This window comes from Schistocerca cancellata, unplaced genomic scaffold, assembly GCF_023864275.1.
Source record: "Schistocerca cancellata isolate TAMUIC-IGC-003103 unplaced genomic scaffold, iqSchCanc2.1 HiC_scaffold_1147, whole genome shotgun sequence".
Classification (NCBI taxonomy): Eukaryota; Metazoa; Arthropoda; class Insecta; order Orthoptera; family Acrididae; genus Schistocerca; species Schistocerca cancellata.
This window is the reverse complement of record NW_026047146.1, coordinates 1,033,744-1,105,832: the sequence shown is the minus strand read 5'-3', so window position 1 is coordinate 1,105,832 and position 72,089 is coordinate 1,033,744.

Here is a 72,089-nt window from a genome sequence, read left to right as displayed (position 1 = left end):
ATATAAACATATATACTCGCGGCACCAAGAACATCTGATGAATTCAACCTTTGGACAGCTACAGTGTTCCTTCCGAGTCAGCGGAAAGCAAGCTTAGTTTGCATTTAAAAATATGTCTTTTTCTGCTATTAATTATGATGCGTAGCACGCATTCGATATCATTGCCTGGAAATTCGGTGCTGAAAGTTGGTTATGAATTATGCTGTGAATAGTTATTGCATACGTGCTGTTGTACAATTCCCTCTGGGTTTCCAGAAGCACACTGCAATTCTGAAGCCTCAAAATAACGTTATCAACCTGTCAAGAGAAATAAACATCACACGGCTGGCACACAGATGTGCAGTTTGGAGGTATTACATTTAACGTGCATGTCGGTTGAGCCTCGTCACCTATAAACATTGTATCATACATTAGAGAATTAGTTTGTCCACCCCAGGAATACAATTTGTCAGTTTCCCGGATTTGGAGCAAGTAATACAAACATTTTTCAACGAGTCAGTTCAGCGATTGACCTCTTCTACAACCCGAGGACCAAATGTAACATTCGTTTCTCGTAAGCACAGAAAGACCTTTGGCAACACTTTTTCAGAGCCTGTGATGGCATACTGCGCCATGTACGAATGTTTTAGCTCTTTTTTACGACCAACTGCGACAAAGGTTCGTTTTTCTCCCTTATGCGATAACGTGCGTTGAATGTTCATCCGATATTCGCATCCTGTTTGATCAGTGTTGATCAAGTAATCACGGTTAAAACTGGTCATAAGTGACGCCATTTGCGTGAAGAAAAGAGCTGCCACTTTCTATATATCTTCCATATTTTCTACTTCCTTGTGGTAGACGTATTCCGTGACGTGTCGTTGACGAATTTTTTAAAATGGTTCAAATGGCTCTGTGCACTATGGGACTTAACTTCTGAGGTCATCAGTCCCCTAGAACTTAGAACTACTTAAACCTAACTAACCTAAGGACATCACACACAGCCATGCCCGAGGCAGGATTCGAACCTGCGACCGTAGCAGTTCCGGACAGAGCGCCTAGAACCGCTAGACCACCGCGGCCGGCAAGAACTAGTTTCTACAGCATTAACAGAAAAGCTAATTATACAAACTGCATACATTACAATTCATATGTTACTTATGAAAGATCACTGTATTCATTCGCAAAACATATTTTATTGCCGGCCGGAGTGGCCGAGCGGCTCTAGGCGCTACAGTCTGGAACCGCGCGATCGCATCGATGTGTGTGATGTCCTTAGGTTAGTTAGGTTTAAGTAATTCTAAGTTCTAGGGGACTGATGACCTCAGTAGTTAAGTCCCATAGTGCTCAGAGCCATTTGAACCATTTTTGAAAAATTTTATTCAGCGGATTAACGATGAAAAATCATTACATGTATCCTCGAGGTTCGCGGCAACCTAATAACGGAAAAGAACTCTTTCCAATTGACTTACATAAGGTTCGTGCTGGACACCCTCACTCTTCGAGGCTGACGACTATGATATAACGAATAGACAACCGGGACACCATAACTCTCCCCTAGTGCATTCCGTCCCGTGCCTCGCTGTAAACAAGCGTCGCGCGGTCGGCTACATGTGGTTCCTCGTGAGGAATTCGCAGCACTCTTACTCGGAGTTGTTTCGTGTGACAAGGCTTAAAAGTTTAATTCTTTGCTAATTCATGTCGCTTCGGAAGTTAGCTGCCCTATCTCACTGCTATTATTATTCAGTGTTGAGTTGCGTATCTTATTAACCCTCCTATCCCTACGAATTCTGATACAGTTTAAAAGTTTAAAAAAATTAAAACCTTACGGTTTCCTCGAGATTCAAACACGGGTTCTCCGCTTCTCACCCACTTACCTTGCTTGGCCTTTGTGCTTTTTCTTTCTTTTTTTGTTTGTTACTGTTCGTTCTGTTTGTCTGGTGCGGACGTTCCATGAGGCTTATTCAACTTCACGATAGATCAATTAACACTTTTTTTTATTACAGAGGGTAGTTAACCCTCTGATCGAACACGCTGAACTAACGTGCCGACGCTATGGGCGCTCTTGGCAAAAAACGTTTTCCATGTGGATACATAAGCGGCAGTTGTAAAAGTTTCTTTCCCCGATTTCTGGAAAAGTATGCGTTTGCGGACCCCAAACATAATGATGAAAAATGCTGTATTTACAAATATCTATCGATCTCGACAATTTTGAGTCGATTGTTCGTCATAAACTTTATGGGTGATTTACACAAAAACTGGGGGTGTTGAGCCAAAATATCTTAGTTCTTCGTTTCATGTTGTACACAAGTGGCCTGCCAAATTTGAGCCGAATCGATTGGCCGTATCTGACGCCTTGTCCTGGCCTGTCAAATTGAGCTTGCTCCATCCTGGAAAAAGTGCACCGCCTTTCTATTCGAGGCGGAACAGTACCTGTACAACCGAGTACCATTGAGGCTTAAGGACTCATGTTCGGAATGGCTGAATGTTAGAATGACATCAGAGATGAGGGAATTCTGTGTTGTTTACATCGAGGACACAATTTTCGCGTCTGCAACATTTAAAGAGCACACGCACGCATAAATCAGTTCCTAGCAGTACTTCAGAGATACGGCGTGACGCTCGGACCTGGCAAAGCGAACCTGTGCGCAAATGGTGTTGTACACCTCGGGTTCGAGATCTCATAGGATGATATCCGTCCGCAAAATTACAAATGATGGAAATCACGAAAGCGAAACGGCTATTCCACGTACCAGATTAAGACGGTTCTCGGGGCTGATTTGATTTTACACGGGACACACTGTCAACCTTGTGCAGATGTCGAGTCCTCTATAAGCACTGTTGAAGAGGGCAAGGAGTGGAGCAGAGCAGGGGAGACGAGGAGGAAAATGCGTTCGAGAAAGTACACTACTGGCCATTTGCTACACCAAGAAGAAATGCACATGATAAACGGGTATCCATTGGACAAATATATAATACTAGAACTGACATGTCATTACATTTTCACGCAATTTGGGTGCATAGATCCTGAGAAATCAGTACCCAGAACAACCACCTCTGGCCGTAATAATGGCCTTGATACGCCTGGGCATTGAGTCAAACAGGGCTTGGATGGCGTGTACAGGTGCAGCTGCCCATGCAGCTTCAACACGATACCACAGTTCATCAAGAGTAGTGACTGGCGTATTGTGACAAGCCAGTTGCTCGGGCACCATTGGCCACACGTTTTCAATTGGTGAGATATCTGAAGATTGTGCTGGCCATGGCAGCAGTCGAACATTTTCTGTATCCAGAAAGGCCCGTACAGGACCTGCAACACGCGGTCGTGCATTATCCTGCTGAAATGTAGGGTTTCAAAGGGATCGAATGAAGGGTAGGCGCCACGGGTCGTAACATATCTGAAATGTAACGTCCACTGTTTAAAGTGCCGTCAAGGCGAACAAGAGGTGACCGAGACGTGTAACCAATTGCACCCCATACCATCACGCCGGCTGATACGCCAGTATGGCGATGACGAATATCCAGTTCCAATGTGCGTTCACCGCAATGTCGCCAAACACGAATGCGACCATCTTGATGCTGTAAACAGAACCTGGATTCATCCGAAGAAATGACGTTTTGCCATTCGTGCACCCAGGTTCGTTGTTGAGTACACCATCGCAGGCGCTCCTGTCTGTGATGCAGCGTCAAGGGCAACCACAGCCATGGTCTGCGAGCTGATAGTCCTTGCTGCTGCAAACGTCGTCTAACTGTTCGTGTAGATGGTTGTTGTCTTGCAAACGTCCCCATCTGTTGACTCAGGGATCGAGACGTGGCTGCACGATATGTTACAGCCATGCTGATAAGATGCCTTTCATCTCGACTGCTAGTCATACGAGGCAATTGGGATCCAGTACGGCGTTCCGTATTACCCTTCTGAACCCAGCGGTTCCATATTCTGCTAACACTCACTGGATCTCGATCAACGCGAGCAGCAATGTCGCGATACGATAAACCGCAATCACGATAGGGTACAATCCGACCTTTATCAAAGTCGGAAACGTGATGGTAGGCATTTCTCCTCCTTACACGAGGCATCACAACAACGTTTCACCAGGCAACGCCGGTCAACTGCTGTTTGTGTATGAGAAATCGGTTGGAAACTTTCCTGGTGTCAGCAATTTGTAGGAGTCGCCACCGGCGCAAACCTTGTGTGAATGCTCTAAAAAGCTAATCATTTGCGTATCACAGCATCTTCTTCTTGTCGGTTAAATTTCGCGTCTGTAGCACGTCATCTTCATGGTGTAGCAATTTTAATGGCCAGTAGTGTAAATATTTCGTTTCATGGCATTATTTGTTTGGCCATCCTCTCCGCCAACTTTCCAACCCTTCACAGACGCAAGTGCGCAGAGCACTGGGGGTCGTCCGCAGCAGGAGGGCAAGGACGGGAGTGCGCACGTTGTGGCCACACGTAGCCAGCAGCTACTGGACGCAGAGGCGCGACGCCTCACTGCCCGACTGGAAATGCGGGCCATCGTCTATGCGACAAAACAGCTTAGGAGCTACCTGCCCGGCCAGAAAACACGTTTGTAGCTTTTCTAATGATCGTCAGATACACGAGTCACTGAGTGATGCGGTGGACCTGGTGATTAAAGAATGTGACCAGGAAATCGCTTATCGCCGAGGTGAACATAACAAATTTGGTGGCATTCAATTTCTCAGCACTTCTGTACATGAAAAGCTACCATGACCGTGCACATTTTCCAAGCACACAATTAAAAATATTAAAACTTACAGGTTCGCAGCATAATCCGGCGTCTACTCTGAGCCAATCCTGGCACAGGAGAACTGATGTCACGCGATAACTATGACGTCGCATATGATTCATGAACGAAAGAAACTTTTTGTACGAGTCCGCGACCATTACGTACGTTAAAGTAAACGTTCCGTTTGGGTAATCAAATAAATTCATTCCTTCTCACTCATTTAAGCATATATTCATCACGAAACTAATGACTTTACGTTCTCACAGATTTACCTCTGAATTACAAATTACTGAATTTGTGGGTTTGCTCCAGGCGATGAAATGAGCAGAAACCAGCCAATAGTCTAGAAAGAAAGTACATTTAATAGTGTCCTTTTAATTCTGGCTACACAAATCAACCAGAAGTTTTTACGGTTAGCCACACTCGCAATTCGAAAATCTTGAACGCAGTGCCACTGCGTGACTGCTTCCACCAGTTACATATTCAGGCTGCAATATGCGTGATTAAAGAATACACAGTGATACACAGTAAAAGAACTGCCGTCGCCTGTGACGTCACACGAGGTTGTGTCGGCAAGAACTTGCAGTAATAACTGCCGGCTTTGGCCACCTGCGTAGTGGTAATGGATGCTGTGACGTCACTTATTGGAGTACATTTTGATTTGCGTATTTTTATAGCTCTGGTTGTCATTCTCTTTAGTTTCGAGAGTAATTATACTTTTAATCACAGCTGTGTTTGAGAAGCTATGTTGTCTTCAGTTTCAGAAGGAAATATAATATTAGGTCTGTTTACCCATCTTTGTTCTAAAGCATCAGCTGTTAATTCGTGCTGTTTATCGTTGCCTACACTGCAGTTGTAGTGCTTGTATTACGATACACACATTTTCAACTCTCATGTAGATTAAGTTTGGTACCGTTCTCTGCCTAAAATAATATGCAGTTCTGGCTATACTGTCAACTGTGAAATTAGCGGTAGAAATACATCTTGCTCACATTTCGTGTAATACATGTAGCTGTCTTAAGCGCTTCCAGTGTGTGTGTGTGTGTGTCTGTGAATGAGTTTCAAGCTTACAGGAGCTCAACAAAAAAATGGCTCTGAGCACTATGGGACTTAACATCTGAGGTCATTAGTCCCCTAGAACTTAGAACTACTAAAACCTAACTATCCTAATGACATCACACACATCCATGTCCGAAGCAGGATTCGAACCTGCTACCGTAGCAGTTGCGCGGTTCTAAACTGAAGCGCCTAGAACCGCTCGGCCACAGCGGTCGGCAGGCGCTCAACACCGAGGTTATCAGCGACCTTACACATTTCAGAAAAAAACAATGTGAAGAAAATGAGTAAAATTTTTGTCACACACTAAGGAGGAATCATATAAAAAGACAAGGATTCATTTACTCCCACATCACTCGTATTGACTTACACAACGACACTATCTGACACGCTGTAAGACAACACAGAAAGGGTGAAAAGCGTTATACAGGAAATTAAAAGAGCAGTAAAACAATGGAAGAGCTAGAAGAAAGGCATAGTAAAATATGAGTAGCTGATCACTTACAAAAAAACATTTGTAGTCATCCTGTTAACACACCAAGAACATCCTCCTAAAATTTTAGGAAACAAGCTGGACAGATCACAGAACCTTAAAACTCTCACCACATTCGTTTGAATGTTATTAAAACCAGAGGGCATATCTATCAGCAAATTAACCGTGACTTTCTGCTGGAGAAATAAAATCCTATTCAGTAAACTGTAGTGCACAATTATCTGTGCACCGCAAGCGCCACACATTGGGGGTCCTCTCGCCAGAGCTAGAAGATGTGCATCATAGGGCTGTGGGCTTTAGGAAGACGAGTAAGATGGACCTCGTCTCATCAACGTCCTGGAAGGAGGTGCGCCATGGCTGCATTGTGGGTTTTGAAAGATGCAGCTTATTGTCCATCACTTCCAGCTTCTCAATTCTGCCATCGACGCAAGACTCCGTACCTCAACTGCGAGGCTATAGCGTGAAAGGAGGTGACACACTGGAATAACTGAGTATCGTTGGCTGCTAGATCCACCCCTTCTTTCCCCTCAATACCGATGTCCCTTGGTACCCACCAGAAAGACACCCCGTTGCATAGCCATTGTAGACGGCAAATGGTATCATGAATATTCCGGACTACTTTATTTGCAGGGTACAAGCGTTGTAGAGAGTAAAGGTCACTCACAGAATTGGAAGAGGCAAGGAATTCAGCACTTGGAAAACGTCTCATCTGCTCCAGTGCCCACAAGACCGCATATAGTTCCACGCTGAAGGCTGTAAAGTCTCGAGGCAGTCGGACCTTGAGGACACGATGCAGGAAAACAACGGAGCAACGGATTACCAATGTTTAGACCCATCTGTAAAGACAGGTACATAGTTATGGTATTCATTATAATGTTAGAAAATACAGCATTAAAAACGGAAGCAGGAGTGCAATCTCTTTTGTACTGCACCAAATCTAAAAGTATACTGGCTGTCTAGAGTAACCACAGAGTGTGGCAGTTAAATTTCTGGATTTTGGGCTGTATGCGCTCCACACCAATTGACTTCAGCACATGCTGCACACAAATCCAAAATGACATTGTTGCTCTTGGGCAGTTGGAGTAAAGGCATTCCAGAGGCAGGCAAGCAACAGTATGCTACGTGGGTGAGGCTGAGGGTGTGAGGAACTTACATGCCTGATGCAAAGAGGAGTCGCCACCGGATGGTGGGTGGTGGTTCTCCAGCCTCAACACACAGACGGGGTATTAGGCTGGTCCTGTAAGCACCTGTGGCCAACTTAAGCCCCTCATCGTGGATAGCTTCAACAATCGTCAGCTAAGAAGATCTCTCTGACCAATATAGTGGGCATCAATAGTCTAGTCGTGAACACTGACAAGCCATATAAAACTGGAGCAACTGTGCCTTGTCTGCTCCCCAAAATCTGGAGCTAGATGTGAAACTGTTTATGACTACTGAAAATAGGGTAACATTTAAAACATTATCTTGAGGGACACCATTCGCCTGCTCAAAACGATCTGACAGTGTGTCAAAACATGGGTCCTAAAAAAACCACTGAGACAGGAAAGTCAGTGGGAAAATTGTGAGGTGGCCACAGAAGCCCCATTGATTAGTTGCGTACGAATACTGTGTTCCCAAATATTATAATACGCCTTACTGATGTCAATGAATTACCGAGACAGTGATGTTTACGTAGGAAAGCCTGCTGAATAGTCGTCTCTAGCAGGTTGTCGAGAGTGGACCGAAATCTCCGGAATCCACACCGAGAGCGACTAAGGAGTGGTCTGGTCTCCAACAACCACACCAAACGACGGTTAACTATTTTCTTGAGGGTCTTTGCTACACAGCTCGTTAAGGCAATACTTTGGTAACTATTGGGGCATGTGCGGTCCTTTCCTGCTTTGAGGAGAGGTATCAAAATTGCGTCTCAACACGAGTTGCGGACGTGACCTGTCAAATTGAAACATTCGACGAAGATTTTATTTGATACTCCTGGCAAATGCAATACCAGATTTGGCTATGACTGGGTGCTGTACCATGAGTCTCAGGCAGTGCCGCTTCCAGCTCCGACATGGGAGTAGTTGTAGGACTCAGAATTGTGGGATCCGAAGTCCATCTTGCCCCTCTCTGCAGCTGCAGGCCAGCGACGAAATGCCAGATCCTGTCTGGGTTGCTGCAAAATGCTCTGTCATCATCTGATGTCTCTGGGCGTTGGCTGGAGACAACACTGTTCCTGTACTGCTGCTGCTGGTAATAGACTGTGTTTACTGGAAATCCTCAATACGGCTTCTCATACTTTTGCAGAACATGTGGAATGGTTGATAGAGTTCAGAAACTCTTGACAAAAGCTTTTCTTGCTCTCCTTAATAACACGTCACGCCTTGGCGCCACCGACGTGAGAGGGTCCCGGGTTCGATTTCCGGTGGGGTCGGGGATTTTCACCTGCCTCGAGATGACTGGGTGTTTGTGTTGTCCTCATCATTTCATCATTATCCAGGAAAGTGGCGAAATTGGACTGAGCAAAGATTGGGTAATTGTACGGGCGCTGATAACCACGCCGTTGAGCGCCCCACAAACCAAACATCATCATCCACCGACGTGAGAGGCTGTGAGGTTGTCCGCTGGTGAGCAGCGTTTAAACTGCCGAAGAGTCGCACACCTGTCCCGGACTTCTGAACGGCGCTCAGCGGTCCTCCAAGGTACTTAATTGCTTCCATACATCTGGTGAAGTTTTAGCGCGGATTGCTTGTTATTAAAGCATTCGACACGGTCAGCGTTTTGAGAAAAGTCATTATTAGTAGTAACGATGAAACACGAAACCCAGAACTGACAGCGTGTCAGTCTTGCCAAAAGCTGAGGAAGATTGCAGTGCGATTACAAAATTTCACATCTGTGTGGTAATTAATTCTAGTCTGCGCTAAGGGCAACAGTCAGAATAAAGCTCGAACCGGACACAATGTAATCTGACCCTCAAACGCAACAAATTAGCTTGACAACAAACCCCATTCTAAAATATTGTAATAATTTTATCAAAATTAAATTGTAAAGAGTTCAGCTGTACGACGACGCATTTGAGTGTCGACGGCCACTGTGCTTTGCTGACCTGTTAGTACTGACACCGTATTGGACTGAATCTTTATGAACCCAACTGCCATGTTTGATGGTTTTCATAACCTGACAGGCTACTGCAATATGCTGTTTCGATGTAATCCTATGTTAAAGAAGTCTCAAACACGCGTCGATTTCAAGCGGAAATCTGATACAGAAACGAGTTGGTTCCACTTCGGAAGATATTTCTTCCTCCGTCATGTACCGTTATGGGTTAGTGTGATGTTTGAAATACCATCCCCCCCTCCTCCCCGACTCTTTTTCCTTTGCAGCAACCCACCGAAATTCTGATTGTGGTGACAGACTGATCTATAACGTCTAGGTTAGATTAATATTAAATTCGTTGTGTTGCTGAAGTCAACAAATTTGGTAACTGATTGATGTCTAGCGTAGCCTTTTGTTTACGGTCGAGCCATATGTGAACACACTTGTCCTTAATATGGCAATTTTCGTTACAATAATTAAAACTGCGGGACAAATTAAGGAAATGCATAATAGACAAGGCTAAATTCTATTATTTTGTTGCATATTATATGCATATATCGTAAATCAACTATAAGAAATTCAAGAGCGTCCACTACGGAAATGTTACTCCATTATTCTTTACTGAGGAGATTTTTTTTTTTTTTTCAGCAGAGACGTGGAAGTCCAGCATTACAATCGGTTTCCAATTTTCTCACTAAAATGACGAGAGCATAAGACAAGACTTCCTTTCCAGTCTGTCAGTCTGTGCAAAACTTTTCATATCTAAAATCTGTCAAGCAGTAGTCTTTATGAGAATACAGTTAGGATTATTACTTTTGGCAGAAATTTTAATACTAATTTCGCGAGTACAACGTAATCGCCAAAACAGGACTATTTTTTCCGTGTTAGCCTTGACGGCGAAATAAATTACAACATAAAACTACCACCGCTATTGTAAATAATTTTGAAACAGGTGCAAGAATGAAAAATATTACTTCATTCCTCATTAATTCGGTTGATAAACAAACGATTTCACGATGCACAACCAGTAAATCCCTACACAGCTCCTCGCACTGCAAACAGCTGAGGTCAAATGCGACACGGAGAGAAAATCGCGGAAGAGTATCACGTTTATCACGTTGTCAGTGCTGCCACCTGCTCTGATTCTACAAAATATTCAGAAGAACAGATGAAGCAATGCAGAGTGTGATCATGGACGCGAGGCATGAGCTATTTATGATAATAAATTTCTGTAGGTAAACGTTCGACCTGTATCAAGGGCCCCCCACATGTAACTGTAGACTTGCCAAGCATACACGATCAAGCACGAAGTGTAGATATGCTCGACCGCCAGACCGTAATTTCGCAAAGAATTACGACAGTTCAACTAGCTCAAAACACATAGACGATGAAACACAGAAATTGAATCAGGATTGAACACAAAAGGAACGATGCTGACTTCTGTCTAAAGGAGGAACGCTTCAAAAAGTCTGTGCTATGAACATTTCCTCGGAGTCCAGCAGTAGATTCCGATGCACCACTGCAGGTTTTCTACAACCCTTGAATCTTCACATTCACGATGAAACAGAGAAATTGCATCGCGATTGAATACAAAATTCACAATGCCGACTTCTGTCCAACGGGAGGAACGACTGAAAAAGTGTGTGTTTGGACCCTTCCTTCGGAGTCCTGTATTTCATTCCGATGCACCACTGCGGATTAACAGTAAGCCTTCGACCATCTCATTGACGATGAAGGCCAGAAATTCCATCGGGATTGAATACGAAAGGCATAATGCCAACTTCTGTCCAGGAGGAGAAACGCTTCAAACATTCTGTTTTGGAACCTTTCCTGGGAGTCCAGTATTAGATACCGATGAACCACTGAAGGTTTACTGTAACCCATGGACATCCATATTGACGATGGAACACAGAAAGTGCATCGGGATTAAATACAAAGGTCACAATGCCGACTTTTGTCCAGGGGCTGTAACGTTCAAACAATATTTGCTTTGAACATTTCCTGGGAGTCCAGTACAAGATGCAGATGCACCACGGCAGGTTTACTGTAACCGGTAGACCATCACATTGAAGTTGAAAAACAGAAATTTCATCGGGATTGAATACAAAAGGCACAATGCTGACTTCTGTCCAAGAGGAATAACGCTTCAAACAGTCTGTTTTTCAATCTTTCCTGGGAGTCGAGTATTACATTCCGATGAACCACGGCAGGTTTAAAGTAACCCTTGACTTTAACACTGACGAGGAAACACAGAATCTGCATCGAGATTGTATACAAAATTCACAATGCCGACATCTGTCCCGGGAGAGTAATGCTTCAAACAGTCTGTGCTTGGAACATTTCATTAGAGTCCAGTAGCAGATTCCGATGCACCCCTGCATGTTTACTATAACCGCTCGACGTTCACAATGACGATGAAACATAGAAATGGCATCGGGATTGAATACAAAAAGCACAATGCCTGATTCTATACAGGGGGAGTAAATCTTCAAACAGTCTGTGCCAATAACATATCCAGGAAGTCCTGCACAAGATTCCGATGCACCACGGCAGGTTTACAGTAACCCTTCGACTTTCACATTGCCAATGAAACACAGAAATTGCATCGGGATTGAATACAAAAGGCACAATGCTGGCTTCTGACTAGGGGGAGTAACGCTTCAAAATGTCTGTGCCTGGAACCTTTCCTGGGAGTCCAGTTGTAGATCCCGATGCACCACTGCAGATTGACTGTAACGCTTGGACCTTCACATTAACGATGAAACATAGAAAATGCATCGGGAGTGAATACGAAAAGCACAATGCCTGGTTCTATACAGGGGGAGTAAATCTTCAAACAGTCTGTGCCTATAACATATCCAGGGAGTCCAGTACAAAATGCCGATGCACCACGGCAAAAGTACTGTAACCCTTGGACCTTCACATTGCGATGAAACACAGAGATTGCATCGGTATTGAATACAAATGGCACAATGCCGGCTTCTGACTGGGGGGAGTAACGCTTCAAACTTTCTGTTCTCGGAACCTTTCCTGGGAGTCCAGTTGTACATCCCTAAGCAGCACTGCTGGTTGACTGTAGCCCTTGAACCTTCACATTAACAATGCAACATATAGATTGCATTGGTATTGAATACAAAAAGCACAATGCCTGTTTCTATACAAAGGGAGTGAATCTTCAAACAGTCTGTGCCTATAACATATCCAAGGAGTCCAGTACAAGATGCCGATGCACCTCGGCAAGTTTAGTGTAACCCTTGGACCTTCACATTAACGATGAAACATCTAATTGCATTGCGATTGAATACAAAAAGCACAATGCCTGTTTCTATACAAAGGGAGTAAAAGATCAAACAGTCATCGCCTATAACATATCCAGAGAGTCCAGAACAAGATGCCAATGCACCACGTCAAAATTACTGTAACCCTTGGACCTTCACATTGCGATGAAACACAGAGATTGCATCGGTATTGAATACAAATGGCACAATGCTGGCTTCTGACTAGGGTGAGTAACGCTTTAAATTTTCTGTTCTCGGAACCTTTCCTGGGAGTCCAGTTGTACATCCCGAAGCAGCACTGCTGGTTTACTGTAACCCTTGGACCTTCACATTGCCGATGAAACACAGATATTGCATCAGGACTGAATACAAAAGACAGTGCCGGCTTCTGACTAGGGGGAGTAACGCTTCAAACTTTCTGTGCTTGTAGCCTTTCCTGGGAGTCGAGTTGTAGATCTCGAAGCACCACAGCAGGTTGATTGTAACCCTTGGACCTTCACATTAACGATGAAACATATAAATTGCATTGGGATTGAATAGAAAAGCACAATGCCTTTTTCTATACAAAGGGAGTGAATCTTCAAACAGTCTGTGCCTATAACATATCCAGGGAGTCCAGTACAAGATGACGATGCACCACGGCAAACTTACTGTAACCCTGGGACTTCAAATTGCCGACGAAACACAGAAATTGCATCGGTATTGAATACAAAAGGCACAGTGCCGGCTTCTAACTAGAGGGTGTAACGCTTCAAACTGTCTGTGCTTGTAGTCTTTCCTGGGAGTCCAGTTGTAAATCCCGATGCACCACTGCAAGTTGACTGTATCCGATTGACCTTCACATTAACGATGAAACATATAAATTGCATTGCGATTAAATACAAAAAGCACAATGCCTGTTTGTATACAAAGGGAGTAAAACATCAACAGTCCGCGCCTATAACATATCCAGGGAGTCCAGTAAAGATACAGATGCACCACGGCAAAATTACTGTAACCCTGGACCTTCATATTGCGATGAAACACAGAGATTGCATCGGTATTGAATACAAATGGCACAATGCTGGCTTCTGACTAGGGTGAGTAACGCTTTAAATTTTCTGTTCTCGGAACCTTTCCTGGGAGTCCAGTTGTACATCCCGAAGCAGCACTGCTGGTTTACTGTAACCCTTGGACCTTCACATTGCCGATGAAACACAGATATTGCATCAGGACTGAATACAAAAGACAGTGCCGGCTTCTGACTAGGGGGAGTAACGCTTCAAACTTTCTGTGCTTGTAGCCTTTCCTGGGAGTCGAGTTGTAGATCTCGAAGCACCACAGCAGGTTGATTGTAACCCTTGGACCTTCACATTAACGATGAAACATATAAATTGCATTGGGATTGAATAGAAAAGCGCAATGCCTGTTTCTATACAAAGTGAGTGAATCTTCAAACAGTCTGTGCCTATAACATATCCAGGGAGACCAGTACAAGATGCCGATGCACCACGGCAAGTTTACTGTAACGCTTGGACATTCAAATTGCCGATGAAGCACAGAAATTGCATCGGGATTGAATACAAAAGGCACAGTGCCAGCGTCTGACTAGGGGGTGTAACGCTTCGAACCGTCTGTGCTTGGAACCTTTCCTGGGAGTCCAGTTGTAGATCCCGGATCCTCACTGCAGGTTGAGTGTAACCCATGGACCTGCACATTAACGTCAAACATATAAATTGCATTGGGATTGAATACGAAAAGCACAATGCCTGGTTCTATACAAAGGGAGTAAATCTTCAAACAGTTTGTGCCTATAACATACCGAGGGAGTCCAGTACAACATGCCGATGCACCACGGCAGGTTTACTGTAACCCTTGGACCTTCACATTGCCGATGAAACACAGATATTGCATCGGTATTGAATACAAAAGGCACAGTGCCAGCTTCTGCCTATGGGGAGTAACGCTTCAAACTTTCTGTGTTTGGAACCTTTCCTGGGAGTCTAGTTGTAGATCCCGATGCAGCACTGCAGGTTGACTGCAACGCATGGACCTTCACATTAACGATGAAACATAGAAATTGCATTGGGATTGAATACAAAAAGCACAATGCCTTTATCTATACAAAGGGAGTAAACTTAAAACAGTCTGTGCCTATTACATATCCAGGGAGTCCAGTACAAGATGCCAATGCACCACGGCAAGTTTACTGTAACCCTTGGACCTTCACATTGCCGATGAAACACAGAAATTGAATCGGGATTGAATACAAAAGCACAATGCCGGCTTCCGACTTGGGGGAGTAACGCTTCATACTTTCTGTGCTTGGAACCTTTCCTGGGAGTCCAGTTGTACATTCCGATGAAGCAATGCAGGTTGACTGTAACCCTTGGACCTTCACATTAATGATGAAACTTATAAATTGCATTGGGATTGAATAGAAAAGCACAATGCCTGGTTCTATACAAAGGGAGTCAATCTTCAAACAGTCTGTGCCTATAACATATCCAGGGAGTCCAGTACAAGATGCCAATGCACCACGACAAGTTTACTGTAACCCTTGGACCTTCACATTGCCGATGAAACACAGAAATTGAATCGGGATTGAATACAAAAGCACAATGCCGGCTTCCGACTTGGGGGAGTAACGCTTCATACTTTCTGTGCTTGGAACCTTTCCTGGGAGTCCAGTTGTACATTCCGATGAAGCAATGCAGGTTGACTGTAACCCTTGGACCTTCACATTAATGATGAAACTTATAAATTGCATTGGGATTGAATAGAAAAGCACAATGCCTGGTTCTATACAAAGGGAGTCAATCTTCAAACAGTCTGTGCCTATAACATATCCAGGGAGTCCAGTACAAAATGCCGATGCACCACGGCAAGTTTACTGTAACCCTTGGACCTACACATTGCCGATGAAACACAGAAATTGCATCGGTATTGAATACAAAAGGCACAGTGCCGGCTTCTGACTAGGGGGAGTAACGCTTCAAACTTTCTGTGCTTGGAACCTTTCCTGGGAGTCCAGTTGTAGAACCTGAAGCAGTACTGCACGTTGACTGTAACCTATGGACCTTCACATTAACGATGAGACATATAAATTGCATGGGATTGAGTACAAAAGCACAATGCCTGTTTCAATACAAAGGGAGTAAATCTTCAAACAGTCTGTGCCTATAACATATCCAGGGAGTCCAGTACAAGATGGCGATGCACCACGGCAGGTTTACTGTAACCCTTGGTCCTTCACATTGGCGATGAAACACAGAAATTGCATCGGTATTGAATGCAAAAGGCACAATGCCGGTTTCTGTGTATGGGGAGTAACGCTTCAAACTGTCTGTGCTTGGAACCTTTCCTGGGAGTCCAGTTGTAGATTCCGATGCACCAGTGCAGGTTGACTGTAACCCTTGGACCTTCAATTTGACACTGAAACTCTGAAATTTCATCGGTATTGAATACAAAATTCACAATGCCAACTTGGTACCTTTCCTGGGAGTCCAGTTGCAGATTCCGATGCACAAGTGCAAGATTTCTGTAATCCTTGGACATTCACAATGACGTCGAAACACAGAAATTGCATCGGGATTGAATACAAAAGGCACAATGCAGGCTTTTGCCTAGGGGATTAATTCCTTGAACAGTCTCTGCTTTGAGCCTATCCTGGTAGTCCAGTAGTAGATTTCGATTCACAAATGCCGGTTTTCTGTAATCCGTGGACCTTCAAATTGATGATGAAACAGAGAAACTGCACCCCGATTGAATATAAAAGCACAATGACGACTTGTGTCCAGGGTAGTAACGAATTAAACAGTATGTGTTGGTACTATTCCTGGGAGTCCAGTATTAGATTCCGTTCTTTCACGGCAGGTTTACAGTTACCCTTGGACCTTCAGATAGGCGATGAAACACAGGAGTTGCATCGCGATTGAATACAAAAGGAACAATGGCTACTTCTGTCCAGCGAGAGTAACGCTTAAAGCAGTCTGTGATTGGAATCTTTCCTGTGAGTCCAGCATTAGATTCCGATACACCACGGCAGGTTTACTGTAACACTTGGACTTCTACATTGACAGTGAAGTGAAGTGGAAGGAAGACAAGGATTTCTGGTCAGATGAGTATCGGGTAATATCAACAGCAGCAGATGTAACAGGTGTAGGACTCGTTATGAATAGGAAGGTAGGGCAGAGGGTGTGTTACTGTGAACAGTTCAGTGACCGGGTTGTTCTAATCAGAATCGACAGCAGACCAACACCGACAACGATAGTTCAGGTATACATGCCTACGTCGCAAGCTGAAGATGAACAGATAGAGAAAGTGTATGAGGATATTGAAAGGGTAATGCAGTATGTAAAGGAGGACGGAAATCTAATAGTCATGGGCGACTGGAATGCAGTTGTAGGGGAAGGAATAGAAGAAAAGGTTACAGGAGAATATGGGCTTGGGACAAGGAATGAAAGAGGAGAAAGACTAATTGAGTTCTGTAACAAGTTTTAGCTCGTAATAGCGAATACCCTGTTCAAGAGTCAGAAGAGGAGGAAGTATACTTGGAAAAGGCCGGGCGATACGGGAAGATTTCAATTAGATTACATCATGGTCAGACAGAGATTCCGAAATCAGATACGTTTGAAGTTCTCTAACGCTATAGATACAGCAATAAGGAATAGCTCAGTAGGCAGTACAGTTGAAGAGGAATGGACATCTCTAAAAAGGGCCATCACAGAAGTTGGGAAGGAAAACATAGGTACAAAGATGGTAGCTGCGAAGAAACCATAGGTAACAGTAGAAATACTTCAGTTGATTGATGAAAGGAGGAAGTACAAACATGTTCCGGGAAAATCAGGAATACAGAAATACAAGTCGCTGAGGAATGAAATAAACAGGAAGTGCATGGGAGCTAAGACGAAATGGCTGCAGGAAAAATGTGAAGACATCGAAAAAGATATGATTGTCGGAAGGACAGACTCAGCATACACGAATGTCAAAACAACCTTTGGTGACATTAAAAGCAACGGTGTTGACATTAAGAGTGCAACGGGAATTCCACTGTTAAATGAGGGTGAAGATTTGTCGGATGTGATAGAAGAAGAAATAGGAGTCGATTTAGAAGAGATAGGGGATCCAGTATTAGAATCGGAATTTAAAAGAGCTTTGGAGGACTTACGGTCAAATAAGGCAGAAGGGATAGATAACATTCCATCAGAATTTCTAAAATCATTGGGGGAAGTGGCAACAAAACGACTATTCACGTTGGTGTGTAGAATATATGAGTCTGGCGACATACCATCTGACTTTCGGAAAAGCATCATCCACACAATTCCGAAGACGGCAAGAGCTGACAAGTGCGAGAATTATCGCACAATCAGCTTAACAGCTCATGCATCGAAGCTGCTTACAAGAATAATATACAGAAGAATGGAAAAGAAAATTGAGAATGCGCTAGGTGACGATCAGTTTGGCTTTAGGAAAAGTAAAGGGACGAGAGAGGCAATTCTGACGTTACGGCTAATAATGGAAGCAAGGCTAAAGAAAAATCAAGACACTTTCATAGGATTTGTCGACCTGGAAAAAGCGTTCGACAATATAAAATGGTGCAAGCTGTTCGAGATTCTGAAAAAAGTAGGGGTAAGCTATAGGGAGAGACGGGTCATATACAATATGTACAACAACCAAGAGGGAATAATAAGAGTGGACGATCAAGAACGAAGTGCTCGTATTAAGAAGGGTGTAAGACAAGGCTGTAGCCTTTCACCACTACTCTTAAATCTCTACATAGAGGAAGCAATGATGGAAATAAAAGGAAGGTTCAGGAGTGGAATTAAAATACAAGATGAAAGGATATCAATGATACGATTCACTGATGACATTGCTATCCTGAGTGAAAGTGGAGAAGAATTAAATGATTTGCTGAACGGAATGAACAGTCTAATGAGTACACAGTATGGTTTGAGAGTAAATCGGAGAAAGACGAAGGTAATGAGAAGTAGTAGAAATGAGAACAGCGAGAAACTTAACATCAGGATTGATGGTCACGAAGTCAATGAAGTAAAGGAATTCTGCTACCTAGGCAGTAAAATAACCAATGACGGACGGAGCAAGGAGGACATCAAAAGCAGACTCGCTATGGCAAAAAAGGCATTTCTGCCCAAGAGAAGTCTACTAATATCAGATACCGGCCTTAATTTGAGGAAGAAATTTCTGAGGATGTACGTCTGGAGTACAGCATTGTATGGTAGTGAACCATGGACTGTGGAAAAACCGGAACCGAAGAGAATAGAAGCATTTGAAATGTGGTGCTATAGACGGATGTTGAAAATTAGGTGGACTGATAAGGTAAGGAATGAGGAGGTTCTACGCAGAATCGGAGAGGAAAGGAATATGTGGAAAACACTGATAAGGAGAAGGGACAGGATGATAGGACATCTGATAAGACATGAGGGAATGACTTCCATGGTACTAGAGGGAGCTGTAGAGGGCAAAAACTGTAGAGGAAGACAGAGATTGGAATACGTCAAGCAAATAATTGAGGACGTAGGTTGCAAGTGCTACTCTGAGATGAAGAGGTTAGAACAGGAAAGGAATTCATGGCGGGCCGCATCAAACCAGTCAGTAGACTGATGACCAAAGAAAAAAAAATGAAACACAGAAATGGCCACTGGTTTGAAAACAAAAGGCACAATGACGACTTCTCTTCTGGGGGAGTAACGCTTCAAACAGTCTGTGATTTAAACATTTCTTCTGACACAAGTACTAGATTTCGATGCACCACAGAAGGAGTAATGTAACACTTCGACTTTTCAAACACGATGAAATACAGGAATTAAAACGGGGTTGAATACAAAAGGCACAATGCCAACTTCAGTATCGGGGGAGTAACGCTCCAAACAGTCTGTAATTGGAAATCTCCTGCGAGTCCAGTAGTAGATTCCGATGCAGCACATCAGGTTTACTGCAACCCTTGGACATTCACGTAGACGATGAAACACCGGAATAGCATCGGGATTGAACACAGAAGGAACGATGCAGACTTCTGTCCAGGGGGAGTATCGCTTCAAACATTTTGTGCTTGGAATCTTTCCTGTGAGTCCAGTATTAAATTCCGATGCACCACGGCAGGTTTAGTGTTCCCTTGGACTTTTACATTGACGATGAAACACAGAAATTGCATCGGGATTGAATACAAAACGCCCAATGCCCACTTCTTTCCAGCGGAGTAACGATTCAAACAGTCTGTGACTGGAAATTTCTTGGGAGTCCACCAGTAGATTCCGATGCACCACAGCAGCTTTACAGTAACCCTTGAACTTTACATTAACGATGAAGCACAGAATTTGCATCGTGATTGAATACAAAACGCATAATGCCAACTTCTGTCTGGGGGAGAAACGCTTCAAACAGTCTGTGCTTGGAATTTTTCCTGGGAGTCCAGTATTAGATTCCGATGCACCACAGCAAGTTTACTGTAACGCTGGGACTTTTACATTGACGATGAAACACAGTAATAAAAATGGGGTTGAATACAAAATGCACAATGCCGACATCTGTCCAGGGAGAGTAACGCTTCAAACAGTCTGTGCTTTGAACCTTTCCATGGAGACCAGTATTAGTTTCCCTTGTACCACTGGAGGTTTACTGAAGCTCTTCGACTTTCACGTTGACGAAGAAACAGAGAGATTGTATCGGGATTGAATACAAAGACATAATTCCGACTTCTGTCTAGAGGGAGTAACGCTTCCAACAGTCTCTGTTAGAAACATTCCTGGGAGACCAGTATTAGGATCCGATGCACCACTGCAGGTTTACTGTTCCCTTCGACTTTCACAGTAACGACGAAACACAGATATTGGATCGGGATTGAATACAAAAGGCACAAATCTGACTTCTGTCCATAGGGGGAGACGATTCAGACACTTTGTGCTTTTAACTTTTCCTGGGAGACCAGTATTAGACTCCGATGATCCACTGCAGGTTTAAAGAAGCCCTTCGACTTTCATATTGACGATGAAACACTGACATGGCTTCGGGATTGAGTTCAAAAGGCACAATCCGCCTTCTGTCCAGGGAGAGCAACGCTTCAAACAGTCTGTGCTTTGACCTTTCCACAAAGACAGGTATTGGATTCTCATGAACCACTGCAGGTTTACTGAAGCCCTTCGTTTCTCTCACTGACAACGAAACACAGAAATTGGATATGGATTGAATACAAAAGGCACAATTCCGACTCATGTCCAGGGTGAGAAACGATTCAAACAGCTTGTAATTGTAACCTTTACTGGCAGTCTGGTAGCATATTCCGATGCACCACTGCAGGTTGACTGTCACCCTTTTACCTTCATATTGACGATGAAACATAGAAATTGCATCCTGGTTGAATAGAAAAGGCACGATGTCGACTTCAGTCCAGGAGGAGTAACGCTTCAAACAGTGCTGCATTTGAACCTTTCTTGGGAGACCGGAATTAGATCCCGTTGAAGTGCGGAAGGTTTAATGTAAGCTTTCAACCTTCACAAGCATGATGAAGGAAGTAAATTGCATCGGCACTGAATACAAAGGTCTCAATGCCGATATTTGTCCACGGGAGTAGCGCTTCTAACAGTCTACATCTCTACATCTACATCCATACTCCGCAAGCCACCTGACGGTATGTGTTAGAACCTTTCCAGGGAGACCATTAATAGATTCCTATGCACCACGGCAGGTTTACTGTAAGCCTTAGTATTTCACATTGACGATGAAACACACTAATTGCAACGGGATTGAACACAAAAGGCACAATGCCCCCTTCAGTGTAGTGGGATAAACGATTAAAACAGTGTGGCTTTTGAACCATTGATGGGAGGCCAATATTAGATTCCTATACACCACCACTGTTTTACTGTATACCTTAGACCTTCGCGTTGATGATGAAACACAGAAAGTGCTTCGTCATTGAATACAAAAGGCACATCGTCAACTTCTGACCAGGGGGAGTAACGCTTCAAACTGTCTGTGTTGTAACCTTTTCTGGGAGACCATTATTAGATTCCAATGCACCACGGCAGGTTACTGTAACCCTGTGACCTTCACTTTGACGATGAAATACAGGAATTGCACCGGGATTGAATACATAAGGCACAATGCCGACATCTGTCCTGGCGGAGTAACGCCTCAAACAGTCTGTTCTTTGAACCTTTCTTGGGAGCAAGTATTTGATTCCGATGCATTACTGATAGTTTACTGTAATCCCTGGACTTTCACATTGACGATGAAACGCAGAAATTGCACTGGGATTGAATACAAAAGGCACAATGTCGAATTCTGACCAGGGGAGTACGCTTCAAACAGTCTGTGCTTTGTACCTTTCTTGGGGGACCAGTATCAGATTCCGTTGCATCACGGCAGGTGTACTGTAGTCCTTAGACCTTCACCTTGACGATGAAATACAGCAACAGCATCGGGATTGAATACAAAAGGCACAACGCCGACATTTGTCCAGGGGACAGTCTGTGTTTGGAACCTTTTCTAGGAGTCGAGTAGTAGATTCCGGTGCATCACTGCAGTTTTACTGTAACGATTCTATTTTCACATTGACGATGAAAAACAGAAATTGAATCGGGATTGAATACAAAGTGCACAATGGCGACATCTGACCAGGGGAAGTAACGCTTCATAGAGTATGTGGTTGGAACCTTTTATGAAAGTACAGAGGTAGACTCCGATGCACCACTGCAGTTTTGCTGTAACGCTGTTACCTTCACATTGACGATGAAACACAGAAATTGCATCGGGATTGACTAGAAAGGGCAGAAATCGGTCATCTGTCCAGAGGGAGTAACGCATCAAACAGTCTGTGTTGGATACATTCCTGGGAGACCAGTATTAGATTCCGATGCAACACGGAAGGTTTACTGTAACCCTTGGACCTTCACATAGACGATGAGCACAAAACTTTCATTGGGATTGAACAGAAAAGGCGCAATGTCGACTTCTGTCCATGGTGAGTAACGTTTCAAACAGTCTGTGCATTGAACCTTTCCTGCGATTCCAAGGAGTAGTGTCCGACAGACCACTGCAAGTTTACTGTAACCCTTTTTAGCTTCACATTCACGATGGGACAGCCGGCCGCGGTGGTCTAGCGGTTCAGGCGCTCAGTCCGGAACCGCGAGACTGCTACGGTCGCAGGTTCGAATCCTGCCTCGGGCATGGATGTGTGTGATGTCCTTAGGTTAGTTAGGTTTAAGTAGTTCTAAGTTCTAGGGGACTGATGACCACTGAAGTTAAGTCCCATAGTGCTCAGAGCCATTTGAACCACGATGGAACACCGAAATTGTAAAGGGATTGAACGAAAAGGCACAGTGCCGACTTCCGTCCAGGGGAAGAAACGAATCAAACAGTCTTCGTTTTTAAACTTTCCTGGGAGTCCAGTAGTGGTTTCCGATGCATCACTGCCGTTTTACTGTAACGGTTTCACCTGCACATTGACGATGAAACACAGAAATTTCATCGCGATTGAATATAAATGGCACAATACCGACTTCTGTCCATGGGGAGTAACGTTTCAAACAGGCTGTGCATTGAACCTTACCTGGGAGTCCAGGAGTAGATTCCGATGCAGCACTGGAAGTTTACTGTGCCTTTTTTTAGCTTCACATTGACGATGGAACACCGAAATTCTACAGGGATAGAACGAAAAGGCACAATGTCGGCATCTGTCCAGAGGTAGTAACGCGTCAAACAGTCTGTACTTGGATCATTTCCAAGGACATCATTATTAAATTCCTATGCAACACGGCAGGTTTATTGTAACCCCCTGGACCTTCCCATTGACGTTGAAACACAGAATTGCATCGGGATTAAATACAAAAGGCTCAATGCCTACTTCTGACCAGGAAGGGTAACGCTTCAAACTGTCTGTGCTTTGAACCTTTCTTGGGGGACCAGTATTGGATTCCGATGCACTATGGAAGGTTTAATGTAAGTCTTCGACCTTCATATTGAAAAGCCCCCTTAGAAAAATTAATGAATTACTGTGCTGGTAAGCCTCTACGTTATTTGAATTTCGAACAGCTGAGCAGAACTGAACGTACTCAGACATTTCGCTCTTTACCTAATCTGACCAACACTAAACTGACACAAAATATTTTTAGTGCAACGCAATCTGACTTTCAATAATCCCTACAAAAGAATGGCCCTGACCAACATTAACCTATACCTTTCACAAATCACTTACTTCACAAAAATCTTCGTTACTCGAACTACTGCAATACAGCGAGCGCCACTACTGCCAGCTAAATAAAAGATTCTAACTACTGGAGGCACTAACTACTGATGGGCCTACTTAGCAAATGAAAGATTTTGTTAGAGAACAAACAATGTATTTACCTTAATAGTGTTCAAAAGTCATAATATATATATCTGTCCATGATATCCAATATTACAAATTTACTCTTTCTGGTGGACACACGTCCAGATCGTCCGCTCTCAAAATTCCGCCATCTCTCTCCCAACATCCACCACTGCTCGCAGCTCACCTCCAACTGCGAAACGCTACGGGCTGTTAACAGCCAACAGCCCAACACTTCAATAGCGAATATTACGACAATGCCACCCAGCCACAGACTGCACACAGCACAGCCAGTGATTTTCATACAGAGCGCTACGTGGCGTTACCAATATAAAAACCTAAACAGCCTACTTTACATAGTCCCCATGCTCCCCACAAAAAAATTTACAAATTGTTTTGGGCACTGGCCAATACATATTGGTTAAAATTTTTTCACAATTACAATAACAAAGATATCCAATTCACACACTTATTGATACAATGTTGGTCAAAAGCCAAAATTTTCTCACAGTCCATAAAGACAGTCCTTATCATTCATCACAGTAAAATTGCAGTGTTTTTTTTTTCTCAAAGTTAGAGCAGTAAAAGGAAATGCACACGGAAGTAGTGGATTTCCATGCAGTCTTGACTAAGTAGTGTTGTCCTTCCAACGGAAAGGCAGTGCTGACTCTTGACATGCAGACAGGTAATGTACCACAACAGAGCAAAGCCACAGCAGAGTCAGTCGAAGTTTTGAAGAATATTGGTAGGTAGGTCATCACAGAGCAGAGCACTGTAGTCCTGTTAGAGATTACAGTATTGGTGGGTCACCAGAGGTGCAGACCCACTGTATTCCTTGTAGAAATAATGGTATTGGTGAGCTATCAAAGATGCAGACCCACTGTAGTCCTTGTAGAGGCGGCCAGCAGCCATCTGTTGCGACTGTGCAGGTGCACAATCACCATCGAAGAGTCTTGCCGACAATATAGCAAGTCCATAAACCACCACTTGGGCACTCACAAAGTTTTTGGAACTGTCCTTAGAACCAGCAATGCTGTTAGCCAGTCCCTTGCTGAATTATTAACACACGTGGAAACACTAACAGTCCTCTTTTTTCTCACATATTGTGCATACACTATGACCAACAGAAATGTGTGCAGTGAAATGAATGCTTACAAGTTACTTAATTTGATAAACTGGTATCAATTACAATTTTATAACATGAGAATACAGTAACAAAGGTACAAACTACATCATTAAATAACATAATAATACAGATAACATTTCTAGTAGTACAGGCTTTACAAAACAATAGAAATAAACATGTACATTAGTTTTATAGGATTTATGACATAAGTAAATAAATAAAATAATGAGAATGGTTTTTGAAACATTAATTTCACACATGAGAATTGAAACAGAACAGAATTAATAATGTTTAAACATCTTTACAAAGTAAATAAGATATTATTAATGCAAATTATATTTGAGGATAACAGTATTCCTCATCATAGTGAATGTAGTTTAGTACTAGAAAAATTCCACAACATAAATCTTATTAGCTAAACACATAAAGACAGGAAAAACACAAATACACAAGAGTACACAAACACATAGCAGAATAACACAGGAGGAAAGTATAGGGTTTGTTTTCAGTGTAACATTTGGTACTGCAGTCCAACCCAAAACTTCATTCCATAGATCTTTCGTTTTATTTCAACATTTGTTTCCACCAAAAAAATCCTATCCAAGCATGCTTTCTGTATTTATATGTTCACATATTTCTTACCTCATTATCTATTTTCCTTTACCTTACCTCATCATTTATTTCCAAGAAAATCCTACCTAAACCTGTTGTCCCTAAATCCTACTTTTTTGTTCATATCCTCTTTCAAAATACTTCTTTGGCCAAACCATTTTATTATAGCTTCTCAATGCATTTCTTCCTGTTCATCACAACTCGTTCTATTATATAGCCTACCCCATCTTAAGCTTACTTAAATCTACTGAGCTCAGATGCCAAACTAAGGGACGAGGCAATGCAGCAGCACAAAACAATTAACACAAACAGCAACGACAAAAAAATGGAAATTGGCAAAGCAAGCAGCAGTATATCTAAATTAGCAAAGCAAATGCAACATTACAACTAATATAAGGCAATGTGCAGCAAATAAGAAAAATAAATCAGTAGTAAAACTGGCTTAACAGAGTAATAGAAAGTGAAATTCAGTAGCACTATGCTTGGCAAACAGCAGCAGCAAATGTAATAACTTATATCTAAACATGACAAACCTACAAGCAGAAAAAATAGTACAGTAAAGACAACAATGCAGATAAGGGATATGTATATTCACATCTTAATGTCTATGTAATTAAAGTGGTGCACCACAAAAACTTGTTCTACAAAAAATATTACCAACTACTTAAAAGAAAATTATGTATGCAGTTACTGTTATTAGTCCCTTCTTATTGTTCTTTCCTTTCCAAGTGCTCCTTTTTCGAAGAATGTGAATCATAAAATTATTATTTAATAGATCTGTTGACAGAAAGTGTCACATTAGCAAATGCATTTAATTTTATTTTATAAAACCAATGCTGCAACACAGCCGGAAACCAGATATCAAATGAAATAAGCAACTATGTACAAAGTAAAGCACAAAAATATCATTCAATAGTCATGTGGCATTTCACAAGTTAGTAGAAATTCTCTCAACTCTCGTAGAAAGACGCTTGTCATAATCAGGTGTGCAGATGTAAGTATCTTTCCAAGCAATGAGCGTGTCGTATTTGCGATGCTTTCTAGAAAGGAATGTCAATAGCGAGGTTAATGGCCTCTCCTTTATTTGTTGTGCCTCTGAAAGGCACGGCTTTTTTTCCAGGCAACTGTCGCATAGCATGGCGCCTACAGTGCAATACATCAAGGTCACTTAGCTTTCTTACCGAAATATTTATGACAGCAGTTTGCACTACAGTGACAGTCTCATAAAAAAAATTTCACAGGTCGAGAATTTGCCTTGCAAATGTGTAGAAACAAAATCCTATAAATATAACAGTGTCCATAAAGTTTTGTCAGCATTGTGGTAACTAACATTCACATACGTACACTCATTTCATAACTCTTAAAGTACGATTCATGGTTTCCAACATCCTTTTCACAAATCAGAGTCCCTAACCACTACTCCTTATTCCTTACCTTATTAAACATATACATATTCGTCAACACTTCTTCAATATTTCATCATAATAAATACGTAGCATCATCGAATTCCTCATATAGCATCAGCTGATTGATCATAAACATACCTCAACAGCACAATACACATTGTCATCGCAATAATAACATCATAAAAACTCAGCCAAATCTCAAAAACGTCGTAGCTTTCCGCAATAATTTAAAAACCTAAAAAAATTCTCTGCTCATTTCAATAGTGTCATCTACCTCAATCGTACTTTAAAAATCATGATCCTGTACCAAATACATCATTCAAAGCTCTCATAGTATCACAATGGTTCCGAAAAAATATGAACAGTTCAGAAAGTACAGGCAAATACAATTTCATAAATCTGACGTTATCAAACAGTGTAATTACATAACCATCTGTCACTGATGTAGTAAAGAAAATGTTTGTCTCTCTCAGTTAAATGTTCAGATAGCTGTGTAATTTATGCGTCAGAGAAATATGGTACCGATGTGTAAAGTTGTATAAGCAAATACCATATTAGCTAGGTCTCCTTGTGCTTGCCAGACACATGGTACACAAAGTAGGCGTTTACCACCCTGAGGATTATTGTAATTATACCCTCAGGTGTTACAGATTACAGCAATGGAATGAAATGTATCACAGAAAACTCTTTGTAATTCAAAAATATTTAAAAATAAATGTTTTAAGTACAAAATTAATCACTCAAATGCGTGTCCTGCAGCGCTAAATGTGCCTCTTGCTGTAAGATAATTCTGTGGAAGTGTCGTAGTTATCATCCTCTGCAAGCAAAGTTCTGCTGAAGTCAATGTACTCACCTCATCATAAACAAAAGTGAAATGCTTTGCATATATACACTCCTGGAATGGAAAAAAGAACACATTGACACCGGTGTGTCAGACCCACCGTACTTGCTCCGGACACTGCGAGAGGGCTGTACAAGCAATGATCACATGCACGGCACAGCGGACACACCAGGAACCGCGGTGTTGGCCGTCGAATGGCGCTAGCTGGCAGCATTTGTGCACCGCCGCCGTCAGTGTCAGCCAGTTTGCCGTGGCATACGGACCTCCATCGCAGTCTTTAACACTGGTAGCATGCCGCGACAGCGTGGACGTGAACCGTATGTGCAGTTGACAGACTTTGAGCGAGGGCGTATAGTGGGCATGCGGGAGGCCGGGTGGACATACCGCCGAATTGCTCAACACGTGGGGCGTGAGGTCTCCACAGTACATCGATGTTGTCGCCAGTGGTCGGCGGAAGGTGCACGTGCCCGTCGACCTGGGACCGGACCGCAGCGACGCACGGATGCACGCCAAGACTGTAGAATCCTACGCAGTGCCGTAGGGGACCGCACCGCCACTTCCCAGCAAATTAGGGACACTGTTGCTCCTGGGGTATCGGCGAGGACCATTCGCAACCGTCTCCATGAAGCTGGGCTACGATCCCGCACACCGTTAGGCCGTCTTCCGCTCACGCCCCAACATCGTGCAGCCCGCCTCCAGTGGTGTCGCGACAGGCGTGAATGGAGGGACGAATGGAGACGTGTCGTCTTCAGCGATGAGAGTCGCTTCTGCCTTGGTGCCAATGATAGTCGTATGCGTGTTTGGCGCCGTGCAGGTGAGCGCCACAATCAGGACTGCATATGACCGAGGCACACGGGGCCAACACCCGGCATCATGGTGTGGGGAGCGATCTCCTACACTGGCCGTACACCACTGGTGATCGTCGAGGGGACACTGAATAGTGCACGGTACATCCAAACCGTCATCGAACCCATCGTTCTACCATTCCTAGACCGGCAAGGGAACTTGCTGTTCCAACAGGACAATGCACGTCCGCATGTATCCCGTGCCACCCAACGTGCTCTAGAAGGTGTAAGTCAACTACCCTGGCCAGCAAGATCTCCGGATCTGTCCCCAATTGAGGATGTTTGGGACTGGATGAAGCGTCGTCTCACGCGGTCTGCACGTCCAGCACGAACGCTGGTCCAACTGAGGCGCCAGGTGGAAATGGCATGGCAAGCCGTTCCACAGGACTACATCCAGCATCTCTACGATCGTCTCCATGGGAGAATAGCAGCCTGCATTGCTGCGAAAGGTGGATATACACTGTACTAGTGCCGACATTGTGCATGCTCTGTTGCCTGTGTCTATGTGCCTGTGGTTCTGTCAGTGTGATCATGTGATGTATCTGACCCCAGGAATGTGTCAATAAAGTTTCCCCTTCCTGGGACAATGAATTCACGGTGTTCTTATTTCAATTTCCAGGAGTGTATATCGTAGTTATTATGCTTATTGCTGTGATGAAGAAACTACTGTACAGTAACGTATTGTTGTGATACGGAAAAGACAGTCTCATTGTATCTGTACCACAAAAGTTACTACTAAAACATGTTTTATGTTCCAGAAGAATTCAGAAAAACTGTGCAGATATAAAACAGATACACCGCAAAAGCAACAATGTAAATTTTGTCACACATTAATAGCGTCGTGATATAGTCATGTAGCTGTCAAATAAACTAACCACTGTGTCATCTGGTATCTCTCAGAAAGCACTTTAAATCCAGAATGTATTTTCAAGTAACTCAAAGTGTTACATTAAAATCTCATTAACAGTTCCAGTATATGTTCTAAGTATGTAAGCCTTTTAGTCGTGATGTAATCGTGCAACTAACAAGCAAGAATGTACACACACAATAACATTGTCATCAGTTCACTATAACAATGCATTTGTAATACTTCTCTAAATAAGTTGCCCAGTTTCTTGACTGAATAGTTAACTTTAAATCATTGTTGCATGTTAACAGGTTCTATGTGTGGCAAAGCATACTAGTAACGTGAAGTGAAAAATTTTATAGCAAAGACTAAGTTAAAAAGCAGGTTATCTCTCAATAAGCGGTTTTACATGTGAAATGTGGTGTATTCCTTTACCTTTGCTCAATACACAGCAAATCAACTGGCGGTATACGTCGGTAAAGAATACCGGAATTTTTCTCAGGGTTAGCATCTATGTTATTTTTCTCTTAGCCAGCCGGTGCACGTGGCTGCCTGCAGTGCGAGTCATTGTCCGTCTCTTTGTTGGCGCGCATCGTTAGGATTAGGAGACGTAACTTCTGCAAATTCACCTTGTCGAGAGGGCCATGCCCTGTTTGAATCCCACCAGTTCTGATGCAATTCAGGTCTGTCGTTAAGATTATATCGTCTGTCGTCATGTCGGTAGATTCCATAGTTTCATAGTTTCTTTCTTGTCGGTCACATGGTGGGGAATTTCTCCCTGAATCGCAACTGCGCGGTGGACCGTTGCATCTGAAGTTATTCTGTGTCCCTTCATAATAATTGTTTTGGTTCCCATATTGTCTGTTTCTATGGTTCTCTCTGTCATATTCATTACTACGGAAATGCGATCGTTCTCTGTAACTATTACTACCCTGCCAACGGTTGTTAAATGGGTGGTGTCTGTTTTGATCACGATTTACGTTGTAAGAATAGCCTTGTCGTGTACATTTATTATTTCTGTCATCGCGGAATTGTGACGGATGTGACCTTTAATTGTTGTGTTCCTGTTTTCGTGTCCTGCAATTGTCAGTGTCAATTTCCAATTCTTGTAAGAGTCCCTGAAAAGCTTCAATGTCGTCTTTGCAACGTCCTGCCAAAACTATGTGTCGTAAATGTTCAGGCAATTTGATTAAGCAAATGCGGATGAGTTCTAAGGGGCTGTATGGGTTTGAAAGATACTGATTCTTATGTAACATGTCTTCGAAATATTTGACAAGAATATAAAATTCCGATTGTTCGAAATGTTTCGTGAATGACCGATCGCATTCTTACAGCTGGTTCATTCTCTAATGTGCTCCAATGACCAGTTGGGAGGAAAACAATGAGAGAATTGATGAAGCCATGCTTGTGGATGAATGTCGTTGACGGAATTCTTAAATGTTCTGAATTTACGTGTAGTAATGAACAAGTTATAGTCAAAATCATCATGTCGGCGAGTCGTATATCGGTCATTGTTACTCCGTTTCGGTGGTTCAATCTTCAGTGCGCCTTGCCAACTTCTTTCATAATTTTAGAAATGTTATTATTTTGTGTCTTTTCCGTATTTCTAAGTCCCTCTTCCCATGGAGCGCGAGTCTCCTCTGAAATATGTGATTCTTGTATTACCTGTGTCAACTGATCTTGTACTTCCCGGATTTCTCTTTTGTACTGTGTATTGATTTGATTTTGATGTTGTTTGAATTTTCTGATTTGTTCATAATCTTCTGTGTCAGTGAAGGCTACAGGTCTTGTGTCATTCAGATCATCATCTACCTTTGTAGATAAGTTAGTGAGCTGAGCCGAAAGTTCGGCTACTTTATCCGATAGTGAACTTATTTCCTGAGTGTGTTTTTCTGAACCAAGTTTCAGAGTGTTCATTTGTGATGAAATCGTATCTACTGTGTCCTTTAAGTCTTCCTGAGTTTTTGCAAGTTGCATAACCGAATCGGTAGAAGCAACTGAGTCAATTTTAGCTTGCAAGGTGTCGTGATTTTCATGAACAATAGTTTGCAGTTCTTTTATGGCTGCTTCGTGATTCTGTAATGCATTTTCATGACGCGAAAAAATAGGTTGGAAATGCTCACAAATTTGTGTTTTTACCTCATTATAGATTTTTTGACATTTCGATTCGATGTTATGCAACCCAGCAGTTAAACCTTCATGTGTTTGTTCAAGCGTGGTGTCTAACTTTTGAAGCTGTTGCTGTGTTTGTCTCTGATTTTCATCCATTTGTTGCATTAATTGTAATAATAATGTATTAGTGTCTGGAATCTGTTCCTCTATGCTTTTCGGCAGTGCATTTGCACCAGCAACATTCACATTTTGACGAGCAGAAAAGGTGTCTTGACTTATTTGAGAAAACGGTGAGGACGCAAAAACTGAATCTACAATATTTGCAAGATTGTGTCCTGTCATTTTGGATTCCTGAGGCGAACTGTTGCCGACCGATAGATCGATAATGCTTCCCTGTGCACTAATTGTTTCACTGTCAACACCATTATTTGCCGCCCGCTACATTTCCCTATGCACAATTACCAAATTACTACTTTGAACATTAGTTAATTCATTAATCGGTGGCGCTAACACACTGCTTTCGTCTTCACTGTCATTTCTCAGTTTACTTTGGAGCCTAGTATTTCGTTTTTCACACGCCATAATTGTCACAATGTTTCACACGATAACACAGAAAAGCACAATTGGAAGAGTAAAATAAGAAAACACATTAACATAGCACTGAAAATAATATCTAGTTAATTGCAAGCGCAGCTGCAAAATACTTGGTGCAAATCTACATGCATGCCACAAGTGTTTTACTGTACAACAACGAAAAACTACACTCCTGGAAATTGAAATAAGAACACCGTGAATTCATTGTCCCAGGAAGGGGAAACTTTATTGACACATTCCTGGGGGCAGATACATCTCATGATTACACTGACAGAACCACAGGCACATAGACACAGGCAACAGAGCATGCACAATGTCGGCACTAGTACCTTTCTCAGCAATGCAGGATGCTATTCTCCCATGGAGACGATCGTAGAGATGCTGGATGTAGTCCTGTGGAATGGCTTGCCATGCCATTTCCACCTGGCGCCTCAGTTGGACCAGCGTTCGTGCTGGACGTGCAGACCGCGTGAGACGACGCTTCATCCAGTCCCAAACATGCTCAATGGGGGACAGATCCGGAGATCTTGCTGGCCAGGGTAGTTGACTTACACCTTCTAGAGCACGTTGGGTGGCACGGGATACATGCGGACGTGCATTGTCCTGTTGGAACAGCAAGTTCCCTTGCCGGTCTAGGAATGGTAGAACGATGGGTTCGATGACGGTTTGGATGTACCGTGCACTATTCAGTGTCCCCTTGACGATCATCAGTGGTGTACGGCCAGTGTAGGAGATCGCTCCCCACACCATGATGCCGGGTGTTGGCCCTGTGTGCCTCGGTCGTATGCAGTCCTGATTGTGGCGCTCACCTGCACGGCGCCAAACACGCATACGACCATCATTGGCACCAAGGCAGAAGCGACTCTCATCGCTGAAGACGACACGTCTCCATTCGTCCCTCCATTCACGCCTGTCGCGACACCACTGGAGGCGGACTGCACGATGTTGTGGCGTGAGCGGAAGACGGCCTAACGGTGTGCGGGACCGTAGCCCAGCTTGATGGAGACGGTTGCGAATGGTCCTCGCCGATACCCCAGGAGCAACAGTGTCCCTAATTTGCTGGGAAGTGGCGGTGCGGTCCCCTACGGCACTGCGTAGGATCCTACGGTCTTGGCGTGCATCCGTGCGTCGCTGCGGTCCGGTCCCAGGTCGACGGGCACGTGCACCTTCCGCCGACCACTGGCGACAACATCGATGTACTGTGGAGACCTCACGCCCCACGTGTTGAGCAATTCGGAGGTACGTCCACCCGGCCTCCCACATGCCCACTATACGCCCTCGCTCAAAGTCCGTCAACTGCACATACGGTTCACGTCCACGCTGTCGCGGCATGCTACCAGTGTTAAAGACTGCGAAGGAGCCCCGTATGCCACGGCAAACTGGCTGACACTGACGGCGGCGGTGCACAAATGCTGCGCAGCTAGCGCCATTCGATGGCCAACACCGCGGTTCCTGGTGTGTCCGCTGTGCCGTGCGTGTGATCATTGCTTGTACAGCCCTCTCGCAGTGTCCGGAGCAAGTATGGTGGGTCTGACACACCGGTGACAATGTGTTCTTTTTTCCATTTCCAGGAGTGTACAACTACAAAGAAGATTGTCTCTACAATTACGCGCTAGCAATAAACAATAGCTACACTAATTACTAAAACTACAAGAAAAAATCAGAAGATTCCAGCGAGTTATCCTCGGCTAAGGGTCGACATATGAAACGTCCCCTTAGAAAAATTAGTGAATTACTGTGGTGGTAAGCCCCTACGTTATTTGATTTTCAATCAGCTGAGCAGAACTGAACGTACTCAGACATTTCGCTCTTTACCTGTTCTGATCAACACTAAACGGACACAAAATACTTTTTGCACAACGCAATCTGACTTCCAATAATCCCTACAAAAGAACCTTTCACAAATCACTTACTTCACAAAAATCTTCGTTACTCGAATTACTGCAATACAGCGAGCTCCACTACTGCCAGCTGAATGAAAGATTCTAACTACTGAAGGCACTAACTACTGATAGGCCAAGTTAGCAAATGAAAGATTTTGTTAGAGAACATACAATTTATTTACCTTAATAGTGTTCAAAAGTCATAATATATATATATATATATATATATATATATATATATATATATATATATATATATATATATATCTGTCCATGATATCCAATATTACAAATTTTCTCTTTCTGGTGGACACACGTCCAGATCGTCCGCTCTCAAAATTCCGCCATCTCTCTCCCAACATCCACCATTGCTGGCAGCTCACCTCAAACTGCGAAACGCTACGGGCTGTTAACAGCAAACAGCCCAACACTACAACAGGGAATATTACAACAATGCCACCCAGCAACAGACTGCACACAGCACAGCCAGTGATTTTCATACAGAGCGCTACGTGGCGTTACCAATATAAAAACCTAAACAGCCTACTTTACAACATTGACGATGAAAAACAGAAATGGTATCTGGATTAAATACAAAGGGCGCAATGCCAACTTCTGTCCAGAGGAGTAACGCTTCAAACAGTGAGTGGTTGGAACCTTTTCTGGGAGTACAGTAGTATATTCCGATGAACCACTGCAGGTTTACCGAAATATTTGGACCTTCACATTGACGAAGAAACACAGAAATTGCACCGCGATAGAATACTAAAGGCACAATGCCGATTCTGTCCAGGGGGAGTAACGCGTCAAACAGTCTGTGCTTCGAACATTTCCAGGGACATCATTAGTAAATTCCTATGCAACACGGCAGGTTTATTGTAACCCCAGGGCATTCCCATTGACGTTGAAACACAGAATTGCTTCGGAATTGAATACAAAAAGCTCAATGCCTACTTCTGACCAGGAAGAGTAACACTTCAAACTGTCTGTGCTTTCAACATTTCTTTGGAGACCAGTATTAGATTGCGATGCACTATGGAATGTTTAATGTAAGCCTTCGACCTTCATATTAATGATGAGACAAGGATAATGCATCGGGATTGAATATAAAAGGCACAATGCCGACAGTTCTCCAGGAGGAGTAACTCTTCATACAGTGTGTTGTTGGAACTTTTCTGGTAGTCCAGTAGCAGATTCCGATGCACCACTGCAGATTTACTGTAACTCTTGGACCTTCGCATTGACGATGAAACACAGAATTTTCATCGGGACTGAATATCAAAGATACAATGCCGACTTTTGTCCAGGGGGAGTAACGCTTTAAACAGTCTGTTCTTTGAACATTCCCTGGGAGAGCAGTATTAGATTCCGATGAACCCCGGAAGGAAACTCTTCGACCTTCACATTGACGATAAAACACAGAAATTGCCTCGTTATTGAATACAAGAAGCACAATGCCAACTTCAGTGCAGGGGGAGAAACGCTTCAAACAGTCTGTGCATGGAACCTTTTCTGGGAGTCCAGTATTAGATTCCGATTCACCACTGCAGGTATACTGTAACCCTTAAACCTTCACATTGACGATGAAACACAGAAATTGCATCGGGATTGAATGCAAAAGGCTCAATTCCGATTCTGTCCACGGGGAGTAACCCTTCAAACTGTCTGTGTTGGATACTTCCCTGGGAGACCAGTATTAGATTCCGATGCGACACGGAAGGTTTACTGTAACCCTTGGACGTTTACATTGACGTTGAAACACAGAAATTGCTTCGCGACTGAATACAAAAGGCACAATGAAGACATCTGTAGAGTTGGAGTAACTCCTCAAAGAGTCTGCGCCTTAAACCTTTCCTGGGAGACCATTATTAGATTCCTATGCAACAAGGCAGGTTTACTGCAACGCTTGGTCTTCACATTGCCGATGAAACACAGAAATTGCATCAGGATTAAATGCAAAAGGCACAATGTCGACCTATGATTAGGGAGAGTAACGCTTCAAACTGTCTCTGTTTTGAACCCTTCTTAGGAGTCCAGAATTAGATACCGATGCATTGTGGAAGGTTTGTAAGGCTTCGACCCTCACATTGACGACGAAACAAGGAAATTGAATCGCGATTGAATACAAAAGGCGCAACGCCAACTTTGGTCCAGGGGAGTAACGCTTCAAACATTCTGTGTTGGAACCTTCCCGGGGAGACCAGTATTAGATTCCTATGCATCACGGCAGGGTACTGTAACCCTTGGACCTTCACATTGTCCATGAAACACAGGAAATCCATCGTGATTGAATACAAAAGGCACAATGCCGACATTTGTCCAGGGGGAGTAACTCGTCTTACAGTGTGTTGCTGGAACCTTTTCTGGGAGTCCAGTAGCAGATTACGATGCACCACTGCAGTATTACTGTAACACTTGGACCTTCCCATTGACGATGAAGCACAGAAATTTCATCGGGTCTGATTATAAAAGACACAACGCCAACTTTTGTCCAGGGGGAGTAACGCTTTAAACAGTCTGTACATTGATCCTTCGCTGGGAGACCAGTATTAGATTTGGATGAATCACGGGAGGTTTTCTGAAACTTCTCGATCTTCACATTGACGATAAAACACAGATATTGCCTCGGGACCTAATACAAAAAGTACAATGCCGTCTTCTCTCCAGGGCAAAAACTCTTCAAACAGTCTGTGGTTTGAACTTTTTCTGGGTGTCCAGTAGTAGATTCCGGTGCACCACTGTAGTTTTACTGTAACGCTTTTACCTTCACATTGAAGATCAAAAACAGAAATTAGATCATGTTTCAATACAAAAAGGCCAATGGCGACATCTATCCAGGAGGAGTCACGCTTAATACAGTGTGTGGTCTTAACCTTTTCTGGGAGTCTAGTAGTAGATTTCGATACACCACTGCAAGTTTACTGTAATCCCTTTTAGCTTCACACTGACGATGGAACACCGAAACTGTATGGGGATTGAACGAAAAGGCACAATGTCGACATATGTCCAGAGGAAGTAACGCCTCAAACAGTCTGTGATCGGAAACCTTCCTGTAAATTAATTAGTATATTCCGATGCACCACTGCAGGTTTACTGTAACTCTTGGACCTTCACTTTGACGATGATACACAGAAATTGCACCAGGATTGAATGCAAAAGGCACAATGTCGACTTCTGGCCAGGGGGAGTAACGCTTCAAATAGTCTGTGCTTTGAACCTCTCTTGGGAGACCAGAATTAGATACCGTTGCATTGCGGAAACTTTAATGTAACCCTTCGACCGTCACATTCATGATGAAGTACAGAAATTGCAATGGGACTGAATGCAAAGGCACAATGCCGAATTCTGTCCATGGGGAGTAACATTTTAGACAATGTAAGCTATGCTCCCTGCCGCCGTTGGATAAGCAGCTGCAGCAGCAAGTCGTATACGCTTAGCTCACTTATTTGTTACGTAGTTTAATTCTTAATTTCTTTGCGTGTTTTTGGTATTTGCGTTGTTTAATTCATAAATTTCGGACGTATTATAGTATTTGAGAGTTGTAGCATCACGTATTAGTACCTGAATAGTGTAAAATCGCGTAGTCTCCTTCGGCCGCCGAGCAGTGTGTCAGCAGTCCGCAAGTCGCAGCATTACTGCATTTACTAGGCAGTCTTGTATTTTAATAACCGTTTAAATTTTGTGTCGAATTGTTTGTGCTCTCTGTAGATTAATTCAGACGTTCTTTGCACAACAGTTTTTAGCATGGATAGGGACTGCAACTGCTGTGTTCGGATGCAGGCTGTGTTGGCATCCCTTCGCTCTCAGCTTCAGGCAGTGTTGGCTTCGGTCACACAGCTTGAGGCTGTTGCCAATGGGCATCACTGTGGGGGTCCGGATGGGGATTTGTCGGGGACGGCCAGCTCGTCTCACGCATCCCCCGATCGGACTACGACTGTGGCTGCCCAGGATACTGCCCGCATTGAGGCTGACACCTCACCTGTGGTAGAGTGGGAGATCGTCTCGAAGTGTGGCAGGGGGCGAAAGACATTCCGGAGGGCTGAACGGAAGGCCTCTCCAGTTTGTCTGACGAACCGCTTTCAGGCTCTGTCTCAGGCTGATACTGATCTTCGGCCTGACATGGCTGCTTGTCCTGTTCCAGAGGTTGCCCCTCAGTCTGCAAGATCCGCGCGGTTGCAGAGGGTGGGCTTACTGGTAGTTGGGAGCTCCAACGTCAGGCGCGTAATGGGGCGAACCTTAGGGATATGGCAGCAAGAGAGGGGAAGAAAACCAATGTGCACTCCGTGTGCATACCGGGGGGAGTCATTCCAGATGTGGAAAGGGTCTTTCCGGATGCCATGAAGGGTACAGGGTGCACCCATCTGCAGGTGGTCGCTCATGTCGGCACCAATGATGTGTGTCGCTATGGATCGGAGGAAATCCTCTCTGGCTTCCGGCGGCTATCTGATTTGGTGAAGACTGCCAGTCTCGCTAGCGGGATGAAATCAGAGCTCACCAACTGCAGCATCGTCGACAGGACTGACTGCGGACCTTTGGTACAGAGCCGAGTGGAGGGTCTGAGTCAGAGACTGAGACGGTTCTGCGACCGTGTGGGCTGCAGATTCCTCGACTTGCGCCATAGGGTGGTGGGGTTTCGGGTTCCGCTGGATAGGTCAGGAGTCCACTACACGCAGCAAACGGCTACGCGGGTAGCAGGGGTTGTGTGGCGTGGACTGGGCGGTTTTTTAGGTTGGATGGCCTCGGGCAAGTACAGAAAGGGCAGCAGCCTCAAAGGGTGCGGGGCAAAGTCAGGACATGCGGGGGCCAAGCAGCAATCTGTATTGTAATTGTAAACTGTCGCCCAGCTGCATTGGTAAAGTACCGGAACTTCAAGCGCTGATAGAAAGCACCGAAGCTGAAATCGTTATCGGTACAGAAAGCTGGCTGAAACCAGAGATAAATTCTGCCGAAATTTTTACAAAGGCACAGACGGTGTTTAGAAAGGATAGATTGCATGTAAATGGTGGTGGCATGTTCGTCGCTGTTAGTAGTAGTTTATCGTGAAGTGGGTAGTTCCTGTCAATTATTATGGGTGGAGGTTACACTCAACAACCGAGCTAGGTTAATAATTGGCTCCTTTTACCGACCTCCTGACTCAGCAGCATTAGTGGCAGAACAACTGAGAGAAAATTTGGAATACATTTCACATAAATTTTCTCAGCATGTTATAGTCTTAGGTGAAGATTTCAATTTATCAGATATAGACTAGGACACTCAGATGTTTAGGACGGGTGGTAGGGACAGAGCATCGAGTGGCATTATACTGAGTGCACTATCCGAAAATTACCTCGAGCAATTAAACAGAGAACCGACTCGTGGAAATAACATCTTGGACCTACTGATAACAAACAGACCAGAATTTTTCGACTCTGTAAGTGCAGAACAGGGAATCAGTGATCATAAGGCCGTTGCAGCATCCCTGGATATGGAAGTTAATAGGAATATAAAAAAAGGGAGGCAGGTTTATCTGTTTAGCAAGCGTAATAGAAGGCATATTTCAGACTACCTAACAGATCAAAACGAAAACTTCTGTTCGGACACTGACTATGTTGAGTGTTTATGGAAAAAGTTCAAGGCAATCGTAAAATGCGTTTTAGACAGGTACGTGCCGAGTAAAACTGTGAGGGACGGGAAAAACCCACCGTGATTCAACAACAAAGTTAGGAAACTACTGCGAAAGAAAAGAGAGTTTCACTCCAAGTGTAAACACAGCCAAAACCTCTCAGACAAACGGAAGCTAAACGATGTCAAAGTTAGCGTAAGGAGGGCTATGCGTGAAGCGTTCAGTGAATTCGGAAGTAAAATTCTATGTACCGACTTGACAGAAAATCCTAGGAAGTTCTGGTCTTACGTTAAATCAGTAAGTGGCTCGAGACAGCATTGAAACAGAGGTGACACGCGTAAACCTGAAATACTAAACACCTTTTTCCAAAGCTGTTTCACAGAGAATGACCGAACTGCAATTCCTTCTCTAAATCCTCCCACAAACGAAAAAATGGCTGACATCGAAATAAGTGTCAAGGAATAGAAAAGCAACTGGAATCACTCAGCAGAGGAAAGTCCACTGGACCTGACGGGATACCAATTCGATTCTACACAGAGTACGCGAAAGAACTTGCCCCCCTTCTAACAGCCGTGTACCGCAAGTCTCTAGAGGAACGGAAGGTTCCAAATGATTGGAAAAGAGCACAGGTAGTCCCAGTCTTCAAAAAGGGTCGCCGAGCAGATGCGCAAAACTATAGACCTATATCTCTGACGTCGATCTGTTGTAGAATTTTAGAACATGTTTTTTGCTCGCGTATATTGTCGTTTTTGGAAGCCCAGAATCTACTCTGTAGGAATCAACATGGATTCCGGAAACAGCGATCGTGTGAGACCCAGCTCGCTTTATTTGTTCATGAGTCCCAGAAAATATTAGATACAGGCTCCCAGGTAGATGCTATTTTCCTTGACTTCCGAAAGGCGTTCGATACAGTTCCGCACTGTCGCCTGATAAACAAAGTAAGAGCGTACGGAATATAAGACCAGCTGTGTGACTGGATTGAAGCGTTTTTAGCAAACAGAACACAGCATGTTGTTATCAATGGGGAGACGTCTACAGACGTTAAAGTAACCTCTGGCGTGCCACAGGGGAGTGTTATGGGACCATTGCTTTTCACAATATATATAAATGACCTAGTAGATAGTGTCGGAAGTTCCATGCGGCTTTTCGCGGATGATGCTGTAGTATACAGAGAAGTTGCAGCATTAGAAAATTGTAGCGAAATGCAGGAAGGTGTGCAGCGGATAGGCACTTGGTGCAGGGAGTGGCAACTGACCCTTAACATAGACAAACGTAATGTATTGCGAATACATAGAAAGAAGGATCCTTTATTGTATGATTATATGATAGCGGAACAAACACTGGTAGCAGTTACTTCTGTAAAATATCTGGGAGTATGCGTGCGGAACGATTTGAAGTTGAATGATCATATAAAATTAATGGTTGGTAAGGCGGGTGCCAGGTTGAGATTCATTGGGAGAGTCCTTAGAAAATGTAGTCTATCAACAAAGGAGGTGGCTTACAAAACACTCGTTCGACCTATACTTGAGTATTGCTCATCAGTGTGGGATCCGTACCAGATCGGGTTGACGGAGGAGATAGAGAAGATCCAAAGAAGAGCGGCGCGCTTCGTCACAGGGTTATTTGGTAACCATGATAGCGTTACGGAGATGTTTAGCAAACTCAACTGGCAGACTCTGCAAGAGAGGCGCTCTGCATCGCGGTGCAGCTTGCTCGCCAGGTTTCGAGAGGGTGCGTTTCTGGATGAGGTATCGAATATATTGCTTCCCCTACTTATACCTCCCGAGGAGATCACGAATGTAAAATTAGAGAGATTCGAGCGCATACGGAGGCTTTCAGACAGTCGTTCTTCCCGCGAACCATACGCGACTGGAACAGAAAAGCGAGGTAATGACCGTGGCACGTAAAGTGCCCTCCGCCACACACCGTTGGGTGGCTTGCGTAGTGTAGATGTAGATGTAGATGTAAATGAATCTTTCCTGGAAGTCAAGTAGTGGATTCCGATGCACCACTGCAGGTTTCTGTAACGCTTGTTAGCTTCTCATTGACGATGAAAAACAGAAATTGTATCATAATTGAATGAATAGGCGCAATGAAGGCTTCTATCCAGTGGGAGAACGTTTCAACAGTCTGCGCTTGGAACCTTTTCTGGGAGTCCAATAGTAGATTCCGATGTACCACTGCAGTTATACTGTAACCCTTTTACCTTCACATTGACGATGAACAACAGATATTGCGTCGTGATTGAATACAAAAGGCACAATGCCGACATCTGCTTAGGGGGAGTATTGCTTCATACAGTGTGTGGTAGGAACCTTTTCTGGTAGTCCAGTAGTAGGTTACGATGCACCACAGCACGTTTACTGAAAAACTTGGACCTTCAAACTGACGATGAAACACAGAAATTGCGTCCCGATTGAGTACAAACGGCACAATGCCGATTCTGTCCAGGGGGAGCAATGCTTCAAACACCCTCTATCGGCTACTTTCCTCGCAGACCAGTATTAGATTCCGATGGAAAACGGAATGTTTACTGAAATCCTTGGACTTTCTCATTGACGATGAAACACAGAAATTTCATCGGGATTGAATATAAAAGGCACAATGCCGAATTCTGTCCATGGGGAGTAACTTTTCAAACAATCTGTGCTTTGAACCTTTTCTGGGAGTCCAGTAGTAGATTCCGAACACGACTACAGGTTTACTGTAATCCTTTTTAGCTTCACATTGACGATGAAACATAGAAATTGTATAGGGATTGAATGAAAAGGCACAATTCCGACTTCTGTCCAGGGGAGTATCACTTCAAACAGTCTGTGTTTTGAAACTTTCAGTAGTGGTTTCCGATGCACCACTGCAGATTTCCTGTAGCCCTTGGACCTTCACATGGACGAGGTAACAGAGAAATTGCATCAGGATTGAATACAAAAGGCACTATAGGGACTTCTGCCCAGGGGGGGGGGGGGGTAACGCATCAAACAATCTGTGGTTGGAAACTTCATTGGGAGTCCAGTAGTATATTGTGGTGCACCACTGCAGGTTTACTGTAACCCTTGGACCATCACATAGACGATGAAACACAGAAATTGCATCGTGATTGAATACATAAGGCACAACGCCGACATCTGTCCAGAGGGAATAACGCTTATATCAGTGTGTGGTTGGAACCTTTTCTGGGAGTCCAGTAGTAGATTCCGATGCACCATTGCAGGTTTACTGTAACCCTTGGACTTTCCCATTGACGATGAAACACAGAAATTGCATCGGCATTTAATACGAAAGGCACAATGCCGATTCTGTCCAGGGGGAGTAACGCTTCAAACAATCTGTGCTTTGAACATTTCCTGGTAGACCATTATTAGATTCCGATGCACCTCAGCTGGTTTGTTGTAACCCTATGACTTTCACATTGACGATGAAACACAGATATAGCCTTGGGATTGAATACAAAAGGCACAATTCCGACTTCTGGCCAGGCGAGTAACGCTTTATACATTCGGTGTTGGAACATTTCGTTGGAGACCTGTATTAGATTCCTAAGAAACCACCGCTGGTTTAATGTACCCTCCGACCTTCACATTGACCATGAAACACAGAAATTTAATCGGATTTGAATACAAAAGCCATAATAGTGACATCTGTCTAGGGGGAGTATCGCCTCAAACAGTGTGTGCTTGGAACCTTTCCTTTGAGTCCAGTATTAGATTCCGATGCACAACGGCAGGTTTATTGTAACCCTAGGACTCTCACATTGACGATGAAACACAGCCTTACTTTTTACTTTTTCGTCTCCTGAAACTACAATTGTTTGCCCAGTATTGGGCAATGTCCAATGCTTCTTCTTTTGCCAGCCATAGATCGTCGAGTGTGCATCTGTGGGGGCAGGCCAGGCAGATGTTCCATGCCCTGTCGAGTGCCGCAGTCGCATTTGTCGTTATTTTCGTCCAACAAACCCCATTTGATCAGATTAGATTTCACAGGAGCCACCCCAGTTCTGATGCAGTAAAGCGTTCTCCAGGTTTTCCAATCACCAGAAACGCCGCTTGGTGGGTGCTCTGTTGGTGGATATTAGATGGGGGGCTCATCTAAGCGCAGCTCAGGAAACGGCGTCTGGATTTGAGTCTGCTGGGGCCACACTCTAGGCCAAAGAGTGAGTGACGGGCATCAAAGGTTTGTTTTAGCTTCTCGGTATGTTCATGGGCTTTCCTACGTGAGTCAGGATTTGTGAAACCTGCGGCCCTGTGAAGATTTTCTATGGGGGTTGGTTTCATGCAGCCTGTCACTATCCTGCATGTTTCATTCTAGCTAATATCTACCTTTTTTGCGTGGGCGGATCTGCACCATACCGGGCAGGTATATTCGGCATTTGAGAAGCACAAAGCTTGGGCTGAAGCTCTGACCACGGTATGTCTGGCACTCCATTTGCTGTTGGACAGTTTTCTTATTAGGGAATTTCGTGCTTCTACTTTTTTGCGTGTTTTTTCGCAATGATATTTGTATGTCAATGTTCTGTCCATCACGACGCCAAGGTAGTTGGGAGTATCTGTGTGTTCTAGTAATGTCCCATCCCAGGTAACATTGAGCCTGTACTTTGCCTGCCTCGAGTTCAAATGGAATGCACTCACTTGAGTTTTGGAGGGATTGGGTTTTAGAGAATTCTTTTTGTAGTAGGTTGACATTGTAGAAAGGGCGATTTCTAGTTTCTCCTCGATGGCTACAAACCTGTTGCCTTGAACTGCTATTGCCAGGTCGTCTGCATATACAAAAGTTTTAGTTTTGTCTGGAGTTGGTTGTTCATTTGTATATGTGTTGAATAGGATTGGCGCCAACACGATCCCTTGGGCGAGCCCATTTTTCTGATTCCCCCATCGACTCTTTTTCCCCTCAAGCATTACAAAGAACTGTCTGATTTGGAGCAGGTATTCGATTATCTTGACTAGGTGGTAGTCTTTCAGGGTCTCGTAGGTTTTATGCAGTAGTGTCCGGTGATCTACTGTATCATAGGCGGAACTTAGGTCGACTAGTGCCAGCCCAGTGATTAGTTTATTCTCAAACCCATCCTCGATATGTTCCGTCAATGCCAGAATTTGACTGGTACAGGACTTTCCACGTCTAAAGCCTGCTTGGTGTGGAATTAGCTACGAGTCAACGATCTTCTCTATTCTGTTGAGGATCAATCTTTCACAGAGCTTAAACAGGTGGCAGAGAAGGGTTACGGTCGATAGCTCTTTGGAGACTCTGGGTCCTTCCAAGGTTTAAGGAGAGCCACCACTTTTGACTTCCTCCACAGTTTCGGGATTTGAAAGGTTTCAGGGCACACGTTAAAAAGTCCAAGTATCCAGTCCCTGGCGCCAAGGCCGAAGTTTTTAATCTGTTCCACGCAAATATCATCAAACCCAGCCGCTTTCCCATTTTTCATGGTATTTATGCCATTGTTCAACTCTCTCATGGTAAATGGTTTCTGGAAGTTGGTTTTTTCCGTTGGCAGTAGGCGTGTGATTTTAGTTTTCTGACGTTTGGAGTTGAACTTGCCGTTTAGGAGTCGGTTGGCCACCTGGTATGGAGTTACATTGCCGGGGCCTAGCTTAGCCTTGGATAGCCATCCAGTTTCTTAATCAGTTTCCAGGTTATTTTGTTACTGTGGGACATATCCAATCTTTCTAGGGTTGCTATCCACTTCTTCCTGTGTGCCTCGCTGAGGGCTGACATTAAAGCTTTGCCGCAGGTGATGGTTTCGCCGCTGAATGGGTCTTCCGCGAACAATACTTGATACTTCTCCAGGATGTCCATTGAGGCATTTAAGAGCCCTGGGATATAGTGTTGTCTGCAGCCCCTAAGAATATAACGTCTAGATACCTTTCGCAAAGACTCAACAGAGATAAGATAATTACACTCCTGGAAATTGAAATAAGAACACCGTGACTTCATTGTTCCAGGAAGGGGAAACTTTATTGACACATTCCTGGGGTCAGATACATCACACGATCACACTGACAGAACCACAGGCACATAGACACAGGCAACAGAGCATGCACAATGTCGGCACTAGTACAGTGTATATCTACCTTTCGCAGCAATGCAGGATGCTATTCTCCCATGGAGACGATCGTAGAGATGCTGGATGTAGTCCTGTGGAACGGCTTGCCATGCCATATCCACCTGGCGCCTCAGTTGGACCAGCGTTCTTGCTGGACGTGCAGACCGCGTGAGACGACGCTTCATCCAGTCCCAAACATCCTCAATTGGGGACAGATCCAGAGATCTTGCTGGCCAGGGTAGTTGACTTACACCTTCTAGAGCACGTTGGGTGGCACGGGATACATGCGGACGTGCATTGTCCTGTTGGAACAGCAAGTTCCCTTGCCGGTCTAGGAATGGTAGAACGATGGGTTCGATGACGGTTTGGATGTACCGTGCACTATTCAGTGTCCCCTCGACGATCACCAGTGGTGTACGGCCAGTGTAGGAGATCGCTCCCCACACCATGATGCCGGGTGTTGGCCCTGTGTGCCTCGGTCGTATGCAGTCCTGATTGTGGCGCCCACCTGCACGGCGCCAAACACGCATACGACCATCATTGGCACCAAGGCAGAAGCGACTCTCATCGCTGAAGACGACACGTCTCCATTCGTCCCTCCATTCACGCCTGTCGCGACACCACTGGAGGCGGGCTGCACGATGTTGGGGCGTGAGCGGAAGACGGCCTAACGGTGTGCGGGACCGTAGCCCAGCTTGATGGAGACGGTTGCGAATGGTCCTCGCCGATACCCCAGGAGCAACAGTGTCCCTAATTTGCTGGGAAGTGGCGGTGTGGTCCCCTACGGCACTGCATAGGTTCCTACGGTCTTGGCGTGCATCCGTGCGTCGCTGCGGTCCGGTCCCAGGTCGACGGGCACGTGCACCTTCCGCCGACCACTGGCGACAACATCGATGTACTGTGTAGACCTCACGCCCCACGTGTTGAGCAATTCGGCGGTACGTCCACCCAGCCTCCCGCATGCCCACTATACGCCCTCGCTCGAAGTCCGTCAACTGCACATACGGTTCACGTCCACGCTGTCGCGGCATGCTACCAGTGTTAAAGACTGCGATGGAGGTCCGTATGCCACGGCAAACTGGCTGACACTGACGGCGGCGGTGCACAAATGCTGTGCAGCTAGCGCCATTCGACGGCCAACGCCGCGGTTCCTGGTGTGTCCGCTGTGCCGTGCGTGTGATCATTGCTTGTACAGCCCTCTCGCAGTGTCTGGAGCAAGTATGGTGGGTCTGACACACCGGTGTCAATGTGTTCTTTTTTCCATTTCCAGGAGTGTATTTGGTGTTACTGTCAGACTGGCTAATTCCTTATCCAGCACTTGGGGATATTCTGACCACCTAGCCTCTTTAATGTTGAATCTCCTACGGAAAGATATTTTGGTTGTTTTGATTGTTGAGTAGACATGGATTCCAATAGGTCGATGGTGTGTCTTTGGGATTGCATCATATACTCTTTTGCAGCAGGTGTCATAGATGCTCCAGCCGACAAAGCAAATATCGGGATTGTAACCTCGCTTCCAAATTTTGCTGTTGAAGGAGCAGGGGAGGTTGGGGTCGTGGAGAAGTGGGAGGTTATTTGCCTCAGCCCATTGTTCTAGCAGCTGACCATTGTCATCTGTCTCGTCGTAGTCCCAGGTGGTGCTGTGCGGTGGTTGTTAAAGTCGTCCTTTGGTTGTTGAAGCTTTCTGGCGTTGAAATGTATAAGTTCTGGCCAGGGGGTTTATATACAGAGCACATTGTAATTGATCCACTCTCTATGGCTAACACTTCAATGTTGTTGGTGGTTGTCTTACTTGTGGAAGAGAGCTGCATCTCGGGTCTGGTAAATATTGCGCTCCCCTACATTCTGTGAGGTGCTTCTACTGCGAAGCGCATTCCTTCGATATTGGGTCTGTTTGCTGTTTCATCTCAATGCGTTTCCTGCAGGCACAGTACGTCCCACTTTCCTGATTGGCATAGTTGCGATATTACATCCTCTTTATTCTTGGTGATTCCCTCGACGTTCAGGCTGACGATCGTCAGCGTTGGCCCTGAAGAGGACCTGTTTTTGTTTTGAGCTTTTGATTGCATTGGTTTCTGGTGGTGGAAGGTTTGGCCATTGTCCGATTGGGCATCGTTTCACACACAGATATTGCATCGGGATTGAATAGAAAAGGCACAATTCCGACTTCTGGCCAAAGGAGTAACGCTTCAAAAATTCTGTGTTGGAACCTTTTCTGGGTGACCAGTACCAGATTCCTATGCACCACCGCAGGTTTACTGTAACCCTTAGACCTTCACATTGACCATGGAACAAAAGCAATTGCATCGGGATTGAATAAAAAACGCACAATGCCCAATTCTGTCCATGGGGGGGGGGGGGGGGGGGAACGAATGAAACAGTCTATGTTGGATACTTTCCTGGGAGGCCTTTATTAGTTTCCGATGCACCACGGCAGGTTTACTGTACCATTCGACTTTCACATTGACGATGAAACACAGATATTGCATCGGGATTGAATAGAAAAGGCACAATGCGACTTCTGGCCAGGGGAGTAACGCTTCAAACATTCAGTGTTGGAACCTTTCCTGGGAGACCACTATTAGATTCTTATGCACCACCGCAGGTTTACTGTAACCCTTGGATCTTCACATTGACGATGAAACACAAAAATTGCATCGAGAATTGAACACAAAGGCCACAATGCCGACTTCTGTACACGGGGAGAAACGCTTCAAAATGTCTGTGTTTTGATCATTTCCTGCAAGACCAGTAATAGATTCCGATGCTCCACTGCAGGTTTACTGCAACCCTTGGAACTTCAAATTGACGATGAAACACGGAAATTGCATCGGGATTAAATACACTCCTGGAAATGGAAAAAAGAACACATTGACACCGGTGTGTCAGACCCACCATACTTGCTACGGACACTGCGAGAGGGCTGTACAAGCAATGATCACACGCACGGCACAGCGGACACACCAGGAACCGCGGTGTTGGCCGTCGAATGGCGCTAGCTGCGCAGCATTTGTGCACCGCCGCCGTCAGTGTCAGCCAGTTTGCCGTGGCATACGGAGCTCCATCGCAGTCTTTAACACTGGTAGCATGCCGCGACAGCGTGGACGTGAACCGTATGTGCAGTTGACGGACTTTGAGCGAGGGCGTATAGTGGGCATGCGGGAGGCCGAATTGCTCAACACGTGGGGCGTGAGGTCTCCACAGTACATCGATGTTGTCGCCAGTGGTCGGCGGAAGGTGCACGTGCCCGTCGACCTGGGACCGGACCGCAGCGACGCACGGATGCACGCCAAGACCGTAGGATCCTACGCAGTGCCGTAGGGGACCGCACCGCCACTTCCCAGCAAATTAGGGACACTGTTGCTCCTGGGGTATCGGCGAGGACCATCCGCAACCGTCTCCATGAAGATGGGCTATGGTCCCGCACTCCATTAGGCCGTCTTCCGCTCACGCCCCAACATCGTGCAGCCCGCCTCCAGTGGTGTCGCGACAGGCGTGAATGGAGGGACGAATGGAGACGTGTCGTCTTCAGCGATGAGAGTCGCTCCTGCCTTGGTGCCAATGATGGTCGTATGCGTGTTTGGCGCCGTGCAGGTGAGCGCCACAATCAGGACTGCATACGACCGAGGCACACAGGGCCAACACCCGGCATCATGGTGTGGGGAGCGATCTCCTACACTGGCCGTACACCACTGGTGATCGTCGAGGGGACGGTACATCCAAACCGTCATCGAACCCATCGTTCTACCATTCCTAGACCGGCAAGGGAACTTGCTGTTCCAACAGGACAATGCACGTCCGCATGTATCCCGTGCCATCCAACGTGCTCTAGAAGGTGTAAGTCAACTACCCTGGCCAGCAAGATCTCTGGATCTGTCCCCCATTGTGGATGTTTGGGACTGGATGAAGCGTCGTCTCACGCGGTCTGCACGTCCAGCAAGAACGCTGGTCCAACTGAGGCGCCAGGTGGAAATGGCATGGCAAGCCGTTCCACAGGACTACATCCAGCATCTCTACGATCGTCTCCATGGGAGAATAGCAGCCTGCATTGCTGCGAAAGGTGGATATACACTGTACTAGTGCCGACATTGTGCATGCTCTGTTGCCTGTGTCTATGTGCCTGTGGTTCTGTCAGTGTGACCATGTGGTGTATCTGACCCCAGGAATGTGTCAATAAAGTTTCCCCTTCCTGGGACAATGAATTCACGGTGTTCTTATTTCAATTTCCAGGAGTGTACAGAAGTCACAATTCCGAATTCTGTGCAGGGGGAGTAACCTTTCAAACATGCTGTGTTGGAACATTTCCTGGGAGACCAGTATTAGATTCCTATGCACCATCGCTGGTTTAATGTACCCCTTCGACCTTCACATTGTCGATGAAACACAGAAATTAAATCGGGATTGAATACAAAGGCACAATGCCGACAACTGCCAAGTGGAGTAACGCTTTAAACAGTATGTGGTTCAAATGGTTCAAATGGCTCTGTGCACTATGCGACTTAACTTCTGAGGTCATCAGTCGCCTAGAACTTATAACTAATTAAACCTAACTAACCTAAGGACATCACACACATCCATGCCCGAGACAGGATTCGAACCTGCGACCGTAGCGGCCGCTTGGTTCCAGACTGTAGCGCCTAGAACCCCACGGCCACTCCTGCCGGCTAAACAGTCTGTGCATGGAACCTTTCCTGTTAGACCAGTATTGAATTCCGATGCACCACGGCAGTTTTACCGTAACCCTACAACTTTCACATTGGCGATGGAACACAGATATTGCATCGTGATTGAATACAAAAGGCACAATGCCGACTTCTGTCCAGGGGAGCAACACTTCAAACAGTCTGTGCTTGGAACCTTTTCTGGGTGTCCAGTAGTAGATTCCACTGCACCACTGCAGGGTTACTGTAACAATTTAGTCTTCACATTGACAATGAAGCACAGAAATTGCATCTGGCTCGAATACAAAAGGCACAATGCCTACTTGTGTCCAGGGAGAATAACGCTTCAAATTGTCTGTTTTGAACATTTCCTGGGAGTCCAATAGTAGATTCCGATGCAACACGGAAGGTTTACTGCAACCCTTGGATCTTGACATTGACGTTGGAACACATTAATTGCATCGGGAACTGAATACAAAAGGCCCAATGCCGACTTCTGTCCAGAGGGAGAACGCTTCCAAAAGTCTGTGCTTTGAACCTTTCGTGGGAGACCAGTAGTAGATTCCGATGCACCACTGCAGGTTTACTGTAACCCTTGGACCTTTAGATTGACGATGAGACACAGAAATAGCATCGGGATTGAATACAAAAGTCGCAATGCCGACATCTGTCCAGGGGAGCAACGCTTCAAACAGTCTGTGTTTGGAACCCTTTCTGGGACTCCAGTAATAGATTACACTGCACCACTGCAGGTTCACTTTATTAATTTAACCTTCAAATTGTCGATGAAGCTCAGAAATTGCATCTGGATTGAATACAATAGGCACAATGCCTACTTCTGTCCAGTGGGAATAACGCTTCAAACAGTCTGTGTTTTGAAACTTTCCTGGGAGACCAGTATTAGATTCCTATGCACAACCGCCAGTTTACCGTATCCCTTGGACCTTTCTATTGACGATGAAACACAGAAATTGTGGCGGGATTGAATACTAAAGGCACAATGTCGACTTCTGTCCTGGGGAGTAACGTTTGAAACAGTGTGTGCTTTAAATATTTCTTGGGAGACCATTATTAGATTCAGATGCACTACGGAAGGTTTAATGTAACTCTTCGACCTTCACATTGACGATGGGACACAGAAATAGCATCGGGATTGAATACAAAAGTCACAATGCCGACTTCTGTCCAGGGGAGTAACGCTTCAAACAGTCTGCGCTTGGAACCTTTCCTTGGAGTCCAGTTTTATCTTCCGATTCACCACTGCAGGTTTACTGTAACCTTTGGACCTTCGCATTTACGATGAAACAGAAAATTTTCATTGGGATTGAACACAAAAAGCAAAATGCCGACTTCTGTCCAGGGGGAGAAACGCATCAAATAGTCTGTGCTTGGAACCTTTCCTGGGATTGCAGTAGCAGATTCCACTGCACCACTACAGGTTTACTGTAACAATTTTACCTTCAGATTAACGATGAAGCACAGAAATCGAATCCGGTTTGATTACAAAAGGCACAATGCCGACTTCTGTCCAGGGAGAGTAACGCTTCAAATTGTCTGTTTTGAACATTAGCTGGGAGTCCAGTAGTAGATTCCGATGCTCCGCTGCAGGTTTACTTCAACCCTTGGATCTTCACATTGCCGATGATACACAGAAATTTCATCGGTATTGAATACAAAAGCACAATTCCTACGTCTGTCCATGGATCTAACGCTCCAAACATTCTGTATTGGAACCTTTCCTGGGAGACCAGTATGAGATTCCTATGCACAACCGCAGGTTTACTGTAACCCTAGGAACTTCGCATTGACGATGAAACATAGAAATTGAATAGGGATTGAATACGAAAAGCACAATGTCGACTTCTGTCATGGGGGAAAACCCTTCAACAGTCTGTGTTTTGAAACATTCCTGGGAGTCCTGCAGCATATTCCGATGCAGCACTCCACGTTTACTGTAACCCTTGGACCTGCACATTGACGATGAGACACAGAAATTTCATCGGGATTGAGTACAAAATACACGATCCAGAATTCTGTGCAGAGGAGTATTGCTTCAAACAGCCTCTGTTGGAAGCTTTCGTTGGAGACCAGTATTAGACTCCTATGCACCACCGCTGGTTTCATATACCACTTCGACCTTCACATTGACGATGAAACACAGGAAGTGAATCGGGATTGAATACAAAAGGCACAATGCCGTCATATATATAGGGGGAGTAACGCTTCAAACAGTGTGTACTTGGAACCTTTCCTGCGAGTCCAGTGTTTGATTCCGATGTACCACGGCAGGGTTATAATAACCCTAGGACTTTCACAATGACGATGAAACACAGATATTGCATCGGGATTGAATAGAAAAGGCACAATTGCGACTTCTGGCCAGGGGAGTAACGCTTCAAACATTCTGTGTTGGAACCTTTCCTGGGAGACCACTATCAGATTTTTATGCACCACCGCCGGTTTACTGTAACCCTTGGATCTTCACATTGACGATGAAACACAAAAATTGCATCGAGAATTGAATACAAAGGCCACAATGCCGACTTCTGTACACGGGGAGAAACGCTTCAAAATGTCTGTGTTTTGATCATTTCCTGCAATACCAGTAATAGATTCCGATGCTCCACTGCAGGTTTACTGCAACCCTTGGAACTTCACATTGTCGATGAAACACAGAAATTGAATCGGGATTGAATACAAAGGCACAATGCCGACAACTGCCCAGTGGAGTAACGCTTTAAACAGTATGTGGTTCAAATGGTTCAAATGGCTCTGTGCACTATGAGACTTAACTTCTGAGGTCATCAGTCACCTAGAACTTATAACTAATTAAACCTAACTAACCTAAGGACATCACACACATCCATGCCCGAGACAGGATTCGAACCTGCGACCATAGCGGCCGCTCGGTTCCAGAAAGTAGCGCCTAGAACCGCACGGCCACTCCGGCCGGCTAAACAGTCTGTGCATGGAACCTTTCCTGTTAGACCAGTATTAAATTCCGATGCACCACGGCAGTTTTACTGTAACCCTACAACTTTCACATTGACGATGAAACAGATATTGCATCGTGATTGAATACAAAAGGCACAATGCCGACTTCTGTCCAGGGGAGCAACACTTCAAACAGTCTGTGCTTGGAACCTTTTCTGGGTGTCCAGTAGTAGATTCCACTGCACCACTGCAGGGTTACTGTAACAATTTAACCTTCAGATTGACAATGAAGCACAGAAATTGCATCCGGCTCGAATACAAAAGGCACAATGTCTACTTGTGTCCAGGGAGAATAACGCTTCAAATTGTCTGTTTTGAACATATCCTGGGAGTCCAATAGTAGATTCCGATGCAACACGGAAGGTTTACTGCAACCCTTGGATCTTGACATTGACGTTGGAACACATAAATTGCATCGGGAACTGAATACAAAAGGCCCAATGCCGACTTCTGTCCAGAGGGAGAACGCTTCCAAAAGTCTGTGCTTTGAACCTTTCGTGGGAGACCAGTAGTAGATTCCGATGCACCACTGCAGGTTTACTGTAACCCTTGGACCTTTAGATTGACGATGAGACACAGAAATAGCATCGGGATTGAATACAAAAGTCACAATGCCGACTTCTGTCCAGGGGGAGAAACGCCTCAAACAGTCTGTGCTTGGAACTTTTCCTGGGATTTCAGTAGCAGATTCCACTGCACCACTACAGGTTTACTGTAACAATTTTCCTTCAGATTAACGATGAAGCACAGAAATCGAATCCGGATTGATTACAAAAGGCACAATGCCGACTTCTGTCCAGGGAGAGTAACGCTTCAAATTGTCTGTTTTGAACATTAGCTGGGAGTCCAGTAGTAGATTCAGATGCTCCACTGCAGGTTTACAGCAAACCTTCGATCTTCACGATGACGATGAAACACAGAAATTGCATCGGGAATTGCTGACTTCTGTCCAGGGGAGTTACCCTTCAATATATATTCCAATATATATTTCAATATATATTTCACAATATATATAAATATGTGGCAGTAGAAATTTTCCGAAGTTCATGAGGGTTCTAGTGAATGATGCCGTTGCATACAGAGTAGTCGAAACGGTAGGAAATTACAGCGATATACAAGGTCTCCAGACTGCAGGGGCTAGCAATTGACCATCAACGTAAACAAATGCTAACAGGCAGACGGGAATACCCAGTATTGAATGATTACTTGACTGCTAGATAATCATTAGAAAGAGTTGCTTCCATAAAATATCTATGTGTATAGATATGGAGTCATTTTACATTCAACGGCCACATAAAATTAATCGTAGGTAAGGTATTTTTCAAACTGAGATTCATTGGAAGAATCTTCAGGGAATGTAATCTATCAACAAAGAAAGTATCTTACCAAACACTCATTCGACCAGTGCTTGAATCTGCTCGTCGGTTTGGCATCTGTACCAAACAGGATTGAGAGATGAAATACAGAAGATCCAAAGGAGATCAGCAGATTACGTTAAACGTTAATTTAATGAGTAATAATGTGCCACAGAGGTGATCACTCAACTCCAGTTCTGTACCACACTAAGGTGTAATGCTGAATTACAGAAGTGTATGTCCCCAAAATCCTCATCCAATTTTTTGTTTACTCCTATGTATGTCTCGCAAACAGATCATGAAGGTAAAATTTGAGACATTCGAGCCCACACGGAGGCTTGCGAGCAATCATTCTTCCCACAATCCACACATGACTGCAACCGGAAATGGAGGAACTGACAGTGGTGCACAAAGTAACCTCCATCTCACACTGTAAGGTGGCTTGTGGATAATAGATGTAGATGTCAATATAATTTTGCACTTATCCTCTAACCATATAGCATGACTGACATATCGATCTCAAAAAGATCTACTCATGGCTGGGAATATTATTGATAAAATAAATTGCCCCTTTGTTCTTTAGTATTGTTGGTAGACTCGATATCTGAATTCGATAGCGAATATTTGTCACTGGCTTCTCAAGGCTACAGCAAAACTCAGACTGTTCATATGAAAATACCTCTGTCCTGCAAACCTCTAAGGTCATCTCCTTCTGTGTTAAACCACTGAGCAAAAGTGAAACTGATTGCTGGATCCATATGCCCCTAAAGGCTAACTACGCAGATCACGTGCTAATGGCAGGCTCTACAACTTTATTCATAACAACTTACAGCCAGAATATTTTCCAATCCGTAGTACTTAATTCACAAGGTCTATTTCTGGTTGCACAACCACCTCATACCACATCAAGACTTTCATCTTTTTGCATACCCCACTACTGCAACCAGATAAGTTCTTTTGAACACCACAATGAACCTAATCCATAATCAGTTCCATTATTTTAGGATAAACACATCCAGTTACCCAAATGATGATATGAACATGCCAAATTTTTATCTAAGGATAGACAATTGTTCTTCAACTTCCAGCACTCTACTATAGTTAAATGTTGGCATTTAGGAAACTCACCATCAAAATTTTTATCCTTTATTCTACTGCTGATCACTTTCTGTTTCTGCCAGTGGCCCCTCTTTGTATAACTACCTCACACCTATTAATTCTATCCCGGATTCTCTTTTATTCGATGAATTATTGCAAGATTCTTTTCTTATGTTGTTTAACTAAAGTTCTATTAATGTCATTTTGTGTTGATATCCATGGTTCTCCACTTTTTCCAATTAAGTTATTCCATCATCACATCTCGTTAACAACATGACGCCACTGGGACCAATAAGTGGATCTTGCAAGATAAATCTAACTGTCCACACTTCCTACCTTACATCATGAGTGCTCAGTGTCTTTCATCTTCTATTTCGAACTTTTTCTTCCTCATCCTTTATCTTACACTTATTGTACACTTGCATATATTGAATCTTAGTTGACACCTTAATTGCATATTTCTCTTGATTGTACTTTCTGCATTTTCCAAAAAGTCCTTAACATTCTTCAATACTTTATTTCATTACCAATTTGTTTATCTCCCTTACTATTATATTCTTCAGGTCTTCATTAACATTTCCTTTGCTCAAAATTGATCTTATAACCAATCTCATCCATTTGCAAAACCTTTCATCGCTATCACTACCAAAATGGAGAAAACGGTTTAGTTCACTCTTCATTCAATTTCTTATTTGGTCTAACCACTCGAAATTCTTCTCACAACTAGTAGTACTGCTTTCTGTAATTCTGTATGAATATTCTTATTATAAGTATTCTTACCATACATTCTGTTTCCATTACCTTCTGCTGAAGCCCCAAAGCATCTGCTATTTGAATTTGGTTCATTAATATATGTTGTACCCTTCTCAAAGGAATTCCTTGTTTGAAAGATATGTTACTTTATCTCACTCTCTCAATTAACTGCTAATGAATGTTTTACAAATTTGCATTTACAACAGCTCGAAGCATATAATTTTTTCTTGCAATTTAATTCTGATCTATTCTATCTACAAAAAATTATCTTCCTTTTTTTTCTTATATCTCTTAACGCTGCTGTGTGTCTTTCTCTGATTAATATTCACTATTTCTTTAAGTTCTTCTACTAACTGTTCGTGACCTTCAGTCACCTTATCAAACATGATCTTCAGATCTTTACTTTTTCCAAAAACAAAAATTTACTCCTTTTTGTTAACACAATGCTTCCCCCTTATCTCAGATATCTCCATCCACAACTATCATCGTGTGATCAGGCCAGTGAAGAAGCACATGCAAGAAGAAAAAGAAGAAATACACTACGGTAGTAGTAATACATCCTTCTCTCAGCTACAACCACAAAAATCTAAAAATCTATGACAAACAAATAATTGTCAAAAATTCCTCTCAGGAAATACAATATCGTCCTGATAGTGGGCAGACTACTGTTATACTTGGTTGACTTGTCACCTTGTTGATTCATGCAGGCTGCTGGCAATGATGTATTTATCATCTCCCACTTGTGATCAGGTTGTGTTCACCTCACAGCTTTCTCATTCCTGTAGACATCCCTCAATATATACAGACTGGAAACTGTGCACTTAATATATTTTCCAGAGAGTGTAACTGGGTTGCCAGTTTTGGAATGCTCTGTTAATTTACTATTATGTGTTATAGAGGTCAGTTACAAACTTCTCATTTGCCATATGGTCCACTGAAGTTATTGACTCACTGATCCCCAATCATTTTATTTTAATATAAAGTTTAATTTTTAAGACCACTTGGTATTTTTGATAGTCTGGTTGTGAGCATTATGTCATTTAAATTTCAACTGATGTAATGTTTCTCTCCTTAAGCAATCTGTGATGCTTTTTCATTCAAAACAGTTATGTCTGTAATAACATGAATTCTCCCAGATTTTCTTTTGTGATGAAATTCCTTCACATTTACCTCTCAACAGTATCTATCAAGAATTCTTCTTGATATTTTATCAGTTTATTTATATGCAACAACTTGGCAAGTTTCAATACTGCCAATTCCTTTGTTACATACAAACAGACGGGAAACAAAGACAAATCGTCCTCAATGATCACAGATATGGCTCCACATGCCCACTCCTTTCTGTCAATTCTGATTTTACCAATATGTTCAGTTTTTGTTTATGTATTCTTCTTTCAGTACACCATACTTACGTCTTTTCTTTCCTTCTTCCTTTCAGAATATGCATATACCTGCGATTAAAAGAAAATTAATTGTGTTCAATCACACCTAAAACTGTGAATAATCAGAAAACATACATGTACACCTTTCCTGTCTTCATTTATCAATGATGACTTTTTTTCTCCTCATTAACTGTATACTACTAAAATCGATTTGTTCAGTGTTGTCTCCATTCATCGTGTTACTAAATCTGTGTTAGTATGAAAATAAAAAACACCTACTTACCACGAATGTTTTGTGCTTGTCCTTTAATTATACTTATCCAAACCCTCCTCTTCAGCTCAATTTTAGTTCAGATACAAAAGAACTAAATGCTTGGGTATCCTCAAGAACTTAGATATTTTCAGCACCTAAATTTCCTTAGATGAATTCAGATCATCCCGTCAATTAGTTAATATGAATGGTCACTTAGCATTTCAGAACTACACTTTGAATTCTCTATATTGGAACTATGGTAATCACAAATGCATCTTACTGTACATGTGTTAATCCCAATGTAGTGTAGAGGGTCGAATGATCAGAATGATTAAGTTAGGTAAAGGTATGAGTTTTACAGTAATGAAATAGGTTGAAATGTGGAGGAATATTGGAAGCCAGAAGTCGTGTGTGTGTTACATTCTATTGCACAATTCAACGCTATAATACTGTGGCGTAACTGGGTCGGCAGAGCGCAGAGTTCAGCAACACGAGAGAGAGTGCTGTGTCACCATCCAGCTCGCCACACGCCTGCCTATCAGCATCAAGGGCGTTAATCAGGTCAATTACGCCAGCCAAGTAGCACCAGAATATTCCACAAATCCACTAGGCAACAAGAATGGCCGACATCAGAGGTGGAAAGCTGTATTTCAGTACCAGCGGTCAGTTCATCAACATTGACCATCGTGAAGCACTGGAGTGACACAGAGCCTGTGTCGCTTAGTGCCGCCACCAGTTCTGAGTCGTCACTGCCATTGGAGTCATCATAATAGTCACCATCGTATAAGGAACCGGAGTGATCCAACTATCATTGGACGCCATCAACAGGTAGCCGCCTGTCATAGCAGCCAAAGCTTGGGGTGCATTGTGGGAACGCACTGTCGCCATTTTCCTGAGGCGTTGCCTCCACAAACGTCATGACTGAGGTCAGAGCTAGGGACCCTCTCCTACCGACGCCAGACAGCTGGAATTTGGGATGGTTGCTAAGATGTGGCACTGATCTGTCCCTCTCCCACCATGATCCCCAAGCCACTATCGAAGAGAGGGCTGTGGAGTGTTGTCCCAGCCACAGCAGTAGGACCCAGCAAGGCTGAAGTGCTGATTTCGAGAGAGCAGATATTAGCTACGTCAGCACTGCCAGAATGAGCGTCCGCTTCTTGTTGAGGAAACGTTAGTCACAACAGAAACGATATGCTTTGCCACCATTCGGCGATGTTTTGCTTACAATTACAATAGGAGCAGACCGGGGCCTACAACTAGGTTCTATGTTGTCATCTCTGAATTGCTGAATTAATAGAGGTATATCAGAAGAACGAAACTGCAAGATACTGTCAGCAACAACTTACTAGGCTTTTTCGTAAGGAGGATAAACAGACTGAAACTTTTGCAGACAATATTCGTAAAATCAATGTAGGTACCCATGAGCTCATGGCTGATGATAAGATTTATCTCGAGTTTTGCGGTAAGCAGAGAAGGAGACCTTGGCGTATTTTTGAGGGTGCAACAACTGGAAATGGAGTTTCGTAAGTATCTGTGTGAAGCAGTGAATATTACATTATCATTGCAGGGAATTGGGTCATAGGCTAGGTCACATGAATTTCAATTAGTGTTTACTATGGATCTAAAATATTTTTGCTATCGCTGAAAGGGACATGTACAAACAGATTACAGACAGCAATGTTCCAGGTATTTAAAAAATTTGGTCACTCGGATCGGCAATGCTGTAACAGGAATCAGCAACAACAAAAGTTTCAGTAACAGGGTAGATCCTACGAGCAGCAGTTAAAAGACGCAGGGGGTGGGGTGTCCACTGTTCCATGCCCCCAGTAAGAGTCAGAACATGTAAGAAAGCAGAGACAGGCTTTTTTCTGATTGGCTGTCTAGAGTTCTAAATTACGTAAAATGTCGTTTGATACCAGTTATCATGTATCAGTCGCAAGTAACGGAGTATTTGGGGCAAAAGGGTTAAGTGCACTAAGCTGGACTTTACGTGGTGTAGATGGAGAACATGCAAATTCACTTGATGTTGGAACGCTGAAGTTCCAAGTGGGGGAGGTTAGCTTCCTAGTGGATGTAGAAGTTCTTCCTGTGGCTAGTGATAGGTACAATGTGATTCTCGGAATTGATTTCCTGGTTGCATATGTCGCCATAATTGGCGTAGGATGGCGTATGGTAGAACTGGACGGAACTTTTCTTCAGCTAGGCTCTGCAACTAGCATACCTTTTCTATCGCAAGGTCCACCCCATGACAAGGGGAAGCCAATTAAACTGTGTACAGTCCCTTTTGGTCAAATTGAGGGTCTGCATACCAGAAGATACAGGAAAGGTCGTCCCGATTGTTGTTGGTACTGACCTTCCAGTCCGCAGCTCGTGGTCGTATGGTAGCGTTCTCGCTTCCCGAGTCCGGGTTCCCAGGTTCGATTCCCGGCGGTGTCAGGGATTTTCTCTGCCTCGTGATGACTGGATGTTGTGTGCTGTCCTTAGGTTACTTAGGTTTAAGTAGTTCTAAGTTCCAGGGGACTGATGACCATAGACGTTAAGTCCCATTGTGCTCAGAGCCATTTGAACCATTTTTTTGACCTTCCAGTGAACTCGATGTGTATCGCTGACGTTTTGGCGGATAACAAATTACTAGAAGCAATTAGTTGTTTTATACGCCGTACCGTCTCCCCGTTCAGAAGGTAGATGGCACGATGGTACTCTCTGACATTATTGATAATTCTGGCCCCAAGGAAGTAAAGTTATTGCAGGATACCCTCGTTGCGAATTTAGACGGTGATTTTACAAATGGCTCTGAGCACAATGGGACTTAATATCTAAGGTCATCAGTCCCCTGGTGATTTTACAGTAAATTACACAATGCCGAGAGGATCTGTCGACTGTCCAGCAATAAGGAGTAAGGTAGCACATCCGGAAGCAGAGGATACAGCATTAATGTAAAAACTGTTGAGTGAATATGTGGAATTATTTAATCTGTCGGGTTCTTTACCCACAACACCACTTTTTGAGCACCAGATTCGTACTGAAAGTAAAGCACCCGTCTACAAACGAACATATCGATTTCCAAGGCACTCACAGCCAATTATGTAAGAGTTTATCAGCAATTCAGAGACATTGGACAACTTGGGCTAGTGTCGCTACTTCAAAATGCTGGGTTTTCGTAGTGGTTACCGCAAGTTGGAAGTACTATTATGGGACCAATCGAAAACTGCGTTCTCGACGCCCACTGGCCATTTTTAATTTCGTTTACGCCTTATGGACTCAAAAACGCACTGGCAACCGCTCAGAATTTGTTGGATAGTGTGTTATGCGGCTTAAAAACAAAACCGTAATAGTAACTGGGTACGCTGGGTGCACTAGGGGATTATTTACTGAGCAAACTCAGCCTACACAGAATATAAGATATAAAAAAAAATCAATAAAAATTATTCAAGCAATCAACTCTATATCATGAAATTCGTTAACATTACTTTTAGTTCTCTTCATTCCTTTATACTTTAGTTTAATATCACCATCTTCAAAAAATTGAAAGTCCCAGTTGTTGTTATTGTGGTCTTCAGTCCAGAGACTGGTTTGATGCAGCTCTCCATGCTACTCTATCCTGTGCAAGCTTCTTCATCTCCCAGTACCTACCACAACCTACATCCTTCTGAATCTGTTTAGTGTATTCATCTCTTGGTCTCCCTCTACGATTTTTACCCTCCACGCTGCCCCCCAATACTACATTGGTGATCCCTTGATCACTCAGAATATGTCCTACCAATCGATCCCTTCTTCTAGTCAAGTTGTGCCACAAATTTATCTTCTCCCCAATTCTATTCAGTACCTCCTCATTAGTTATGTGATCTACCCATCTAATCTTCATCATTCTTCTGTAGCACAACATTTCGAAAGCTTCTATTGTCTTCTTGTCTAAACTACACACCTGGAAATGGAAAAAAGAACACATTGACACCGGTGTGTCAGACCCACCATACTTGCTCCGGACACTGCGAGAGGGCTGTACAAGCAATGATCACACGCACGGCACAGCGGACACACCAGGAACCGCGGTGTTGGCCGTCGAATGGCGCTAGCTGCGCAGCATTTGTGCACCGCCGCCGTCAGTGTCAGCCAGTTTGCCGTGGCATACGGAGCTCCATCGCAGTCTTTAACACTGGTAGCATGCCGCGACAGCGTGGACGTGAACCGTATGTGCAGTTGACGGACTTTGAGCGAGGGCGTATAGTGGGCATGCGGGAGGCTGGGTGGACGTACCGCCGAATTGCTCAACACGTGGGGCGTGAGGTCTCCACAGTACATCGATGTTGTCGCCAGTGGTCGGCGGAAGGTGCACGTGCCCGTCGACCTGGGACCGGACCGCAGCGACGCACGGATGCACGCCCAGACCGTAGGATCCTACGCAGTGCCGTAGGGAACCGCACCACCACTTCCCAGCAAATTAGGGACACTGTTGCTCCTGGGGTATCGGCGAGGACCATTCGCAACCGTCTCCATCAAGCTGGGCTACGGTCCCGCACACCATTAGGCCGTCTTCCGCTCACGCCCCAACATCGTGCAGCCCGCCTCCAGTGGTGTCGCGACAGGCGTGAATGGAGGGACGAATGGAGACGTGTCGTCTTCTGCGATGAGAGTCGCTTCTGCCTTGGTGCCAATGATGGTCGTATGCGTGTTTGGCGCCGTGCAGGTGAGCGCCACAATCAGGACTGCATACGACCGAGGCACACAGGGCCAACACCCAGCATCATGGTGTCGGGAGCGATCTCCTACACTGGCCGTACACCACTGGTGATCGTCGAGGGGACACTGAATAGTGCACGGTACATCCAAACCGTTATCGAACCCATCGTTCTACCATTCCTAGACCGGCAAGGGAACTTGCTGTTCCAACAGGACAATGCACGTCCGCATGTATCCCGTGCCACCCAACGTGCTCTAGAAGGTGTAAGTCAACTACCCTGGCCAGCAAGATCTCCGGATCTGTCCCCAATTGAGGATGTTTGGGACTGGATGAAGCGTCGTCTCACGCGGTCTGCACGTCCAGCACGAACGCTGGTCCAACTGAGGCGCCAGGTGGAAATGGCATGGCAAGCCGTTCCACAGGACTACATCCAGCATCTCTACGATCGTCTCCATGGGAGAATAGCAGCCTGCATTGCTGCGAAAGGTGGATATACACTGTACTAGTGCCGACATTGTGCATGCTCTGTTGCCTGTGTCTATGTGCCTGTGGTTCTGTCAGTGTGATCATGTGATATATCTGACCCCAGGAATGTGTCAATAAAGTTTCCCCTTCCTGGGACAATGAATTCACGGTGTTCTTATTTCAATTTCCAGGAGTGTATTTATCGTCCAAGGTTCACTTCCACGCATAGCTACATACCATACAAATACTTTCAGAAACGACTTCCTGACACTTAAATCTATACTCGAGGTTAACAAATTTCTCTTCTTCAGAAACGCTTTCCTTGTCATTGGCAGTCTACATTTTATATCCTCTCTACTTCGACCATCATTAGTTATTTTGCTCCCCAAATAGCAAAACTCATTTACTACTTTAAGTGTCTCATTTACTAATATAATTCCCTCAGTATCACCTGATTTAATTCGACTACATTCCATTATCCTCGTTTTGATTTTGTTGATGTTCATCTTATATCCTCCTTTCAAGACACTGTCCATTCGATCCAATTGCTCTTCCAGGTCTTTTGCTGTCTCTGACGGAATTACAATGTCATCGGCGAACCTCAAAGTTTTTATTTCTCAATCATGGATTTTAATTCCTACTCCGAATTTTTCTTTTGTTTCCTTTAGTGCTTGTTCAATACACAGATTGAATAACATTGGGGATAGGCTACAACCCTGTCTCACGCCCTTCCCAACCACTGCTTCCTTTTCAGGCCCCTCCACTCTTATAACTGCCATCTGGTTTCTGTATAAATTGTAAATAGCCTTTCGCTCCCTGTATTTTACCTCTGCCACCTTCAGAATTTGAAAGAGAGTATTCCAGTCAACATCGTCAAAAGCTTTCTCTAAGTCTACAAATGCTAGAAATGTAGGTTTGCCTTTCCTTAATCTATTTTCTAAGTCGTAGGGTCAGTATTGCCTCCCATGCTCCAACATTTCTATGGAATCTAAACTGATCTTCCCCAAAGTCGGCTTCTAGCAGTTTTTCCATTCGTCTGTAAATAATTCGTGTTAGTATTTTGCAGCCGTCAGTAATTTTCACATCTGTCAACACCTGCTCTCTTTGGGATTGGAACTATTATATTCTTCTTGAGGTCTGAGGGTATTTCGCCTGTCAGATACATCTTGCTCACCAGATGGTGTTTTATCAGGACTGCCTCTCCCAAGGCTATCAGTAGTTCTAATGGAATGTTGTCTACTCCTGGGGCCTTGTTTCGACTTAGGTCTTCCACTGCTCTGTCAAGCTCTTCACGCAATTTCATATCTCTTCATCTACATCCTCTTCAAGAACATCACTCTTGTATAGACCCTCTATATACTCCTTCCACATTTCTACTTTCCCTTCTTTGCTTAGAGCTGGGTTTCCATCTGTTACTTATTATTTTATTAAACCTGCCTGGCAAAATAATTTTAAATTTTTTATCAAGCTTCATACAAATTTTTTTACCCATATCTAGTTTTTAAATGTTCTCAATCAGTAATGTAATATAGTTCATTTACTTCTAGCTCACTAGAAACAGATTAGAATTGCTTGCATTATTTAGCTTCTTCAGTAGAATATCCATTTATATAGAATAAAAATGTAGTAGATAAATTAAAACTCTGCAGCACCTTCAGTTGCCATGACAGTGGCGACTAAAATTCTCCAGCAATCCGTTAATTTTTCAGATTTGACACTTGTCGACCCTGAAATTACATACTTAATAAAAGACAAAATTTTTCATGTGGTAAATCTTTACCACCTGCAACTCATAAAATTGAATTTTTGTGTTCAGCACGAATGATGCCCCTCTGAGAAATTCCTTAAGAGTGTGTCAATATAGATTACAATTTATTTATCATGAAGTGCGAATTGTACTGCAAACTCAAAAAGGCGATAAGAAATACAGAGTAAAAATACTAGTGATAGGAAGAAAATTGAAACTGATAATATTTTATCTATACAACTATCTATACCACAGCAACAAGTAAGTGGATACATTTACTAAGGAATAATTTTAATTAATCTAATAAAAACTTGTCTCACAAAATAGAAGTGTTGGATAAGTGTAAAAAATGGGAAGTGGAGCAGCCAATTGATAACTTTCAATCACATAAATATATGAAGGATAAACATTAACATATGTGTAAAGAATGTTACAAAATTCTTAGAAAAATACACATAATAATAATAATAAAAGAACATGTCAAACAGCTTCTACCTAATTATAAGAATCCTTTGAAAAAATTTAAGGACATGAAAGATTTTCTTTTTTTTTACAAACAAAAGGAGTTAAAAGGAGAACAACAAAGTGAAGCACATTGTCAGAAAAGCATTTCTTGTCAAGAAATTAAAGCTCATAGTTCTGTTTACTTAAGTCATGCATCTAGGGACAAGCTGTAAGTAGATGCAACATTTGCTAACTAGAAGATGTGTGATAAAAGAAAATATTGTGTACTTGTGGAAAAGAAATAGTTAAAAGTGCTCTCAATAAACATTTAGTACAAATAGACACATCAAAATAACTGAAAATGAAAAATCTCATTTTTCGCAAACCTAATGTTTTCTGTCCTTAAATAAATGGGAGCCTCTCTGAGAGAGTTTACAGTCGCTCAACTCTGTGATTATTGCAGAAAGAAAAATTTACGAGTATACAGCAGATTTAGAAAAGACGATTTAATTAATTTAATTGTTTCAAATAAAAAACCTTCCTACATGAACTCTCGATAATTTGAAAGTAAGAAAACTCAAAGCTAGAGCAAAAATAAACTGGGTATTATTGGATACAGTAAATTAAAGAAATCAGAGTTAGTTAATGCTATTAAGTTACAGGAGTTTCAATTTCAATCAGAATTATTTGAAAAGATTAGGTCAAGGCCAAAACGAGTATCCAATATAAATTACTCTCACAGATTTGATGATGATAGTATTGAAAAAGCTCAACCACCAAGAGAGGAAAAATGGTGTGACTAGATTATATTTATCAGTTTAGTAGCAAACTATTTGAGCAAGAAAAAGAGCCTGAGCCATCTAAAAAGCATTTATTTGAAACAAAAGAAATTAGATCGAGATTTAATGAAAAATTTAATGGTTGGTCTGTTGATGACCAAATCGTTTTAAATAACGTCAATACTTCCAAACTCAGTACTGTCAGTGATAAAACAGATTATATAACGAAAGCACTCAATTCTATGGAAGAAGTAGCATAAAAGATAATTAATTTCAGGAAAGGAGATAAATTGCATATAACAACCAACAATCCAAAAATGTTTTAGCCAATTTCTACAGGATATAAAGCACCAGATAATACTTTAGTATCTGTTCAAGTTTGTGCAACAAAATGGGAGATATCTTAACATCTGATGAGACTATTGATATAGCAGGTGCCTTATTTAATATTCACATAATAGCATTTCCTAGAGATGGCTGAGGTAAAAAAATAATAATTCTAGCTGAACTCTAAAAGACTAAATGATGAATCACAAGAATTGATAACAATGATGATTTGTGTTGTTCTAGATTGGTAATTTTGGCATTAACATACCATACAAATAACATTTTGGGGAGAGAACTAACTACAAATGAGATTAAGAAAATCACAGTAGGAGATAAATACAAATTACAAAAAGAGCTAACTGACATATTATGTAATCAGTTGCGTGAATACAATGGAGAAGGGTTCACTCTAGAACATATTAAAAATGTTGAAAAATTGTTGTATATCCAAATAAATGTTGTATGTGCTGAGGATTTTAATTCAGTTACCTATAGTGATCCTGAGAAAGAAATAAACTTTTATGTGTACAAAGATTGCAACCACTTTGATGTAATTAGCAGTATGGTTGCTTCCCTAGGATTGGTATATTTCTGTAATAAATGTAATAAACATATAACAACAAGAATGCACACTGATGTGCAAGATCCAGGCGGTCGCATAGGGTGGGCTTACTGGTAGTTGGGAGCTCCAACGTCAGGCGCGTAATGGGGCCCCTCAGGGATATGGCTGCAAGGGAGGGGAAGAAAACCAATGTGCACTCCGTGTGCATACCGGGAGGAGTCATTCCAGATGTGGAAAGGGTCCTTCCCGATGCCCTGAAGGGTACAGGGTGCATCCATCTGCAGGTGGTCGCTCATGCCGGCACCAATGATGTGTGTCGCTATGGATCCGAGGAAATCCTCTCTGGCTTCTGGCGGATATCTGATTTGGTAAAGACTCCCAGTCTCGCTAGCAGGATGAATGCAGAGCTTACCATAGACAGGACTGAATGCGGACCTTTGGTACAGAGCCGAGTGGAGAGTCCGAATCAGAGTAGCGCCATACGGTGGTCGGGTTTCGGGTTCCGCTGCATAGGTCAGAAGTCCACTACACACAGCAGGCGGCTACACGGGTAGCAGGGGTTGAGTGGCGTGGACTGGGTGGTTTTTTAGGTTGGATGGCCTCTGGAAAGTACAGAAAGGGCAACAGCCTGAAAGGGTGCGGGGCAAAGTCAGGACATGCGGGGACCAAGCAACAATCGGTATTGTAATTATAAACTGTCGAAGTTGCATTGGTAAAGTACCGGAACTTCAAGCGCTGATAGAAAGCACCGAAGCTGAAATCGTTATAGGTATGGAAAGCTGGCTGAAGCCAGACATAAATTCTGTCGAAGTTTTTACAAAGGCACAGACGGTGTTTAGAAAGGATAGATTGCATGCAACCGGTGATGGCGTGGTTTTCGCTGTTAGTAGTAGTTTATCCTGTAGTGAAATAGAAGTGGATAGTTCCTGTGAATTATTATGAGCGGAGGTTACACTCAACAACAAAGCTAGGTTAATAATTGGCTCCTTTTACCGACCTCCCGACTCAGAAGCATTAGTGGCAGAGCAACTGAGAGAAAATATGAAATACATTTCACACAAATTTCCTCAGCATGTTATAATCTTAGGTGGAGATTTCAATTTACCAGATGTAGACTGGGACTCTCAGATGTTTAGGATGGGTGTTAGCGACAGAGCATCGAGTGACATTATACTGAGTTCACTATCCGAAAATTACCTCGTGCAATTAAACAGAGAACCGACTTGTGGAGATAACCTCTTGGACCTACTGATAACAAACGGACCCAAACTTTTCGACTCTGTAAGCGCAGAACAGGGAATCAGTGATCATAAGGCCGTTGCAGCATCCCTGAATATGGAAGTAAATAGGAATATAAAAAAAAGGAGGAAGGTTTATGTGTTTAGCAAGAGTAATAGGAGGCAGATTTCAGACTACCTAACAGAGCAAAACGAAAATTTCTGTTTCGACATTGGCAATGTTGAGCGTTTATGGAAAAAGTTCAACATAATCGTAAAATGCGTTTCAGACAGGTACGTGCGGAGTAAAACTGTGAGAGACGGGAAAAACTCACCGTGGCTCAACAACAAAGTTAAGAAACTACTGCGAAGGGAAAGAGAGCTTCACTGCAAATTTAAACGCAGCCAAAACCTCTGAGACAAACAGACGCTAAACGATGTCAAAGTTAACGTAAGGAGGGCTATGCGTGAAGTGTTCGGTGAATTCGAAAGTAAAATTTTATGTACCGAGTTGACAGAAAATCCTAGGAAGTTCTGGTCTCACGTTAAATCAGTAAGTGGCTCGAGACAGCATTGAAACAGAGGTGACACGCGTAAACCTGAAATACGAAACACCTTTTTCCATAGCTGATTCACAGAGGAAGGCTGCACTGTAGTTCCTTCTCTAAATCCACGCACAAATGAAAAAATGGCTGATAGCGAATTAAGTGTCCAAGGAATAGAAAAGAAACTGAAATCACTCAACAGAGGAAAGTCCACTGGACCTGAAGGGATACCAATTCGATTCTACACAGAGTACGCGAAAGAACTTGCCCGCCTTCTAACAGCGGTGTACCACAAGTCTCTAGAGGAACGGAAGGTTCCAAATGATTGGAAAAGAGCACAAGTAATTCCAGTTTTCAAGAAGGGTCGTCGATCAGATGCGCAAAACTATAGGACTACATCTCTGACATCGATCTGTTGTAGAGTCTTAGAACATGTTTTTTGGAAACCCAGAATCTACTCTGTAGGAATCAATATGGATTCCGGAAAGAGCAATCGTGTGAGATCTAACTCGCTTTATTTGTTCATGAGACCCAGAAAATATTGGCCGGCCGGGGTGGCCGAGCAGTTCTAGGCACTACAGTCTGGAACCGTGCGACCACTACGGTCGCAGGTTCGAATCCTGCCTCGGGCATGGATGTGTGTGATGTCGTTAGGCTAGTTAGGTTTAAATAGTTCTAAGTTCTAGGGGACTGATGACCTCAGAAGTTAAGGCCCATAGTGCTCAGAGCCATTTGAACCATTTTTGAACCAGAAAATATTAGATACAGGCTCCCAGGTAGATGCCATTTTCATTGACTTCCGGAAGGCTTTCGATACAGTTCCGCACTGTCGCCTGATAAAGTAAGAGCCTACGGAATATCAGACCAGCTGTGTGGCTGGATTGAAGAGTTTCTAGCAAACAGAACACAGCATCTTGTTCTCAATGAAGAGACGTCTACAGACGTTAAAGTAACCTCTGGCGTGCCACAGGGGAGTGTTATGGGACCATTGCTTCTCACAATATACATAAATGACCTAGTAGATAGTGTTGCAAGTTCCATGCGGCTTTTCGCGGATGATGCTGTAGTATACAGAGAAGTAGCAGCATTAGAAAATTGCAGCGAAATGCACGAAGATCTGCAGCGGATAGGCACATGGTACAGGGAGTTGCAACTGACCCTTGACATAGACAAATGTAATTTATTGCGAATACATAGAAAGAAGGATCCTTTATTGTATGATTATATGATGGCAGAACAAACACTGGTAGCAGTTACTTCTGTAAAATATCTGGGAGTATGCGTGCAGAACGATTTGAAGTGGAATGTTCATATAAAATTAATTGTTGGTAAGGCAGGTGCCAGGTTGAGATTCATTGGGAGAGTCCTTAGAAAATGTAGTCCATCAACAAACGAGGTGGCTTACAAAACACTCGTTCGACCTATAATTGAGTATTGCTCATCAGAGTGGGATCCGTACCAGATCGGGTTGACAGAGGAGACAGAGAAGATCCAAAGAAGAGCGGCGCGTTTCGTCACAGGGTTATTGGGTAAACGTGGTAGCGTTACGGAGATGTTTAGCAAACTCAAGTGGCAGACTCTGAAAGAGAGGCGCTCTCCCTCGCGGTGTAGCTTGCTGTCCAGGTTTCGAAAGGGTGCGTTTCTGGATGAGGTATAGAATATATTGCTTCCCCTACTTATACCTCCCGAGGCGTCCGTGAATGTAAAATCAGAGAGATTCGAGCGCGTACGGAGGCTTTCCGGGAGTCGTTCTTCCCGCGAACCATACGCGACTGGAACAGGAAAGGGAGGTAATGACAGTGGCACATAAAGTGCCCTCTGCCACTCACCGTTGGGTGGCTTGCGGAGTAAAAATGTAGATGTACATGTAGAAAATAGAGAGAAAAGCCTGTATACTATGCAATGGCCCAGAACATGAAACTATGGAAAGCAAGAGATACTGTGAAATGTACAACAGATACTGTTATAATGAAGAATACTTAAACAATCACCACGAAGTTTGTAATACAGCTTATAAAATCTGAAGGTTGCAAAAACATTTGTTTTAGATCTAAAGAACGTAAATGTGGCTTTGAACGTTGCAGGAATTGTAAACAAGCAGTTAAAATTATAAAAGTTACATGGAATACTAATTGCAAAAAGAAGGTATCTGTGAAAGAGAATTTGCTGAGGATTTTATAATGCAAGGTTGCCCAAATTCTATTTAAGACGGTTGGTATGTTAATTGAGAATTCAAAGATTTTTTATGTGTACCAGTGCTTCGAATGCAATCAAATAGTTGCAGGTAAAGAGTTGAAATGTTGTGAAAAAGGCTTCCCTAGGAGAGTGAATTGGACCTATACTGAGAGAAACATGTGGTTTGACTATGAAGCAAATCAAGAAACTGGAACACATATTCCAAATCTCATAATTGTTCACAATTTTAATGGAGATACTGTTTACAAATTTAAGACAAATGATGAATTCTGTCGTTGGATGATCTCTGAAAAAAGAAGAACAGTTATCACACATTCACAGCAAACTATGCGAAAGGTTACGATTCCCAATTCATTCTGAAGTACTATGGTGAAAATACAATAAAGCCACATGTCATCTACACAGGAAATAAATTGATGTTATTGGAGATCCAACAGTTAGGCCAAAAAATTATAGATAGTAGTAACTTTGTCCAAGGGCCACTTAGTAGCTTTCCAAAAACGTTTGATTTGAAACAACTGAAGTAGGGATACTTCCCTCATTTGTTGCATACACAAGAAAATGAAAATTACAAAGGCCTATTCCAGACACTCAATATAATTGTGTTGACACTATGCAGCCAAAGTTGGAGAAGCATTTCTCAAATGGCATAGCTCCAGAGTTGAGGAAAGCTATGTGTTCAATATGAAGAAAGAAATTAACGAGTACTGTAATTCTGATGTAGATATTTTGAGAAGAGGGTGTCTGGAATTAAGGAAACAATTTCTAGAGATAGCTAATATTGATCCATTCTGTTA